This window comes from Lolium rigidum, chromosome 4, assembly GCF_022539505.1.
Source record: "Lolium rigidum isolate FL_2022 chromosome 4, APGP_CSIRO_Lrig_0.1, whole genome shotgun sequence".
Lineage (NCBI taxonomy): Eukaryota > Viridiplantae > Streptophyta > Magnoliopsida > Poales > Poaceae > Lolium > Lolium rigidum.
The window spans coordinates 222,001,763-222,073,851 of NC_061511.1; the positions used below are offsets into that span (position 1 = coordinate 222,001,763).

General features: G+C 45.0%; 2 protein-coding genes across 2 annotated transcripts; both read right to left on the minus strand.

Annotated features, from left to right (window-relative positions):
• Window positions 1-14,544: 14,544 nt before the first annotated feature.
• On the minus strand, window positions 14,545-18,452 carry LOC124648302 (CTD small phosphatase-like protein 2). Its single transcript, XM_047188089.1, has 5 exons — window positions 18,314-18,452; window positions 18,068-18,156; window positions 15,271-15,355; window positions 14,854-15,185; window positions 14,545-14,703 (listed from the first exon to the last, which is right to left on the minus strand). The coding sequence occupies exons 1-5, from the start codon at window positions 18,450-18,452 to the stop codon at window positions 14,545-14,547; spliced, it is 804 nt and encodes a 267-aa protein (XP_047044045.1).
• A 16,433-nt stretch (window positions 18,453-34,885) lies between these two features.
• Window positions 34,886-39,197, minus strand: LOC124649560 (death-inducer obliterator 1-like). Its single transcript, XM_047189168.1, has 4 exons — window positions 38,879-39,197; window positions 37,597-38,471; window positions 37,297-37,362; window positions 34,886-36,809 (listed from the first exon to the last, which is right to left on the minus strand). The coding sequence occupies exons 1-3, from the start codon at window positions 39,137-39,139 to the stop codon at window positions 37,356-37,358; spliced, it is 1,143 nt and encodes a 380-aa protein (XP_047045124.1). The 5' UTR covers window positions 39,140-39,197; the 3' UTR covers window positions 34,886-36,809; window positions 37,297-37,355.
• Window positions 39,198-72,089: the final 32,892 nt, after the last annotated feature.

Below are 72,089 nucleotides of genomic sequence, written 5' to 3' on the forward strand. Positions count from 1 at the left end.
AATTAAGGAAGTAATACTCCGGGAAGCTCATCAAACACCATATTCCATACATCCGGGAAGTACAAAGATGTACATGGACTTAAAGGAACTATTCTGGTGGAATAATATGAAGAGAGAGATAGCACAATATGTGGCAGAATGCCATACCTCGCGTAAAGTGAAGGCTGAACACCAGAGTCCGGCAGGGAAGTTACAACCTTTACCTATTCCGGAGTGGAAATGGGAAGAAATAGGGATGGATTTCATCACCGGACTACCCATGACTAATAAAAAGAAGGACATGATATGGGTAATCGTGGACCGGTTGACGAAAAGTGCACACTTTTTAGCGGTAAATCAGCAAGATAAAGGAGAGAAACTTATCGATCTTTACATCAAAGAGATCGTGAGTAAGCATGGAGTGCCTAAGAAGATCGTGTCGGATCGAGGATCCGTGTTCACATCAGCATTCTGGAAGCAACTTCACGAAGCTTTAGGATCCAAATTGGACTATAGTACCGCTTATCATCCCCAGACCGGTGGACAAACCGAGAGAACAAATCAAATCTTAGAGGATATGCTTAGGGCTTGTGCCCTAGACTTCGGAGGATCATGGGAAGAACACTTACCACTAGCAGAGTTTTCATACAATAATAGCTATCAAAGCAGCATCAAGATGGCACCATTTGAAGCTCTGTATGGAAGGAAATGTAGATCACCGATATGTTGGTATGAAGCCGGAGCAAGCAAAGAGTTCAACCCTGATTATGTCAAGGAAAAGCAACAAATCATTGACATTATCAGAGACAGGCTCAAGATAGCCCAAAGTCGGCAAAAGAGTTATGCTGATCAGAAGAGGAGAACATGGGAGCCACGAGTTGGAGACATGGTTTATCTTAAGGTGAGCCCGATGAAAGGACTCCAGAGGTTTGGAGTAAAAGGAAAACTCAGTCCTAGATACATCGGACCTTTCAAGATACTGAGCCAGAATCGAGGTTTAGCCTTTGAATTGGATCTACCGGGAAGGTTAGCACAAGTTCATAATGTATTCCATGTGTCACAACTCAGGAAATGTTTAAAGACCCCAGATGAGCCAATATCACATGCTGAGCTCGAGTTACAACCAGATTTGACTTACATCGAGAAACCAGCCAAGATTCTCGAGGAAAGCTGGAAACAACTCCGAAATAAAGCTATCAAGTATTGCAAGATACAATGGAAGCATCACCCTGAGAGGGAAGCCACCTGGGAAAAAGAGGAAGACCTGAGGAAAACATACCCCGAACTCTTCAGGTATTACAACCACAACTTCGGGACGAAGTTTTCTTTAAGGGGGAAAGGCTGTAATGTCCCAGGTTTAGAGTCGATCGAGGGGTAGATTTTAGAAAGGGATGTGCATTGCATAGTACATTCTGGGGAAATTTCGCGCTTTTAAACAAAAACTGCATCGAAGGGGGACAAGTTTCTCTCTCGACACCTTACAGGGTTAGGGTTTTGAGAGTGCGACAAACTTGCATCTCACTTCACTAGTTTAGGGTTTTGAGAAGAGAGGGGAGAGTTTGCATGATTGAATTCTAAATAAAGTGACATGGTTAAATTTAAACCAATGATGAATTTGCATTTCAAATTCAAACATTAAATAATTACCATAAATAATTCAATTGTGAGGAAATTCATTAAGTAAATAATCAATAATTAACAAGATAAACAATTATAATAAAGTAAAGCTCGTTAGGGAAAACTTTGAGCTTTATTAATCATCACACAATTTACATTGTCATTACAATATTCATAAGAGAAAATAAATGAATTACAACACATTACAAGAATTGGTGAAAATGAAATAAATAAAAGAGAATACAAAGAAAAGTACAAGTAATAAACCTAGTCTAAATACTACAATATCATCTTCACTTGATCTTGGATTGGATGAGCTCCATGTCCATTTTTTATCAATTGTTGATTCCCTGCACAAATCAAAGCAAAAAAAAAAAACAGAATTAAGCCAAGTGGCAAAGCCACTTGGCAGGTTAACAAATAAAGGAAATGAAGGGGATATGATCAATCAGCCGAGCTGATCCACCAAATTGACCAAGTTCCAACCAGGAACCACACAGGCAGCTCACAAGGCAGTGTGCATGCCCACCAGCACACATACAGCCAGGGAGAGTCACCAAAATGACCAGGCCAAGCTGTCGACCAGGGAGAGCAAGGGAGCATCACATATAAGCTTTTTAGAAGCAAACCCTAGCTCATTTATCGGCAGGCAACTGGGTAAGTCATCAGCGAACAAGAACACTTAGAACAGGAAGAACACATAGCCAGAACCCCTCATCCAGGAACAGCCTAAGCAAGGAATTGTTTCCTGTTGAGAAGCAAACCATGGAGTAGTTCAAGCCACAAGATCACCAGGAGGAGCAGGGCAAGTAAACCAACCACAAGATCATCACTGAAGCCAAATCCTCTACACCAACACCCATTTCTAGGAGCTGGAGTGAGGTATAAACAGATCAACCTGAGAAAAACCCTGGTTTGCTCATAAATAAGCATACCATGCATCATAGGAGCACAGAAGGGTAGAATACCCTGTTTGTATCATCATTTGGCTATCAGCCATATGATGCAAGCAAAACCAGGGTAAAACTATTAGGAATGGATCCAAGGGAACACTGGTCAAGCCAACAGTATTAAAAAAGGACTTAACCAGGGAAATCCAGCATGGAACTAATCCCTATTTAGATACCCAGATTTACCTAGCAACACACAGCTAGCAAAGCCATCAGATTATTGGACAAATATATGTCCAGACTGATTTCAACATCAAATGATCTGGCAGCCTATGAAGGGCTACCAAGATTAGTGCACAGAAGCATCCATGAGGTAGGAGCAACCATTTCTAGCAGACAGAGCCTGCTAGGGTCACAACAGCTACCTATCCACATAGAAAATTCCCCAAAGTTCACATCATTATCCAGAAGGATTCAGTATGAGCTAGGGTACCCAACAAGTGGTTGGCATCCCTTTAGCTGCATCAAATTCATTCATATGATCATTACTGATAACAGTTCACATCATTTATCTACCAAATTAAGCCAGGTAACAGAGATAAATGAAGTACTCAAGTAACCACTGCACCTGAACCTTGCACAGGATCCAGAGGATCACTGCAAGCATCAGATGATGCTTGAGTAAGCATTAACACACACCAGCACAAGTACAAGTGTCACACAGACACCAGGTGAAGCACCAGAAAGGCTCATGCAACAAGCAAATGATGATTATTTGATCATCAGGGCCTGCTAAAGCATGCCATGGCAGGCTAGAATCAAACACTGGGATCCCACATGAAATCTATGAATTAAACAGCCACAGATAAGCAATGCTTGTATCACAGACTAACCATAAACCATTTTTATAATTGTATCCAGAAGCACTCCATCAAGGGATGGAGCTGCCAAGTCAGCAACAATACTCAATTGAGCATGATCATGAAATTATAAGCACACAGAAGAGCACTCTGGGGTACTGGCACTTGTAAATTCACAAGAATTGCACACGACAAACAAGCCGTAACACCATAAATGAATACACTTGAGTAATTGGTGAAGATAGCCTCGAGAACGAGACACCGACACTTGCATACTACAAGGATCATGCATAATGATCAAGCCGGGGACAAGATTATGCACATACGAGGATATCCTAGTAGCAATAATAATCACAGGAGCCAGCCAGCAGGCCATGAGCATCACTGGATGTTCATGGGCAATCACAGAAATGCCACAGTAGGAAATTAGCATGCAACAGAAGTGCATAGAGCAAAATAGAAGAGCAGCAGCAACCAAAATCCATAGCTAATGCACGGCAGCAGCATACGCATGGCAGCAGCCAGCACAGCACCAGGGCTGGCTTGGCGCAAGGCACACAGAGGCGTAGAAGCATAGCAGCAGCAGCACGTCGTCTAGGCAATCATCTCCAAAGGGAGAGGTCAGCCAGTGGCCGAGCTAGACGAAGAAGAGGAGAAGAGAAGGAGATAGAACAGGTAACAGAGGAGGAAAGAGGAGGAGAAACTTACAGGCGGAGCAGATGAGCACGACCGTGGCGGCACGGCGGCACACGCCGGGCGACGGCGGCGCCAGGCCAAGCCAAGCCTGGTCGCCACATCACCGCAACGCCGGCACCTCCACGACATCACCACGGTGCCAGGGACGCCGACGAACGGCGGATCTTCACGGATCCGTGCGGCCGAGGCGCAGACGCGTTGGGGAGGAGTCAAAGTGGACGCGAGCGTCAAATCGACGCGGACCACCATGTCCGCCGTCGAGAGACGGTCCAGATCCGCACCAGATCGTCGCCGATGATGGCCGGAGGCGGCCGGAGCAGGGCGGCGACGGCGGAGGCGATTTCGGTGTCGCGGGAGCCCGAAAGGGGAATTAGGGTTGCGGGGTGGAGGACGACGAAGCGACTGGGTCGGTTGGACCGAGCCCACTGGGCTGGTCCAACCTAACCAGCTCGGCCGCCTGACAGGTGGGCCCGAAGGGTATTTTGGACATTTCCAAAATACCCATTTAAATGAGAATTTTCAAGAATTTTAGAAAATAAAATAAAGCTCTAAAAAAATAAGTAAAAATATGAAAATTAATCAGCATAAAATTCTCTATCTAAATAAAATATCAAAGAGAATTTTTAAAGACAAAGAAGAATAAGTCTTAATTTGATGATTTAAATAATGATTTAAATCACACATATTATTTTCAATAATGAAAATAAGTCCATTAATGCATTTGGACTTTAAAAACACCTTGACAACATTTCAAGGTTGTATTTTACTTTAAATCAAGAATCTCCAAATTATTCTTAGTATTAACCTCTTACATGAAATAATAACGACATCGGAAGGGGGGAACAAACCCTAAAAATGGAATCATGCATAATTGCTTCCTTAACCATTGCCCTTATCGGACAATGATGCTATTTTTCAGAACAAGAGGACAAGGGTCAGTCCACACCTTCCAACTGCAAAACTTTGCAGTGTTCGAGCAAGTTCATCACTTGCTCATGTCATTTGAGTATTTCTATCAAATTACTTGCAAAGTACTATGATTATCACTATTGCATAAAAACCAAAACCACTACTTTCATAACTATGAATATGACTATGTGGTGGGCAATGGAACCATGGATTGTGTTGATATGGTGGAGGTTCCATTGCAAGGGTTTATATCCATCTAGGATTAAACAACAAATGTCGCCGAGTGATTCTTGTGCCGTAATACCCGTGTTAACCATAAGATCCGGAGTGGGACGGAGTAGTCAAAAGTGTTTCCACCTCTCGTTCATCAACGGATGCGCTTTACCGTAGTACACTTGTAATCCAAGGGGGCAAGCTGGTGAGGCTGGGGAGTCCTAAGTCCCCACGGCATAGTCCGTAGTACACTTGTCGCCCGAAGGAGCAAGATGGTGAGGCTGGGGAGTCCTAAGTCCCCACGGTATTGCGGTCTATGATGGGTTGCAGCTACCGGCGTAGGAGTGTATGGTAGAGCCCAGCACTGTCGTCGTGGTCGGGGTCCACCTTGAAATCTACAGGAATAATGGGACCGACGTGGACCCAGGGTCGGGGCATGCAACAAAGGGTGGGTGTTCGAGGTAGCGGAGGAACATGATTGGCTAGACCTTATACCGGGCCTCACACCGAAGGAAGTGTGGACGGGAAAGCTGCCCGGTTGGCACCAAGGTTAAGATCTCTTATGGGTAAAGCAACACACCTCCGTAGAGTGTAAAGAAGCGTGACCTGTCACTCCCCGTTCCGGGATTGAGGAACTGCGAACGCGGCCGGAAAGGAGCTCCATGAAGTTCTAGTAAACCGGTGAAGGCTGACGGACATAGCTCTTTAAAATAAAAGCAATCTCTTGAAGAAATGTTTATCAAAAACTTGCATTGGTATTAGACTTTCTGGTCTAATATCGTAGCTAGTGCATTAAACACCTCTTATCTATAATGAACTTGTTGAGTACGCTCGTACTCATACCACCCTTAAATCCCATGCTTAGATTGTCTGAATCGTCTGGAGGAGGACTACGACAACAAGGAAGAAGCCGAGATCATCGGCTATGATGAACCTGACCTCTCAGGAGGAGTTGAAGGCGTAGACTATCTCATAGTCTACGGATCCGGGGAGGCTTCCGGAGGAGAACAAGCCTAGGAATATCCGCTAGTAGTAGTAACCGAGCAGCCTGAACTCTTAATATTTAGCTGCTCGATGAAATAAATGTTTAGTTTAATGAAACTCTGGTATTGTAAGTTAAGTTGGGTTCACCTCGAACCCAGGAGTATTCCTCTTAGGACCCAAGAGGAGCTCCAAGACGACATGTGTATGTTAATTGTAATAATATGTGAATGAGTTATGGACCCTGCTATGTTCTGTTGTACTACTCTGAGGGATGTAATATTTGCGGAATGGTACTTCGTGAATGTTATATCAACGACTGGCATACTACAACATGCAGTGGTATGCAGGGTCACCACACCCAGAGCCCTCCTTATTTGCGACATGTGCATGTGATAATATCATACACCACAAATATCTTACGACAATGGGAGGAAGAGATTACAGAACAATTATAGAGTCCATGAGATACTTCTACAAATAGTGCATGTGTGCATATTGATTTCTACACGGGCATGGAAGCACTTAATTATCCCTGAAGAATTTGTACCTATGTACACACAAACAAGGGTGATATGAAATTAGAGAAAAATTGCTTCAAAGATCATCCACCGAAAAGAGCATGTTTTTCAACAAAAACATCATGAGGGAACTAACAAACTTGAAGGTTGCATACAAGTATCTAAATTTCTCATTTCCTGGTTGTTATTTGGTTTCATCCTTTCTTTTATGATGTTGTAGATGAATGAAGTCACTCTCTCTTCAAGAGAGGGAGGATGATATGAACATAATCATGGTTGATTACATTGCAAATTATATGAACATGGTAATGGATGATTACAAGTTTTCACTCCATGAAAATATTATTTTGAAAGGTTTTTTAGTCGAACAAAGAAATTCAACGGTACCAATTGTGAGAATTAGACCTATATGTTTAATAAAATATTTACATTCCTATTTTGGTACTGCCCCATGTTAGCTAGATTCGAGGATGAACCCTTTTCAAGAGGGGTTGGATGATGAGGAAATCCCAGCCATCGACACTGCACCATACACTAATGGAGCTATTTCAAGAAATGGTACCAAACTAATAAGTGATCAGGTGAATGCTGACTTAAGTTTATCACATAACCTTAATGATACAAATTTTGTTTTATTCCCATTTTTATTGGTTGAATTTAGGAACAACATTGATATCCATCAACTTATAAGTCCATGCATAAATGGAGTCGAAGAAGAGATGTTGGCTAAACAAGTTCAAAGTGTTTCCAATGCACTCAATATTGCCTTTAATGTTTCAGTATGCCAACACTCACTTGGACAAGAGGTAAGCATTTTGAGTATACCAATTGAAGCTACATCAAATAATCTTTCTAACAAAGAAAACCTTGCATTATTTTGAGTTGTGTATCCAAATTAATGGCCATTTTGGTGGGAGGTGTTGAGGTTGTCAAGGTTTCACGAATTTCCAAGAAACTCCTCAATAACTCTCAAGTTGGCTATTTTTATGGAAAGCTGGTTACTTACCTTTATCATGTTTCACACCTAAAAAGGGTTATCCCTTAGTATAAAAGGATAGTACTTAACTTTTGGCATTTCATATTCATGGACAAAGTATACTCTTCCTTGCATAGGAGTGACATTGCAACCCTTTTTTCGTGATTTCTCATGGATTAGCACCTAATTAGTGCCCCACAACTTGAGCGTGGTTGTGTGATTTAGAGTTCATATTTTCCCTTGCGGATTACAACTAGTCCGTGCTCCACGACTCGAGTGTGGCTATGTCGCTACTTTGCGGATTGTGAATAGTCGATTGTCTTGGATTCCTGGTTATGGTTAGCATTCTCTTTGGCTGGTCATAATTTCTTATTTTTGTTTTTAGCTGGTTGCAAATAGTTATCCTTGATCCTACGACGTGAAGACCACGTCAAACTTCAAGCATCTTCTTTCCTGAAGCCGGTGCATATCACGATCCATCCATCTTCTATCCAGGTTTGTGTTGTTCTTGTCTTTGAGCTTGGTAGATGAGATTGAAATTGGCGGTTAGAGCCCTCGTCCTTGGACGTGCAACTCCAAAGGCGTGAAACTCGGCTAGGAATGTCGTTCGTCGAACATTGACGAAGGGCCCATGCCCATAAAAAGTGGTCAGCCACCAAGCCATCGGATCCTCAGTGGGATGCTTGCAAGGAAGCAAAAATGTAAGAGACAGTGCGCAAGACACGAGGATACCACACTAGTATAAAATAGGTAAATAGTCCCGGTTGCGCAATCGGGACTAAAGCCCCTCCCCCCCTTTAGTCCCGGTTGTGAGACGAACCGAACCGTGACTAAAGGGCCTCCACGTCGCCAGGGTGCTTCGTGTAGAGGGGCTTTAGTCCCGGTTCGTAATACAAACCAGGACTAAAGTCCTCCACTCATCAGGCGCTCGGGACATGCCGTTTCTCTGCCGCGGCAGATGTTTAGCGTTGTATGTTTTCCATTCAACTCGACGCTACTGCATGCATCATTCAAGGAAACATTACACAACATCATCATAAATACAGCGTAATGCATATCACAACATAAAGTCCTCTTACGATCCCTATTGTGTAAATATAGGGTGTCAATAATGTACTTTCGCTTCATGCACAACCAAGGAAGAAGATAATAGATACATAGAGTCACAAGCCAGGTGCTATGACTGCAGCTCTGCTCTCCAAAAGGACTCATGCCATCTATACTTAGACTAAACCTTAAGTTCCTTGCGTCATCTGCAAAGTCCAGGGACTCTCTCTCGATTTTTCTCCACTATGACCCATCAGCGAGGTGTCTCAATATCCCGTCTTTCTTATGGTCTTCTTTGAGCCATCGCAACAACCTAGAATGTTACTTGTTTCTGAACAAATGTTTCAACCGTGATATTATAGGAGCATAGCACATAATCTTGGCAGGAACCCTCTTCCTGGGGCGCTCGACCTCGCCCTCAACATCACCAGGGTCATCTGAGCTTATACCACAATGCAGTGCATACCGGGCATGCATCCAAATTCTCATACTCCTCGCTGTGGTAGAGGATGCAGTCATTAATGCATGCATGTATCTTCTGCACGTCTCATCCTAGAGAGCGGACAATCTTCTTAGCTTCGTACATACTGGTGGGCAATTCATTACCCTTTGGAAGCTACTTCTTCACTAATTTCATCAACTTTTCAAATCTTTTTTCATTCACACTGTTCTCTGCCTTGCATTGCAACAATCCAGTGTGCTACCCAGCTTTTTCAGGCCATCTTCACAATGGATACAACAATTTTTTGTGATCCTCTAAAATCTGCTCGAACTTCAACCTCTCATTTTCAGTTTCACAGTCTCTCTTTGCATCAGCAATGACCCGACCAAGATCATCAGTGGGCTCATCTGATGTCTCTTGATCTTCAGCTTCCCCCGTTGTAATATCATCGCATTCAAGGAAGATGGGATAGTTGTCATCATCCTCTTCTTCTTCATTGTCTTTCATCATAACTCCACTTTTCTCCATGCTTGGTCCAACAATTGTAGTTGGACATGAAACCAAACCGAATCAGGTGAGTGTGAAGGTACGTCGAGCAAGAGCAATCCTTTTTATTCTAACAATTAACACATGGACAATACATAAAACCTTCATGTTTGTTTTCCCCAACCACACAGATAAAATTTCCAGGCCCACAGTGAACTCGTTATGGCGTTAGAGCATCTCCACTCGTCTCCCCGACGAGGCCCCCGAACGACGTTTTTTCCATCCGGACGGCGTAATTCGGTCCAGTCGCGCCCCCAGTTCCTCGTTTTCGTCCGGATTTGGGCCTAAATTCATTCGGCGATCCCACGCCATCCCCGGCCCCCCGGGAAGCTCTCGGGGACTCCGGACGAAACAAAAGCGCGTGAAACGGCGAGGAAACTTCTCGCGCGTCTGGTGGCCCCAACTTGTCGGCGAGAGACACCGATCGTCGTTCTCATCGCATCGTCTTCCGCACGCTGTAAAAGCCTGCCGCCGGTCAGCATTCGCCGGCAGCGTAGCTTCCACGCGGCGAGTTAATGCCGTCTCCTCGGTATCACGCGCGCCTACATCTATTTATCGCTGAACTACCGCGTCTGCTCCGCATTCACCTCACTCGCCTTCCACCAAATCTCCCCCGAACTCGAACGTGCAATGGCGAACGACGGTGCGGCCAACAACGGCTTCGGCCGCCGCTCTCTCCACCAATGGGAGGGACGGCTCCTCTACGCGGCGGGCTACCCGGCGCCGCCGGACTTCCGCGCACCGGGGGGATGGAGGCTGAGCGCAGGCGGCGTGCCGATCCCGCCGCCGCCAACGGGCGGTGCCGCACTCGAACGGGCGATCAGCGAGGTGCTCGTCACTCTCAGTGACGAGCAGCGCGCGGATCCGCGTTTCTTCCCTGACAACCACGAGTCGTGGATCGCGTTCTTCCGGCGAAGGTACGAACGCGAACTGACCTCCTACGACGGTCCTCCTCCTCCTCCGGCAAGGAACAACGCCGCCGGCCGCAAACGATGGTGGAGCGCGCCTAACCGCACCCTCGAGAATGTGCTCGCGCACATCGAGGATGGAAACTCCCCCGTCCTGGGGATGCCACCGCCGGTGGCGACTACCGTGTCGCGCCGGCACGGTAGTTCCTGGATGCCGAGGAGGATGGCGCCGTCCTCCTCCTCCTCTGGCTCGCGGTCGGCATCCAGATCCGGCGGGTCGACGCCGGCCACCGTCAAGCAGGAGTGGGCGGCTCCTTCGACCATCAAGAAGGAACCGTCGTCGCCACCGCCGAGCAGACGGCGCAGTAGCGGCGCCCTCGTCATCCGCGACCAGCCGTCCTCTCCGCAAAGCGGGCAGAAGAGGAAGGCGTCGAAGAAGGAGGACGCCGCAAACCAGCTGGCCAAGGAGGAGGCGCGCGGAGGACGCCGCGGTGGCGGAGGCGATCGCCAGGTCGCTGAAGGACCTGGTGCCCGCTGACAACGCCCTCCCCGAAGATGCCGCACTGGAGTGGTCCAGGCGGGACTGGGAGCGCGAGGAGGCGGAGCAGCAACAGCGGCTGCTGGATCTGGCTGCCGCGCGTCAATGCGCCGCCCGCGCCGCCACACCATCCGCCGCTAGGAACGTTGCGCCCAGGGAGGTGGTCAAGGTCGAGGACAGCAGCGACGACGACATGTACCATCCGTCGCCGCCACGCGCCGGCGACGCTGGCCAGGGCACGAGCCGCTGGTACGAGGCTCCGCCGCCCCAGGACAACGCCGGCTCCAGCGACGACGACGATGGCGGCGACTACACGTCGTTCTACCGCCATTTCGGCATGTAGTAGGCCGTTCTGTAGTTTAAATTTTAGTTTGCCATCGCCGAATTCAAAAATATATGTTCGAATTCGGCCTACTTATATACGAACTCGCCTCTATATGTTAAATATCATTAAATTTCGCTTATGTTTGAACGAACTCGGCAATTTTGTCTGAATTCGTTACATCCATCCTGGACTCGCGGCTGGGAAAATGGGCCTCCCCAGGCCAAAGTTTCCTCCACTCCGGACGAAAATATCGCCGGATTTGGACGTGGGGAGCCCAAACGGCTGGAGATGCTCTTAGTCATTGTTCATTGTCGGTTCATCTGCATTATATAATTAAGTTTATCAAAAACCCACTGCGGAACATCATGAATAGTGAAGCGATGTACATTGACACATGTATTTTATCAATGACGGATGAAAGGATAAAGTTGTTAACCTCGACCGAGAAGGAAAAAAAAGAGGAGAAAGCTTAAGTGTGGTTCGAACAGTTCATATTGTATTTGTTTTGTGTGAAATCAAGTGAGAACATGCTCTTACGCATTTCATCAAGCACCTCTTGTGCATAAGAAGGAAAAGCAAAGCAACATACACCTCTTATGCTTACAAGTGAAAAAATTTAAGTGTGACTCACAGGTTTGGACAGGATAAGGGTATATATGGAGAAGTACCTTTAGGCACCAACCGGGACTGAAGGGGCTCGGGGCTTGCCGCCCCGCGCCGCCGCGCTACAACCTCTTTAGTCTCAGTTGGTACCCCAAACCAGGACTAAAGATTTCAAATGAACCAGATTAGAAGACTGGCCGTGACCCATGCGCGTAAAACCAAGACTAATAATACCATTAGTCCCGGTTTGCATTGCGGTCAGAACTAAAACTCCCAGGGCTTTCATTGTCCCATTTGCCAGAAGGTAAGCATAAGGCAAATAAGGTCCAAGGAAATGCATTACTAGACGATCATCAATTACAGCATCATTTGAGGTACAAGTACGACGGGATGCAAGGGACGTCTTAGAAAGCCACGGTCAAGGCCGACGGATCAGATTCTCCTGGAAGAAGAGACTGAATCGGTACGTGTATCGTAGAGTATATAGTATATACCAGTTTGGATCAGATTCGCTTGGTGTCGCTTGAACAGCGCCACGAAAGCAATCTGCCTCCCGTCACGAACAAGATCATGCATAGCGGCATGCGGTCAGGGATCCTCAGCAGGGACAAACGAGAGCAGGGTGGACTGCAAGGAACGTGTGTCTTCTTGTACTGAATTTTAATGGTGAATTATCTTAAGGGCTCTCGTTATTTTCACTTGAAGCTACACTACTGCCAGTCACCACAAGCTATAGAAAAATGTCGGAATTGTACAGACTCCAGTTCATCCTCCTTTCCAAAAAGAAAGGACGAGACTCCAATACCCAACATAGGATGATGACTTTTTAAAACTTAAAACCTTAGTCCTGCTTTAAATTAATAAAGCGCCAACACATACATAGTCAAGGTACATCAGGAGCAACCGCTCACACACAGCGAGTCCAACACATCGAGCAACCGCTCAGCTACCACCACGAAACGCAGGTCCACAGGTCCCCAGACCCAAACCGAGCTAACACATAAAAGTTCAGCAGCAAATAACATATAGGTTCATCCCTACAGCTCAAGATACATGGCGAAGTCAGGGCACCGTCGACGCCGCAAGCTCCGCATGAAGATGCCGAAGTGTGTCCATCGCCGCGTCCACGAGTCCTCTATCCTTCCACTTCACCAGCATCCTCCATTGCTGCATGTATATGATCATTTTAAACAAGGTGTTAGCCGGTTTGCCAATAAGAACACCTTCCATAGTAAGCTTATTACGAATATTCCATAACGTCCAAGCTAACGCCGCGAAGGAGAACCAAACTACTCTCCTATAAGCCCCAGTTAGCCCATGCGAGATAGCGAGGAAATCACCTGCCCCAGCAGGGTTCCAAGAGCAATGCAAGAGCTCCCTAACCCCCGCCCACATAAAGCGAGCCAAGGAGCATTGGAAGAAAATATGGTCGCAATCCTCAGGCTCGCCACATAAGGAGCAAAGCCCATTTGATGGCCCTCTCCGTTTGACCACTTGCATTGAGCACGGAAGTTTTTCCCAAAGGAGTTGACACAGGAACACCCTTATCCTAGGTGACACCCTTGTCCGCCAAACCGAAGTGTGTCCATCGCCGCGTCCACGAGCCAAGGATGATGACTTCAACATCTGTATATATTACTTTCTTTTCTACCCACCAGCCGATGGTGCTCGTGGCACAAGCCGCCACCAGCGTAGATATCGATGCCCACACGACGTGAAGCGAGTAGCAACACATAACTTCTAGAACGGAGAATAAAATGGGTACGTTTTTTCAAAAAGAGGACAACGCCGGACTAAATTCTGTGCATACTAGTGTGGGTTCTTTATTTAAGGATTTGCTAATTAGCTATCAAAAATTATCTCAACATATCATACATGCGCAACACACTATAACATGAGAACCTACAAAACTTAATGCAAAAAATATATCAAATATACCCTGCACTAAAAAGACAGAATGGTTAACTTGTAAATTGAATAAAAGCTACTATTTCACCTTTATGTACTACGTGGTATATTTGATCTTATTTCCATGACTTTATTTTACGTGCTTATAATATGAGGCACATCTAGAATTTTAAGATTTCATAGAGATGTGTACTAGGGTAAACCCTAAACTCAATAACCCATCCTTGCATGTATATTTCCTTTTCCCTAAACGAATTTTCATTTCTTATTTCAACTTTCATGCATGAGATAAAATTATCAACAAATAAAAAACTATGATAATGTATGAGTTTACTCATGAGGCAAAGAGACCTATAGATATTACTGTCACCTGTATCCTCCTCTGTATAACTGTAACAGATTATACATGATATTTTCACATACAAAATTTGGCAAGATATACGAAATTGCAGTTTACAAAATTTGATGCTCCCGCCCAAAAATGCTCGAAAAAGGAGGCCAATAATCGTACCACTATGGAAGGATTCTTTCTTGAGTATAAATTGAATAACTAGTTGTTCCTAACTAGTTTAATGTTGCTGCAACCTAAGTATAACTGGCAAACTTATTTGCAATGAGTGGCCGGACATCTTTCGCGACAGAAAGGGTTTCCAAGAAGGGGATCAGCTCAAGCAAGGAAGTGTCGTAAGGGTCACTTGACCAAGTATTTATGGGTATCCCATTATTCACCTGTAGCCGGAAAACCTGCAACACATGTAAAAAACAGCATTCAGTCATGGACTGGTCATGGAAATTTCTCAAACTCGCAAGTCAAAAGTTTCCACGTATGTCTAACACTACAGTACGTCCTAGTAATTTATATGACCTCTGGAATTAAGTAGCAGAGTAACATACCTCCGGGGTATTGTCAATTATTGCAACCTTCATGAGATTAGCTTCAATAATGGTCAGATCCTTGAGATACTTACCACCTAGGGAGAGACATGAATCCCGGTAATAGCGTCGCGAGATCAATCTCCCTGGATCCAGTATATCAAGCAACTGGTCTGCATAAGAGCTTATGCTAGCTGTGAAGACAACAATATCAAACATCTCAGCCACCTTCTTCAGGAAGGCGTCCACATATGGCCTCTTCTTCACGTACACAGTGCTCTCTTCCGTTCCACGTAACAAAATAAACGAAAAGTCCGCGCCTTCATCTCTCATTGATGAGTGGATCAGGGTTCCTGGGCAAACAGAAAATGAGCATGTCATCAATCTCAAGTGCAAGGAAAGAAAACCATAGGAGGAAAAAAATCTGTAGCAACTTACCATCGATATCAAGTACAAGAGTGATATTCTTTTTAGGTGGTAGTATTGGTACGTCAGTTAACTGAGGCAAATGGCCACTTAAGTGCTGATCATGCAAATGAGATAACCGGTAGTTATAAAAGCACATGTTTGCAGTTTCACCATCAAAGCCAATACTGGGTCTTGCATTTTTCCGAATGAATGGGAATACTCCATATTTCCTGGTCAAGGTTGTCAAGTCATCCATAGCATAATTATTATTTAGTACTCCATCTGAAGTACCAAGCATATAAAGAGGAGAACCCCCAATGGGAAAACTGTTCAACGGCTCATGATTCCGACTCGAGTCTTGAATGTTTTCATAACTGCTGATGATAGTAGGATGCGGTGCTGCAGAAATTCCATTTCTATCTGCAAAATAAGGAAGCCCCAACAACAATGATAAGTTTATAAATATATATAAGAATATCAGAATTATGTGTTGCTTAACTGGTTATGCAAGTCCTTTCAACAATGTTAGATATATTTCTGTAGACAGATCTAACAAATGAAACAGCAAGCATGTCACAGCTAGGGTTAAACGGTTATATGACCAATAGAATTCTTTATCAAAAAAAATATGACCAAACTAATTGGCCATGTCTAACTTTCTAACAAATAGTAAAGAAGACGCCCCATAGACATCTCCCCCTAACGAGGCTGAGGAAGGCAGAGCAATGTGTGAGAACCAAATCCAAGCTCATCAAATTCACAGTTAAGATATTAATATATTGATATATACAGAAAATTGAGTTTTTTTTTGAGGAATGCCCCCAAATTTTGCACATATAAGAAACTCCCCATGGATGAAGAAAACATCATTTTTAAAATTGTGAATACCACGATTAATTTAGGTACATTTATTATTGCAAAATGGTAACAAATAAACCAAAAGGATCACTGCCATGATGAAGTTTGCGAGATTTCTTCCGAGATTTATATTCATGATCACTTTATCGAAAAAATTCGACCACCAAGCAGATACAAAAATAAAGAATAATACTGATTGATGCAGGAAGTGTTAGCTCATCACTTCTTACCTTCATTGATATAATCTGCTACATTAAACTCAGCATGATCCTGGAAATATGTTGAGGAAATTGTCGTTTCAGTTATTAAATTCTGTAAATGTATGTCTCAAAGTTAGCATAGGAGCTCCTCCAACATACAAATAATACAAGAATAAAATAATACAGATTGATGGTGCCATAAGACAATAACTTCAGAAGGCAATGTAACGGATATAACATGTGTATAGTTGGTGTCAGCCTAAGCCCTTGTGGAAAGGGTTGAGTCCCCATGCCACAGCGCGCTGGCCTCTTCAAATGCTCTGTAAGCAACGGAATGAGTGCACGTTCAAACACGCCAGACTCAGTTCTCCTTCTTTGCTGGCCAAGTAAAGGATGGAGGATTTGGGCATATGCTGGCGCTCATGGGCTTAGGGTGATCATGCCAGGTCTGGGATGTCCATTAGTTCATGTTTTGGTTTTCCTTTTGTTCTGGATATGTTCTATGCTTTGCCTCCCTTGAGGCTTGTACTTCAACTATTTCTACCTTTCCAATAAAGTGAAATGGAAGGTTTTGTGTCTTCTCAAACAAATTGTGGCAGGACAAAGGAGTTTTGCTAAACTAACATTGTTTTAGTTCTAATTATTGACCAAGGAGAATCTTTGCAAGCACACTTTTTATCAAGAAGTTTTTATAGCTCCAGTTACACAGGGCACAATTATGATGCCCATGCGATACAATATTTGGGGAAAAACATAGAAACACGGTTTTGAAAATTGCTAACGACTACTAAATGCCAAAACACAATTTGTACTGAATAACTATCTTGAAATATGTAGTAATGGTCATGCGCAAAAAAGGTGTATGATTATTCTTTTTATCCCATGCGAATAGGCATGCTAGTCTATATACTTGAAATGCCGTGATAATGAATCACACAAAATTCGACGACTGAAATGCTTGTGAAACATTAATCAAGTACACCATATATCTACCAAGCAATAAATTACAATATTGCAAGCATTTAGTGCATGTAGATTCTTTTTTCTTGAGTGCGTGCGCGCGAAAACCTGTGAAGTTTTGTATTAGAAGAAGAGCTCTAATATGGTGAAGATGTTACAAGGGTAAACCTAGAAATTAAAAGAATCAAAACCTGACAGTGACCAAAAGCCTAAAAACTAGGAAACAAAAGGGAGAAGGCTAAAACTCTACAACTACCTACGTAATAGCACATGGAATTTCTTGTTTCATGCTAAGTCTATCCACCTCTATGGAGAAGATGATTTTCTGTGATCAAAAGATCGAGCTTCATATTCCATGCTAAGTCCTCCTATGTGAAAATCATATAGTTTTATAGAGAAACCAAAATTAAAAAGTTTATGACCCAGAACTCATACAACTAAACCCAAGGAAGTTTTCATTTAAAACCGATGTTTTCTTGATTAATGAGGGATCACAACATGAGAATGGATGGTAAAAAAATAGATAAAATATCAATAGCCAAAATAAACGGGTTCTGTTGAAGAAACTTCACAATTATTCTGGCACACCATACAACAAGCCCCTTTGCAATTACACATCTTTCAGTGGAAATTTTACAACCAAGATCGTGAATTAAATACATGAACTTGATCAGTAGACATTCCAAGAAATGCAACTAATCGTTAGAATATTCAAGACTGTAAATTGTGAGAGAGTAAAATATATATTATAAGAATAGTAGATTTATCAGTACCAAAAACACACGTATTAGTGTTGTATATAGTAATACCTTGACCAAAGCCCAAGATTCTTCATCTCCTAAATCTTCATATACCATCTCAGTATCCTCACAAGCTATCTGAGCCGTCATGGACGTTGCTGATATTTTTTGAAGGAACAACAAATTAAACTTACACTAGGGGCAGTGTAATTTGTACAATAAAAAGTAATCACATGAATTAACTAGTCAATTCACGTGAAGATCAGCAAATTGCCATCCATAATTCTTAGGAAAACTGTTTGCGAAGTCACTCACCAGTATGAGGATCAGCATTGACTTGAGATCGCGGCAACTCGCGTACTGGTGAGTTCAACTGATGTGCCATTGAGTTACCTCCATTGGAGTACTCACCGAGCTCCCTCCGAACTGCATCGTCACTGAAATTGCTCGTCATTCTCTATGCTGGCACACTGGGGTGAGGTGTACGGTATGTCCTAGTAATCTCTAAGCAACGACTGCTGCATGAGTTTGACAAAGGACACACTTCCACCCAAGCTAAGGTCCACTGAAGTACATCTGCAGTAATATCTGGGAACAAATTAAACAAAAACAAATCAGTACATGATATGATGTTAAAGCATTTAAAGGACGCATGAAATATTTGCCATGCCTAATATTAACTTGCAGTGCATTACTAATTCAGTTAAACACACATTTCATGTAATACTATCTTTCCTTCAAATAAATTGCAATATTAATTTGGCGTGGCGAATAGAAGGCCAAACCCAGGCACAGGCTGATCTGCTACCGTAAAACAGACTACTTATTATTACTATTTTGACTAGATCGGTAAGTATAAGAGGGACTGAAAATCAACGATTTTTCAATCCAAGATGCCCCTGAAGAGTGATGTGCGGCCTAAACAGTCCTTCTCTTACAGTGTTACTACTTACTAGTTACTACACAGATTCTGATACTACGTGCAGTATATATTCCAGTAAACAGCAAGAGGCAGGAACCGCTACTGTAAGTATATATATGACTAACCGATATATACTATAGAGAAGCAGTAGGATTCAGAAGTGAAACCCATGAGATAAGCGTCTACCGAAAATCCCCATGCATGCTACACGCGGCGGAAGAAAAATTAATCCCCAAAATCAGTCCAGATCGAAAACCGTACGGAATTTCTTCGCTCGCGTTTCAAAAATGGTTTGCCGCGTTCTTCGATCGCGATTAGACGGGAGCGCGCGTTCATTCAACTTGCCCCCAAATTCAAACGCCACTAGAACAGCCGACGCGAACCCTCCCAAAGAATGATAGATCAAGCAACTCCAACCCCTACAGAACCTTCGAAATGAAGCAACGCCGGACGACTTGGGAGTACGCGCGCGGCCCCAGGTTTGAATCTAAAAACCCATGGTGATACTTGAAGAAGAGGGGTAGTAGAACTCAGAACTGAAACCCATCAGATTTCATTCGAAAATCGGACGCACGCGTTGTCCTGATCGAGTTAATTATTTCTCGCGCAGAAGGAACACGCCCAAAGAAAGAAAGAAAAACGAAACGAAGGAAACCCCCCGTTCATTCAAACTCAACTCCCCCCCAAAAACGAGCACGAGCCCAAAGTAGACGCGCGCGACTGGAAAACCTCGGTACAGAGAAGAAGAAGATGATCAGAACAAGCACCGCCGGAGTTGGGATCGACGAGACCCAATCTAAAACCCAGGCAAAACCCAGCGTGATCTCGCGCGCGCGCAAGACGATGAAGCAGCGCCGGAGTTGGGAGGGCGCGCAGGATCGAGGACTACACGGAGCAATGGATCGGAGCTTTGTTCCTTACCAGAGAGAGAGAGAGAGCTGGGTAGAGAGAAGGGCGAAAATTGGCTCGTGTCTCCACGACGATGGGAGGGGAGGGAGGAGAGGAGAGAGGGGTCGACTGGTGTATGAGCGGAGACAGGCACCAGAGACGAGGGAGACACTCGGCTTGTGGGTAATATCATCGTTTCCTAAAACGGGACCGAATCCGTCGACGACGACTCTGACATGTGGGCCGCGTTGTTCGGCATGTCTTAATGGCCCCACCGGTCACGGTAATTAACAGTAGACGTCTCTGTTCGTGAAGGCCAATGTAATGGCCACCGCGCAGTCTTCACTGGCAGGCGGGACCCGCAAATACGCGAGGTGTTTACATACACCGCCCGCCATCCAGCCTATACGTACAGCGCATTAACTCTGATCGTTATCTGCTCGAATATTTACCTGTTTCCAGTTTGTCGCGCGCCTGTAAATACCAATGAATGACTACCATTATGGAGTATATCATTTCTTCAATTGATCGAACCGCGGTAAAATCGAGCGCCGCGTATACACTTCGATTTCGTGTCTGGACGCCATCCACCGGAAATCGGACGGCCTCGCGCGCGCAAATTAACTTGCTAGTCTGAGGTTTGACGTATAACACGATCGTGCAAATTATGCCCATGCCTTCGCCGAATCAACATTGATCTGTTCGAAATTCGGTTTGTACTGTTTTCTTTGGCGGCCGGGTACATATACCCCGCATGTCGCCAGCTTTTGCATGATTTTGGCCCTTTTCAGCCATCCTTGTGTGAACCGTATTCGTTTTCATCTGAATAAATGCAGTACAGCTGTCGTTTCCCCGGAAATGGCAACTTAGCAAACCATATTGGTGCCACCAAATTATATATCAACGTGAAGAATTGTTAAAAGAATGAAGCTGATTAATTCTTTGGAACAGCTAAGATCTGCCACCGCAAAGGTTATTGTGCTGCATTTATACGCTGCCAAATTGTCATGGGGGTGTATGCTTGAAGCCATCTTTCGCTTCATGTGGGATTTTTTTTTTCTCAAAAAAAGTCTAGAGGGAGACCCAGATACTCCCTCTGTCCACAAAAGGGTGGCTTATCTTTTATCAAGATATGCATGTATTTTTAACAATCAATACCATATTTGAGTACATGGTAGAGATTTACACGCTGTATGCAGCTATTATAAAATAATAAAGTCTAGAACGAACCAATAAATCTTTGAGTACCAACACCAATATGCCACGAAAAAATAAGCAAACAACCGTATCGACGTCGTTGGAGAGAGGCTAGAGTACGAATCACCGTTTTCGAGGACATAGCAGCCAGGACTAATTTGGCGAGAACAATCCTCCTCACGAAAACCATGAGAAAAAAAATCTGAAATTGATCTATCAAAGTAAGATCCGAAGGTCCATACCTAGAGAATTATAATCTTTCAACACCATCATCGATATTGAGAAGGGGATCTCATCGCTGAGTGAAAGGCAGAAGATCACTTATTGTGGACAACGTCGTGTCCACTGAGACGGATGCCAAAAACAAGACGACAACTAAAACACTGGCACAATCTAAAACTGTGATTTTATTTAAAACTCCATGCATAGATCGGGTTCTCCACCCCTCCCAATGATGGCGAGACCGGCCGAAGGAGGGGGAACCAATCTATTATGAGGCGGAGATGGAGGCGACGGCTGTGTTTCTAAGGATGCGGAGCTAGGTTTCCACGACGGGAGACGTATAACATGGCGTCGTTATAAACATAAAGGCCTAGGGTATGAAATTCTGGAAAGAGACTAGCTCAACTTAAATGAGATATGATAGCTTCTTTATGGTCTAACATCTTTGCCAATGCATTATCATCATTTTGTTCCGGATTGTGGTTTATAAATAGCTTTGGCACAAACGACAAAACGGTCTCTTCATCACATAAATGGTTGTGAGTTTACGTTTCATCATCTTTGACAAAATCAAGTCCACTACGTAGACACTCATAACACGCTCTGCTATAATTTTTGAGGATAATCCCAATTTTAGTTTAATAGTACATTCCAATAAAGAAAGACCATACAAACCGTCACCGCTGGGTCCTCCTCCCTAGCGCCCGAGCGCCACCTATGCTTTGTAGCACTGAAGCTATTTTAAGAAGCCTGGATTGGCCGCCATCCATTTATGGCTTTGTTCGAGTAGGCTTCGCGTGAGTTGGTTTTGTGTGCGCTTCCATCATTGTCCATGTTGCTTCGTAGTCTGTTTGTTAGAGCGCATTATATAAATCGGTAGGAGTTGATGCCTCGTACTTTGACTCCTTGACAAGAATTTTTCATTTCCAACCATCTGGATAGTCCCTGGATTACTTATCCTTTTGCTGCTTGCACCACTGCAGGTCAACGTCCGTGTGTGGCCTCTTGTAGGTTCCATAAATTTTTACGGTGAAGGCGTTCTACGTGTCAAGCCAGTTGTGGGTGGATTTCTCTAGCTAGCAAGTCTTGAAGCCATTTTCGGACAGGCCCTATGAGGTACAGCGGGAGGTACATGACTGCCCAGTTCAGCTTCCTCCGGCAAAGTCGATATGGTTGATGAAATCATGCATCCAGGTAAAGGGGCTATCGATTTTGTTATATTGCTTGAGGCTTCCGAGTAACTTTAGACCCTTGGGTACTTTCTTGGCGCGGATGAGTGGGCCAAAACAGGTTGGGCCAACGTAGAACGGCTGGTGAGCAACCATAACTGTGTCGATGTGGTGGCGGGTGTCGTACGGTTCATCTCCGCCAAGTCGCAGTGGTGGAGGGGGGCTATGATGGGATCGATGAGATCTAGGCAGACCATGGCCTCCACATTCTCCTTTGTTAGATGATACGTCCCAAACGTATCTATAATTTCTTATGTTCCATGCTACTTTTATGATGATACTCACATGTTTTATACACATTATATGTCATTATTATGCATTTTCCGGTACTAACCTATTGACGAGATGCCGAAGAGCCGCTTGTCTGTTTTCTGCTGTTTTTGGTTTCAGAAATCCTAGTAAGGAAATATTCTCGGAATTGGACGAAATCAACGCCCAGGGGCCTATTTTTCCACGAAGCTTCCAGAAGACCGAGGGAGAGACGAAGTGGGGCCACGAGGTGGCCAGACACTAGGGCGGCGCGGCCTAGGCCTTGGCCGCGCCGGCCTGTTGTGTGGGGCCCTCGTGTGGCCCCCTGACCTGCCCTTCCGCCTACATATAGTCTTCGTCGCGAAACCCCCAGTATCGAGAGCCACGATACGGAAAACCTTCCAGAGACGCCGCCGCCGCCAATCCCATCTCGGGGGATTCAGGAGATCGCCTCCGGCACCCTGCCGGAGAGGGGAATCATCTCCCGGAGGTCTCTTCATCGCCATGATCACCTCCGGATCGATGTGTGAGTAGTCCACCCCTGGACTATGGGTCCATAGCAGTAGCTAGATGGTTGTCTTCTCCTCATTGTGCTATCATGTTAGATCTTGTGAGCTGCCTATCATGATCAAGATCATCTATTTGTAATCCTACATGTTGTGTTTGTTGGGATCCGATGAATATTGAATACTATGTCAAGTTGATTATCAATCTATCATATATGTTATTTATGTTCTTGCATGCTCTCCGTTGCTAGTAGAGGCTCTGGCCAAGTTGATACTTGTGACTCCAAGAGGGAGTATTTATGCTCGATAGTGGGTTCATTCCTCCATTAAATCTGGGACAGTGACAGAAAGTTCCAAGGTTGTGGATGTGCTGTTGCTACTAGGGATAAAACATCGATGCTTTGTCTAAAGATATTTGTGTTGATTACATTACGCACCATACTTAATGCAATTGTCTGTTGTTTACAACTTAATACTAGAGGGGGTTCGGATGATAACCTGAAGGTGGACTTTTTAGGCATAGATGCATGTCTGGATAGCGGTCTATGTACTTTGTCGTAATATCCCGATTAAATCTCATAGTACTCATCATGATATATGTATGTGCATTGTTATGCCTTCTTTATTTGTCAATTGCCCAACTGTAATTTGTTCACCCAACATCTGCTATCTTATGGGAGAGACACCACTAGTGATCTGTGGACCCCGGTCCTATTCTTTACATCTGAAATACAAACTGCTGCAAGTGTTCTTTACTGTTCTTCGCAAACAATCATCATCTTCCACACTATACGTTTAATCCTTTGTTTACATCAAGCCGGTGAGATTGACAACCTCGCTGTTACGTTGGGGCAAAGTTCTGTGATTGTGTTGTGCAGGTTCCACGTTGGCGCCGGAATCCCTGGTGTTGCGCCGCACTACACTCCTCCGCCATCAACCTTCAACGTGCTTCTTGGCTCCTCCTGGTTCGATAAACCTTGATTTCTTTCTGAGGGAAAACTTGCTATTGTGTGCATCACACCTTCCTCTTGGGGTTCCCAACGGACGTGTCAACTACACGCATCATTAGACTGTAGTGATGGCGGCCCAGGCGGAGGTGGGTGATTCTTAATGTCTCCTTCCTGAGAGCAACGCACCAAGAAGGGGTGCGCTACTGGTAAGTGTGGGGGAGGGGATATATATAGGTTTAGCGTTACCAGTAGCAGTAGCGCACCTAGCAGCCCCCCAAGTCAATCGAGGGAACCATGTGCACTATCGGCTTCGTAGCTTAGATACTTTTGATGTACCAGCGTGAGCCTTTCTTAGATTGTATTGTTTTTCATCAATTGCAGCACTCGCATGTTCCATGAGGCTTTTGCGGAAATCGTTTGTGTTTTGTCATTTTTACAAAGGTCCTTTGATAGTCATCGAGTACAGCACTCGAATATTTTACGAGGCTTAGATGAAACCATTATATACAACCCTCGAGTTTTTATCGGGTTCGCTTGTTGTATTATGATTTTTCCGTGGTCACAGTGCGCGACATCTTGAGAATTTGCCGGGTGTCCCGAATCGATTGAATACTTCATATGGAATAGTACTTGCATAGATGAGAATTGAACTTTATTAATAAGTTTGCAACGAAGAATGGGGAGTGGTGTTTTGGAACATGGGAGCGTATGCTCCCTATATTTTGGAATGCATCTTACACATATTTTAAATTTCAAAAAAATGAAAAAAAAAATTTGCGGGTACATCTTTACGTGCTACGCGTTTACAAAATTGTTTCATAAAAAATGGACTTATCATGTGACGTGTGTAAAAAGACAAAATTCAGTGCTAAAAATAAGGCTTTTCACAGGATAAGTTTTCTCTTTTTTACATAGGCCACACAAAAAATTATTTTTTCGTCAAACTTGACAAACACACATATATTATATATATGTACATGTAGAATTGTTTGTCAAAATATTTCCACATTTCGAAATATGTTTTGTTGGTAGAGGGAGCATACGCACCCGGGAGCCGAATTGAATTTCCGACGAAGAATAAGCTAAATTGCTATGGCTATAAAAAGAAATCCTTATTGAAAGTAAAAAATGCTACAAAAGGTAAAGATATATCACACCACTCATCTTCTTAAGTAAGAGGAGAGTCTCCTTGAATTTGGCCGACATTTGTTGAAGTGATGATAGCTTATGTCGAGGCATTGGTAACTGCTGCCGAAGTATTAGTGGCTTCTATCGATGCACTAACAACTTCCGTGAATGCTTTGATAACTGGTCCTGATGTAGCAGGATTATCACGTTGTTTCTTTGACTTCTTGCCGTTGTCTTCCTCCTTCAGTTTAGATTCCTTGTCTTCAATAACTAACTTTTTGGGCACAATATCCAGGGTCTTGATTTCTTGCTCTATCCCAAATTTGGCGGCAATCTTCTAAAATTCTCGGTCACAATAGTTTGATCGAGAAAAGCTTCCGTGAACCGTAATATTGGTTCCATTGTTGCGTGGAATATTGAGCTTTAGATATGCATAATGAGGTACATCCATAAATTTTCCATAAGCTGGTCTTCCGAGGATAGCATGGTACTTTGATTCCCAGTTAACTACCACGAACTCGAGCCTTTCCCTCCTACAATTATCCGGTTTGCCAAAAACAGTATCTAAGGAGATTTTGCCGAGAGGGTATGCTAGCAAGGTTGGAACAATGCCATGAAAGCCCGTATCAGATTCCTGCAACATATCGGTTGTAATGTCCATCGCCTTGACCATACTTGCGAATATGAGATTCAATCCACTTCCTCCATCCATGAATACTTTGCTCATAGTGAATCCGCCAATTTGCGCTTCGAGTACTAGAGCAGCGTGTCCTGGTCTCGGGATAGACATCGGGTGGTCGGCTCTACTGAACAAGATGCTTTGTGTAGACCAGTCGATGAATTCGGGAATGTTTTCCATGGTGACTTCCACAAGATTGATTTCTTGCGTAAGCTTCTTCATGTCCCTCTTGGAGACACTTATTTTGTGGATCATGCTCATCTGTCATCGAGGTGGAGGAAAAGATTCATTGGGTGCGCGAGGCTGAACCTGCTGAACTTGATGTTGTGGTGCTGGCGGCGGGTTAGGGGCATGCGTTCCAGCTACCGTCGGGTACGTTTGCCCTTTGGCTGATTCTTAAAACTTCTGGAGCATGATAAACTGTTGGCACCCCCTGAGCAGGTGACTCGACTTCTTGATATTGTCTTTCGGGTCGATATATGCATGTATATAGCAGGGAGCTTTCAGCTGCTCAGCAAACGGTAATTCCAGCACCCGTGGTGGTTGGTCCCTATAGTTGCCTCGATTTCGTCCAGACTCATTGCGGTTGCTGTCTCGATGATCATCGCATCGATCACTGCGTCGGTCGTCCTACTGGTCATCGCGTCAATCAATGTATCTTGTTGCAACTATATTGGTGTCAATGAAGGTTTCATACCCACGATCTCTCTTCTTTTTGCGACGGTCACGTCGATGAACCGAGTCATTTCTGTGCTTATGCTCGTCCTCTTCATCGTCACTGCATGGGCGGGGTTTCCGTACATGTTCTTCGCCATCAACCCAACTGTTGGCAATTTCCATGAGTTTGGTTATAGTCTTTGGATTGTTTCGACCTAGTTCTTCGATGTATGCTTCACGTCGGATGCCATCACTGAAGGCGTCGATTTCCCTGTCGACAGAGACTTATTCGGCAGCGTTCAGAAGCTTAGTGAAGCGCCCGATGTATGCCCGCATCGACTCCTTTGGCTTTTGGTGGCATTGGCGTAGCTCTTCGATTCCCACGGGTATATTGTATGTAGCTTGAAGTTTTTTACGAAAGCATCGACTAATTCCTCCCAGGATTTGATGGATCCTTTCAGCAGGCCTCTCAACCATGCCCATGCCGAATCTTTGAGGTATAGTTGCAAACACGACATCGCGGCCACCTAGTTTCCTTTATGTAAGATCACAGTTTGCAGATAATCTTCTATCCATGACCTTGGCTCCTGTTGACCGTCGTATTTGGCAGCATCGGTAGGTGTTGGTTTGAACCTTTTCGGTGGCATTGTCTCCCGAATCTTGTGGCTCAAAAATTTCACACGCTTCAAAATTCCATTCTACCCCTGTGGAGATGACAGCAAATTCGGTTGGTGGGGGGGTCTACCCGTCATTTTTTCGATCACCACCTCCCTAGCCCCGGAAACCCTCCCAAAAAAATACATTTCCTTCAGTCTCTCCTATGAGAACACCCACCGGAACTCCTCAAGTCCCTCTCTCTCCCACCTCCACGACCACCGCACCGGAACATCCCCGCCGGACTTCCCTGGCCTACCTGAGGCCTCGCGATCCTTGTTATCCGGCTGCCTGCCGGAGCCGCTTCATCGACGTCGTCATCAGCCGGACCGGATCATCCCCGCCGAACCTCGAAACCATATGCTCATCCAGCAGTCTACCGCAGTCGCTTCAGCTGCGGTATCGTCCGCCCCACCGGAGCCGCTTCGCCGGATCCGTCGTCCACCGCATCAGATCTTGCTCACCGACACCGCTGTGCATGAACCGGATCTGCTTCATCGGCGCCGTGCATGATCCACACCTATCTAAACTCTTCTACTGTCGCTTTTCTATTGCTGCCTGCAAGTTCTTGTTTAATCATGGGGGAACCTGTTTGTGCTAACGACGCGCCGTTACGTTTTTGCAGATGAGATGAGTAACCAAGAAGTGTAATGGCCGTCTATCCAACCCCAAGTAGCACATGTAGTGTACTTCATCACCGGATCTATCAACCTCAGGTAGATTGACTCCCAAGAAGTGCTTCTCCTAATGTAAGTCCCTTGTTTTAGCGCCATGTTCTGGGTTCAGATGCTTGTTTCTCTGAAGCTCTTTCAGTTCATTCCTAGCTATGACAGTAACACCTTGCTATTTTCTAGTTCATTGCTAACTTTAAGCAATTGAACATTTTGGTTTGCATTCTCTACTCTGTAGATGTAGCCATCGTAACTTCTATCTTGCTCAGTCGTTGTTACAAAAATTATAGGCTGCTACTATTTTGTTCATGACAATCTTGTTCTCCCTGAACACGTTGGTTTGCAATCCCTGTACCAGGTGATGCCATTGTTATTTCTATCTACTTCGTCGTATATGCTAAAAGAGTAACTGTCTGCTATTAGTTCCTGCATGCTATCACTCTGCCATCCTGCAGTACAAATTTATTTGAAGTCGTCACGGCAGCTACTTCCATCATAATTTTGTCTGCCATCAGATTCTTCAAAAGATGCAATATTAACTTGTTTCTTTTAATTGGCATGACGCTCACATATAGAATGGTGAACATATTGGTGTGCATTCCCTCTTCTACAAGTTCACAGGTGATCCCACTATATTCCGTTTCTGGTCCATCCTAAGTCGTAGCATTAACTATCCTCTATGTGTTGCTCATTACAACTTTATATCCCGAAACAAATTGATTTGTTTCCCTTATCTACAAGTTTATGAGTGATGCCATTATAAATCCTATCTGTTTTATTCCTAGCTATTATAGTAACATCCTGCAATTATTTAGTTCATGGCCAATTTTAAGTAATTGCACATGTTGGTTCGCATTCCCTGCTCTATAGCTTTTGGCATCGTAACTTCTATATTTGGTTTACATTCCCTGCTCTGTAGATCTAGCCATCATAAATTTATCTTGCTCAGTCGTTGTTACAAAAATTATGGCATGCTACTATGTTGTTTGTGACAATTTTTTACTCCATGAACATGTTGGCTTGCATTCCCTGTACTACAGGTGATGCCATTGTTTTGTATCTAGTTCATTGTAAGCTAACAAAGTAAGGACTTAGTTTGACATGCTATCACTCTACTATCTAGCCTGTAGTACAAATAAACTTGTCATACTACTAGATAATAATTTTGTGTGCCATCTTGTTCTTCAAAAGCTGCATTCTTGACTTGTTTCTCTGACTTGGCATGACGCTCACATATGGAATGCTGAACATATTGGTTTGCATTCCCTCTTATACAAGTTCACATGTGATCCCACTATATTATGTATCTGGTCCATCCTAAGCTCCAGCATTAACTATCCTCTATGTGTTGCTCATTACAAGTTTATAAACAACTTGATTTGCATCCCCTTCACTATAAATTCAGGAGTATTATTTAGTTCACGGTCAATTTGAAGTGATTGCACTTGGCACATGTTGGTTCACATTCCCTCCTCTTTAGTTTTTGCCATCGTAACTTCTATTTTTGGTTTACATTCCCTGCTCTGTAGATGTAGCCATCATAACTTCATCTTGCTCAGTCGTTGTTACAAAATTTATAGCCTGCTACTATGTTGTTCATGCCAATTTTGTACTCCCAGAACATGTTGGTTTGCATGGGACTCGACAGTAGTAAGTTTGCTGTTTCATTCTAACGTGCTCTGTTATATTGGCTGTTGATATGCGGCATGCACTCTTTGTTTGCTTATTGTGTGCATTACAATGATCTTGTTATAACGACGAAATGATGAGTTCCAAATTCTTTGGCAAACAATATGGTAGTGTCTTTGCCTTTCCATTGTTGTTGTCTTAACTTGTAATGTCTTTGTTTCAGATATAGGTGGTGCATGGACAACTTAAAATATTGCTGAATCGCTTCATTGTATTGCTATGTTTAATTACCATTTAATTTCTCTCAAACTGTAATATTTTTTCAAAGCCTTGCAGCTGATGTAATATTTAGTTAGTTTTTATAGTTCTTTCGCGCATTTTTTCTATGTTGCTTGTGGTAAGTGAGGCTATCCGACAGAAATCATGTGCTGCGTAAATATTCTCAGTATTTTTCTATGTTCTGCGCAATCTAAATCACAAATTCCCATCCCTTAAACGGCCCAATTAAGCGTAATCACATATGTGCCGGCCCGCAAAATCCTAAAGCGCCTATCATGCCTGCATATAAACACCAACTAAACGGGCTGGCCCACTTACTTATTGGGCCAGCCCACTTGCTTTAAGGTGGACCCCACCCACTAACTGGGCCGGCACTGTAACAGAAAAATGGGCCCACGTGCTTATTGGGCCGGCCGTTAGCAGGAAAGTGGGCCTCACAAGCTTATTGGGCCGTCCCGCTAACTCGTTGGGCCAGCCCACCTGATTTACGGTGGACCCCACATACTAACTGGGCCAGGTCGTTAGCACGATAGTGGCCCCCACAAGCTTATTGGGCCGGCCCACTAACTTGTTGGGCCAGCCCAATTGCTTTTGTGGTGGACCCCACTTACTAACTGGGCCGGCCCGTCAGCTGGAAATTGGGCCCCACATGTTTATTGGGTCGGCCCGCCAACCTGTTGGGCCAGCCCACTTGCTTTATGGTGGACCCCACATACTAACTGGGCCAGCCCGGGTTACATGAAAGTGGGCCCCACCTGCTTATTGGACCGGCCCACTATCTGGTTGGCCCAGCCCACTTGCTATATGGTGGACCCCACTTGTTTAATGGGCCGGCCCAATAACAGGAAAGTGAGACCCACATGTGGTTTTTTGGGCCGGCCCAATAGCTTGTTGGGCCAGCCCACCTGATCTATGGTGGACCCCACTTACTAAATGGGCAAGCCCAATAGCAGGAAAGTGGGACCCACATACTAATTGGACCGACCCACTAACTTCTTGGGACGGCCCACTTGCTTTTTGGTGGACCCCACTTGTTAAATGGGCTGGCCCGATAACAGGAAAGTGGGCCCCACATGTCTAGTGGGCCGGCCCTTTTGCCTGTTGACCGGTCAAACGAGTGCATTCGGCACATGCTTAGTGGGCCAACCCATTTAAATTTTGACCAGTCAACCTTAGAGGTTAGGCCATGGCCACGTAACTAATGGACCAGCCCAGCTATATAGTTGACCGGTCAAACTAAGTCAGCTGGCCCGGCCCGCAAACTAAATGGGCCTGCCCGCTTAAGGCGCGGCAGGCCTCGTGTGGGCCTACCATCTACCACGGGGTTTCAGCCAGTTAACGCCGTTAACTCCCAGTTAACGTCGTCTGCCACGTGTCAGTTTGCATGACGTCAGCAGTCAAGGGGCTCCCGAAAACACATCTGCAACGGTCCGATTTTCCGTGGCGGAAGGACGCCCGAACGCGACGGACCGAAATAAACGTGGTAGGACTTTGTCTGACGCAGTTTCGACCACAGAACCCATATCGTCGGGTTAGGCCCATAGGCGACGAAAAATGACCCTTAGTGGATGATTTTGGGACGTTGTCTATTTGAACTTTTCTTGTAGTGTGTTTAGATCTTGTGAGCTGCCTATCATGATCACGATCGTCCTTATGTAATGCTACATGTTGTGTTTGCTGGGATCCGATGAATATTGAATACTATGGTTAAGATCGATTATATACATGTCATAAGTTATTTGTGATGTTGCATGCTCTCCGTTGCTAGTAGAAGCTCTGGCCAAGTATGTGCTTGTGACTCCAAGAGGGAGTATTTATGCTCAATAGTGGGTTCATGCCTCTAGTAATCTGGAAGAGTGACACTAACTTATAAGGTTGTAGATGAGTTGTTGCTACTAGGGAGAAAACAACAATGCTTTGTCTAAGGATAATTCTATTATTTACTTTATACACTTTGCTTAATGCGATAATATGTTGCTTGCAACTTAATACTGAAAGGGGTGCGTACGCTAACCGGAAGCTGGATTATTAGTCATAGACGCGGTTAGATTACGGTCTATGTATTATGTTGTAATGCCCAAATGAATCTCATAGTAATCATCTTGTCATGTATGGTATTTATTCTGTCAATTGTCCAGCTGTAATTTGTTTACCCAACATGTTATCTATCTTTATGGAGAGACACCTCTAGTGAAATATGGACCTCGGTCCTTTCTTTTACACTGATAAAATCATTTAGTGCAATCACTTGTTCTATTTACTTACTGCAAGCACTGTTCACTTTAATTCCACTGCAAACAAACGTCTCTTTCCACACTATACGGTTAATCTTTGTTTTCAGCAAAACCGGTGAGATTGACAACCTCACTGTAAGTTGGGGCAAAATATTATGGTTGTTTTGTGTGCAGGTTCCACGTTGTTACTGACGCCGATAGTGCGCCCTACCAAGAGTCAGCTAGCAACACCTTCAAAAGTCATTCCTTTCTCTTACTGGTCGATTAAACCTTGGTTTCTTACTGGGGGAAAACTTGATGTTGTTCTCATCATACCTTCCTCTTGGGGTTTCCCAACTGCTTGCTCTGAGCAACATCAATCGTTCAACTTGGTGGAGGCAGCTTTGGCGATCTTGTTGAAGCGATCTTCAAACTCTCAATTCTAGTTTTCCACATCCCACATGAGGGCTTGGAACCTATCCAGCTGTGTGAGGATGTGAAAGATTTTCTCCTCCGTGTCCCCTATCCTCGCCTCATAGGCTTCGACCTTCTTCTCCATCTCGATATTCATCAGGAGATGCGCATCAAGACTAGTACCATACCTGCAGACGGTGTTCTCAAGAATCTCTAGCCTTTCCTCCATGGTGTCATCGGTCTTCGGAGCCTTCACCTCCTCCATGAGCAGCACCCCCTCCTTGAAGGTCAAGGTCTTTAGAGGAGTCACCACGGAGTTGAGGTAGTGGTTCACCACGCTCATCTCCTTGGAGTCTTCACCTCCGAGATTGGATCCGGAGCTTGACATGGTCAAAAAGTTGAAAGTTCTGGACAAGAAAAACAGGTTTCGCTCGAAAAGACTCGATGCGAGATTAGATCGGCAGAGGGTGTATATATTGATGGTTTTTAGGTAAAACAGAGAGTTTGAGTCGAAAACGAGACAAAAATGGAGTCTGAGGTGCGAATGACTTCGGGTGGCGCGCCCAACAAGGTAGGGAGCGCCTCCTGGGGCCTTTCCCCCCTCGTGACTCCGTTTCGCCCAAATCTTTCGCGAAACATCCTTATTTTGCAAAAAGTAACTATCCTAAAATATGAAAACATTTCGAGATCGCTACGTACATGATCTCGACTTTTATTGGTTTCCGGTGTCTAGCATAGGGTAATTCTCGGCGATGATAGCTTCCGCAGTCCGGAGATGTAACTCTTCCACATTCTCTATGAACTTTTCCCCTGCAATATAATGTTTAAGATGTTGTCCATTAACAATATGAGGTTTACCTTTGTAATCTTCATGGAGACGGATGGCTCCTGAGCGGTACACCTAGTGATCTTATGGAAAATATGGGATTCGCGGAATGCAAAGTTCTTCAGAAGCAGGAACCACTCGACAAATGATATGTTCTCCAATGTAATTTCTGATTTAGATTTGTGGACAAACTGGTGTAGAGACCCGGTCCTAAAGGAACACATTGGTCTGTGGCGTGATTTCCTGTCCTCTCATGGAACCCAAACCCATAAATCACACAAAAATTACACACGTGCACTTGCACTTGACATCAACAACTTGATCATCGACCGTTGTGACCATCACAAGGGATGCAAACACGGGCAATGCATAGCTGATTGACACTTGGATCGTCATATACATGCATGTGGTTCCTATCAAGAGGCAGATGACCTCCAATGTAGGCTTGGAAAATTAAAGCAAGGATTCAGATGCACTAGCCTAGAACTCTGGTCTCTGTGGCATATATGGGCATCTATTTAGCCTATTCCACGCAATTTTCCGGCCTTTTCATCTTACTAAATTCGTGTTTTCCATTATTTTTAAGTTCTCATATTTTTACTTGAAACTACCACTCACCAGGCTATACAAAATTGTCGGTATGCGGAAAATCAGGACCAGACTAAAGCACACAACAAATCAATCTGCGCATGTTGGTAATACATCCAAGGCATGGTATGTAAAGATTGGTCTTTCGTTTTATGTACTGCATGCTATAGTTTAATTTCAACTCACATGTTACTTTTAGGTTATAAAGTTTATATTGACAATGTTTATATATTATGAAATTTAAATATTTATGGCAACAGTTTTCTCTTTTTTTTTGCAAAGAGCAACAGTTTTCTCATATACGTATTTTGTAAGTTAACTAGTACTACCTTTGTCTATAAATAGACGTTTGAGATTTGTCTAAATCTAGCCGTACCTAGATGCTATTTAGTGTTTGGATAAATTCAGATTTAGATAAATCTACTTATGTTACGGCAACCAACATACATGTTTCTATCTGGTCTGGCACTCTGGCGCCGATGTTACCGAGGTGCCACGTTGCCATGGCAAGGGGGTCCACTGATCTGGCAACGGAGTCCACTCGTCGGGATTCAGAAACAACATTAACCAGCTCTGTACACTGGAGTGGACTATGCGCATATGAAGCTTCCCTCCCATTAAGGGCATACTATGAAGCTTCTCAACGAGTTTTCATGTCCATCCCTTCTACAGACATGTTGATGAGGAAGTACAAACTCGTAGTTCACTGGTATGTGATTGATCATGAGGCGTTGATGATTCAGCGATAATCCCAACAAAGATTTCAGTTCTTATCAAGGTGCTGAAATGAAACTATTCTCGCCTTCACTTAACATAATTAAGCAATTATAACTATTCTTGCTCCAACCAATAAGCAAGTTCCTTGACGCAACCAAAATCACAGGAGCAAGCCACAGAGTACCCAAAAAAAAAGCCATAGAATAACATCACACCAAGATGCTGCTAAATGGGAATTCTTCACCAAGATGCTGCTAGTTTTTTTTCAGTAGAAACAAAACAAGGGAGTCCAGTAATTGTAACAAAAAAAATGATACACTATGGAAATAATATTTTTAAATCAAATTAATAACTATAAGTTTCTAATATTGTTGCTACTACTTTTAATTGGCAAATACAGCTAGGGTCAGAAGGGGGGTCAGCTAAAGCAACAGAAAAACTCTTGGACAGTACAAGACATGGACATCAGCAAAATTACACACAATCAACTCAATGATGACTCATCGGCCCCCATAGCATCACAGTTTCCATGGGTCATGCAGCGCCCAAATATGAGATAACCTGGAGACTACTGGCACATGCAGACACAAACAGCATGAAGATCAACCTGTAGTCCTAACAGATGACCAACCACTGACATAAGCACCACAGCGGAGCGATGTCTGAAAATGGCACCTAGCCAGCATCAGCATCAGTTTGTGTATAAGGGCCATGCACCTATGTTCAGCTTGAAAGAGCCTTCATGTCGAGGACCACCAAATAGGCTTCTCTTCATTGACAGGTTTATTTTGCGCAAACCACCAGGAGGAGGATTTTCAGATGTACCGTTTTATCAAGGTACCAGATATGTTCTAGCATGAAAAAAGCTGCAGCCTGACATTCCTGTAGGAGCATCTCCCACCAATAATAAACCAATTTGCAACTTAAATGAAGAGCCCCATCTTTGTTCAATCTATGGCAGTGGACACACTGGATCAGTTTCATGCCTTAAACTTGTTTAGACATTCAAGTCCCAGATTTTTGCTGCCACTGGAAACAACCCACTGAGGGTATTGAGTTCTCCTGAAGCCAATCAACACGGCAACATCAGCACAGCACTAACTTATAAGCAGGTATTACACTGAAATGGCCATTCACATCAAAGTCCCATGCCAGAAAATCAGGAATATCATCAGGAGGAATATTATGAATTAAGTTCACCTCATCCAGTCTGTAGGTGTACGCAGAAAATCCATGTGACATCTAGAAGAATAAGGATCAATCAACTCATTAATTTGCGTTAGCAGGCTAGATCCTCTAGGTGACAGAACCAAGCGGGCATTCATCAAGCAGCAATGAAGGATCAGACCAGATGTAAATGTGGGATCCATCCACAACTCTCGAAATGATGCCCTTTTGTAGCGATTTAATCTCCTTCATAGCACTCCGAGCATAGTGGTCAGATGCTCCGGAGTTAAGTGCCAGAGTAAGTCACCACTGGGGAATTGTCAGTTATTGCAACCTCTGCAAGATCAGTTTCAAATAGTGGTCAGATACTTGACATAGTTGGCACCTACTGAGACAAGGTGAGTCTCAGAAAAAGCATTGTGCGATCAATCTGCTCTCAGGAATCAGGATCCAATATATCAAACAGCTGGTTTGCATAAGAGCTTAGGCTAGCTGTGAAGTTATAACAATCTCAAACATCTCAGCCACCTTCACGTACACAGTGTATGCCATCTCATCCTTTCTTTCCCTAGCTTCCTTATATGCTAAAAGAAGCTTCTTTGGAGAGCATCTCATCCTTTCTTTCCCTAGCTTCCTTATATGCTAAAAGAAGCTTCTTTGAAGAGCCTAGAAGTGGCTGACATTGACAGGACGACTGGGTGCTCTTTTGGTCCATAGAACATTATCAAAGCAGATGCCTGCAGTTCCACCAAGCGACGCTGCACCAGCAAACACAATACTAGCTCCTACAGTTTTCTAAATGGAACAGAGCACTTCACGGTTAACCCTCACGGCTGTCAAGTAATCCACCAACAAAATGCATCGCCTGATTATTATATTTGGGCCACTTCTTAAGGATCTGGTGTATAAATAGGACTATCCTCAGTTGTAAATCTATCCAGCAGTTTGTGACTCTGACTTGAGTTTTGGGACATCACAGAACCATTTACGATGGTAAGATCTGGTGCTATGAGGTTCCATCTTCATCTGCAGAAAATCAACACTTATCAGCTTAATAAGTTCATGACTACAATATAGTAGTATCAAACTGAGGAAGAAAAAAAGCAAAGTTTGCTAACCAAATCGAAACTCACTAAATTCACCATTAATAAGATGTAAACATACAAAAAATTGAGTTTCTGTGGAATTATTACTCATACAAATACCACAGAAGATTACTTGTGTGACAAGGGAAAATTTTAGTGATTTACAAAAAATGCTTAGTGCGTCCCAATTTTTCTGCCAATATATGGTCCTTGATATATCAAGGAGAAACATCATTAGAAAAGGTGAGAAACCATCAATTAATATAGTTGCATAAACTGTACCACAACACTAGATAAATCACAAGGACCACTTTCATGACGTAAATCAGAAACTTTCTTCCAATTAATTATTTTCACAATTGCATTTTACAGATGCAAGAAGTCCAAAAACAATATCATGGTGTGGTCATAACGCTATTACCCCTTACCTTGATATAATCTACTACATTCAACTGGGAATGGTCCTGGAAATATGGCGAGGAAGTAATTAAATCCTGTAAATACGTCTCAAAGTTAGCATAAGAAAACATCAGCAGATCCTTCAACATATAGAAAAATAATACTCCCTCCGTCAACAAAAGGATGTCTCAACTTTGTCCAAATTTGCATGTATCTACGCACTAAAACATGTCTAGATGCATGCATAACAAACTTGAGACATCCTTTTGTGGACGGAGGGAGTAATACTGATTGATTTGCAAGTGACATAAAGGCGTGAGTGTTATTACATCAACGACTTTAGTGACCGGGCTTTCACAGGCTTCCTCCACCGCTTCTTGAACGGGCTCTTCCTCTTGATGCCTTCATTGACGCCAACAACTCGGGGTTTACCATTCCAGGCGAACGCGTCGTCGCTGCTCTCCTCATCACAGCCCGCGATTCCAACCGTATCATCGCATATCGGCTCATCAACATGTGCTGGTGCCACCTGAGGGTCTGAATCATCTGCTCGGGGTTCATCTGAAGTAAGATCAGCAGGCTCTTCAGGTGGTGCCTCCTCTTTTTCTTCAGCAAGTGCCTGCTCTTTTTCTTCAGCGGGTGGAGATTCCATCATGCTGCTGCTTGGTCTGCATTGCCTCTTACTGCAGGACGGACCGAATCCAGCGTAGTAGTAGAACCCCTCGCCTACGTCGAGGGCCCTCTTCCTCCGCCGCTTGGAGGGTTTGGAGGTTGCCAATGAAGCCTGCTGCAGTGGACGCTTGGGATCAGAGTGATACAAGCAGTAGGAGTCGGGCTGGCTCACAGTCCGCCGGCAAAACCAGGTCTTGCCATCGTTCTTCTTGCACATCCAAAGTTCTCCTCCGTCAGCCATTTGGTCCTCCTCGTCCTCATCTGTCTTAACCTTCGCCTTCTTCCTGGGCCTGCTCACATTCTTCCCCTCCTCTTTGTGTTTCATGACTCTTTTTTTCGCAGCCTTCTTCTTGGCAACCTTCTTCCATGGTTCGTAATTGTCCTCCTCAGCCATATCTACTTCCATGTCCTCCTCCTCCTCTTGATCCTCCGCCTCCTTGATGTAGGTGGCGGCAGGAATGCTGGCCGGAAAGAGCCAGCTAGTGCGGTATGTGACGCTCACGAAGTATGTATCCTTGAAGAGTTCCAACTCCTACACCACGGAAAATCGAAGATACAGGTTAATCCAAAGGCCAGAATGTAAACACGTCACCTTCCCCAGCTACCAACTGTGCTGGAATTGGGGCGCGGATCTAGGGTTCAATCCGCGGGCACCATTCCCGCGATTCCGACCCGTAGCGGCGCCGCCGGCCGGCCACAAATTACAACGAGCCAAGGGTAGCTAACGCGCCCCGGACACCGACCAGGCACCGGGCGCGCCCGCCCGGAGCTGCCGAGGAACCCTAGCGGCATGCACGAACGGGAACTCGCGGGCGTCGAGTATCGCAGGGAGACGCCGCGGGAGGAGCGAGCTAGGGGCGCGGACGCCGTGGAGAGCATAGCGGAGTGCAGTGGAGCGAACGAGGAGAGCATGGAGGCAGTGGGAGTGGTGGTGCTGACCTGGGGATCCGAGGGATCGAGCTGGGCCATGAGGTCCCATGGCGACCGGTTGTGCCCGCACGGCGGCTCTGCGGAGGAGGCGGAGAGGCGCCCGCCGTCCCCAGCGTGGGCGGAGGAGGTGGAGCAGGGCTGCAGCACTGGCGGCGGCGGCGGCGGGAGCGGGAGCTCGAATGGGGGCGGCGGCGGGAGCTGGAATGGGGGCGGCGCGGGGGAGGAGTACTCGGAGCCGAGCAGGCGGGAGGCAGACCTGCGGATCCGCATGGCGAGGCGGCTGGGAGGGATCTGGGGGTCTAGGGTTTGCGATTTGGGCAGCGCGCGCGAGGGTTGGAGGCAGGTCAAGACGAAGCTCAGGAGTGTGGGTGGGCGGGTATGTTGTTGTTCTCTTATATTTGTTCGAGCTCACATCCCTTCCATACCTACCCTGCCCGCCTCCGCCGCCGCCGCATGGCCTCGTCTACCTCGCCGGCCGCCGTCGCCTGCGGCGCCGGCCGCACCTGCCCGCAGCCCGCGCGACCCCGGCCGCCGCCCTCGCAGCTCCTCGATCCCGCTGGATGTATATATCCTCGCTTACAGTAGCTAGCTGATCTCTCCCGTCTACATCGTTCTCTCGAACTCCCTGCCGACGCCGACGTATTCCGCCGCGCGAGCTCAGCCGCCCGCACGCGTGGACGAGCAAACCGCCGTCACCGCCGTGCTGCATGCGCTGCCGCGCTCTCCCGCCGCCTTAACTATACGAGCGGGGTCTCGACCCTCGATAGGTAGCTCCTCGCCGGGCTAGCACCCGCCGGCGCCACAGGCTGGTAACAGCCGGCTAGCTGCCTCCCCCGAGCTCGATCCTCACCTAGCTGGCTAGCTACGAAGTCGAACGTGCTTCACATAGCCATAGCCACAGGCCATATATGTACGAGGCGCCTCGTGGTCGCGCCGCTCCGCTCCGGCGACATACGGCCACGATTCAAGCCCGCCCGGCCGAGGGATTGCTTCATCGTCAGCACGGCAGCTGCCGCGCGTTCGCCGGCGATGGTATGTATCGAGTTCTGAATGTCACCTCCTTGTTGCTCTAGTTCTGAATTCTAGCTATATCGATGGTAATTTACTCTAGCTTCGCCCGTCTGACGATGGATATATAGAAGCAAGTAATATGCGTAGCCCTAATTACTCTCGAAACAGCAAATAAAGGAAATCGCCTGTATTCCAGGAGTCGACAAGCTGCAGCCTATTTTTGAGAAATGCCGAAATATAACGTAGGTGCATACGTGCCAAAGATGCACGCCGTTAACTGTGGCACACGTAATTCAACTTTCAGAGACTGAAAAAAGAGGGAAGCACATTTTTCGTCCCTCACCTTACCAGATTGATCACTCTGATAAATAGATTATACACACTCATAGGAAGAGGGTGATCCGAAGATAAGTGGTATTCCCATAATAACTTGCTCTATAGACGCATTTTAGCTATAGAGATATATCTATGTCTAGAAAAGGTTCAGCAAGTTATTCGGGACGAAGGTAGTAGGTGGGATCGGTGCTAGACGGATCAGAGGCTTAGTCTGTTGCTAGAGGAAGGGAAGGGGGGCGATGATGTCAAGACTCCCCATGCCAACCGTACAACCTCGACGCACTAGTGGAGATAGGCCCTTCTGTCCCGGCCTGTAACAGGCTTTAGTTTTGGTTGGCCATCCGGGACTATCTAGACGGGACTAAAGGCGAACCCTTTAATCCCGGTCCGGTTACCAGCTGGAAAAAATAGCCCTCCAGTAGAGCTGGAATTCGAGCCGAGCCAAGCCAACTCGGCTCGACTCGCTAAAGCTCGGTTAACAATCGAGTTAGCTCGACTCGACTCGTTTAACAATCGAGTCCGAATTTGAAACTCGGCTCGACTCGCAAAGCTCGCGAGTAACTCACCAGTAGCTCATTTAAAACTGTCAAATCAAACATATAAAATGTACAATGCATTTTCTCGAATATTTGAGCATGAATGGTGAACACCAAGCATTAGCATTATGGCACCTGAACAATATAAACCACTACGATCAATATTTCATGAGAATAATATTTTCAAGTTGAGAAACCACAAATATACTGTCCATTTTGGTGGGCTTGGGCCGACTTTATTTTTACCGAGCTAAACGAGCTACTCACGAGTTCGATGAGCTCGGCTCGTTAGCTTGAACTCGTTTAACAACAAAATATGAAAATCGGCTTGGCTCGTTATACACCGAGTTCGAGTCGAGTCGCGAGTTACTCGTTTAGCTCGCGAGTTTTGAGTTTTAATTCCAGGCCTCCACGTGGCTACGATACAGCGTTTGGGCTGGAGGACATTTAGTCCCAGCTCGTAAGCCCAACCTGGACTAATTATTATTTTCCGAAATTGTTTTCATTTTTCTAATTTCTTTTTTCTATTTTTTCATTTTTTATTTTTCTAATTCTTTGACTCGTTATACTCTCACTTGGACCATTTTTAACACTAATTACACTTAATCTATAGTTAAATTCTAGACTTGTTCACATCTCGGTCGCTCACCCATCTTCACACTACTCCACCCTCAGCACGCTTAACTCACCGGTTCTTTCCTGCTGTGCTCCCGTGAATGTGATTGTACCTTGTTGTAAATACTACCATATCAATCCTATTAACTCTTATACCATTGTGTCACATTTATGTATTTTTTGAAACCAAAAACAATTATGTAAGTAAATAATAACGAATAAGATAATAATATTGAATTCATATGAAAATAAAATCAGTAATAAAAATATTTTATTATTATTATCAAATAATATCTTTAAATCTGTAATCCGCAATTCGACAAATAATATATGTATTATTATTAGAAAAATGTGAGGAATTTGAATATGAAATAATTTTATTTTTGTTCATTTATTATTGTTCTTATCAAATAATATATGCATTATTCATATAGTATGGCCAAATAATGTGGGGAATTTGAATACAACATAATTAATATGTGAGGAATCTGTAAACCGCAATTAGAAAATATGAGGAATTTGAATAACAATAGAAATATTGAGACGATTCATAGGTTCATACAAGTATAGAAGACACACACCACACACCACACCATCTTCTACTCATCATTTTTAAATATTGAGACGATCAACATATGGCTATTGTAGCTAACTAGTCTGCAATACCTCCTAGCCATCTCGAAGCCCAGGCGAGCGTCTAGAACGGCATAGTGCACTTGCTCGTAGCTCAATGGAACATTCCCCCATCCATAAATCAGTTCATCTTCTTCTTCTTCCGCGTCGTCTTTCTTCTTGTTCTTCTTCTTGTCCCTCTTCCTATTATTCTTCTCAAGTTTTGTCCCAATAGTAGAATTTGCCAGATCATGCAGACTCGTAATGGGATTTTTTGTGGGGTTCGGGGTTATCTTTTGGAGGTCGAACGCAGACGTAATATCAATTTTGTAGGAACTCAGCATTTCCACATCTTTACCGATAGCCGCGCCGCAGAATCTGATGGTCTTGTCCTGCAAGAAATCCTTGAGAACTTGTGGCACTTCATCAGCCCAACAAATTTGGAAGACCAAATTCTCGGTCGCCACCGAGAGTTGAAGGACGGCGGCCCGTTGATTACCCTCACGAGGGTTGGTGAACTCGCAGTCCAAGCCAACACACTTGATTGGTGCGGCATCGAGAAAATCCCTCTTGACGGCGCGGATCCACCTCTCCACCCTTGATGCACGGGGAGTGACCGTGATCTTGAAGTGCATCCCTTCGGTCGTGAGGTAGTACACCCGAGATTGAGGAGCTGGAGCGCGCGTTAGGTGCTCCATTGGGGCTCGAACGTCGACGGGAGAGAGCTTTTTGGGAGAGATGGTGGATGTGAACAAATGTGGCAAATGGTGGAGGAGATGTGAAGCATATAAAAGGTGAGGGAGGCGAAGATGAATATGCCGGCCACCGGGTGATCAATTCTCGTGGCCAGCCGCCGGCACCGGCGATCCAAATTCCGGTGGCCGGCCGCGCATGATGATCGATTTCCGTGCCAATAATAGCAACGACGATCGACTTCCGCGCGGGAACTTTGACTTCAGTCCCGGCTCATGGGACCAGCCGGGACTAAAGGGTGTGCCGGCAGGCGCAGCGGGCCGCAGAACCCTTTAGTTCAGGTTTATATCCCAAACCGGGACAAATGGTTCCTAACGAACCAGGACCAATGGGTGTTGTACGCTTGGGAGGATTCGGGGCGACGTGGCCAGGCCTTTAGTTCCGGCCCAGAATATGGCCGGGACTAAAGAGGCCTGACGAAAGGCACGTTTTATACTAGTGACGTCGATTAGATTTTAGGGTGGTGCACGGTCCGTCGCCTGTTCCACGCACCTACATGGTGTAACTGTGACTAGCGCGAGGGACCCGGTGTGGGATGAGGACGGAATCGTGAAGGAGTATTGTGGCCAGCTCTGGGTCATTCCTTCACGGTCTCCATAACCGTCTAGGATTCTAGCCTAGAGCCACCAACCCCATCTTGTATAGATTCGGCAGGAGCTTGCCGCCCGTCGATTCCAAGCTTTGGATTGTCATCTAGTTTGATTTAGTGAGAAAAGATCCGAACTAAACCAAAGTTGTTTAGCTTTTCGAGAAACTTCTGGACCAGAGTTCATGGGAAGCAGACGTTCTTCGAGGTTGTGAAGATGCTAGGAGGTTAAAAAAGTTAGGGGGCTCGGGGTGGTGGCGGTGATCCTCCGCCGCGGCAACCCGGGCAATACTAGCAACAACGCCAAAATCTGTGACAGTATAATCAACCACAACAAGCGTGCCCTCAGGACAATCTGTCGGGATAGCAGCAAGCTAGGAAATTTTGTGGGGAACTGTGTGAAGGATCGCATATATTTCATATGCAATGTTTTTGAATACCACAAGAAAATATCCTGATCATAGAGTGCTTGTGATGAGGAAAAGGTTTTATCTCCTACAGTTTGAACCGGTTGAAACTAATGCTTGTATTGATGCTCGCTAAAGCTTCTGAAACGTCAGGTCGATTTGTCTTCAATAGGAGATCTTCATATTTTGCTTCAATTAGCTCATAAATGTCATATCTTCCAAAATGATGGTTTCTGAAATTCACAACTAAAAACAAGGTTTCGCTTGGATTGTGATATTAACATTAGTTAAGCACGGAATCCAATAAAAAACCAATGAAACCAAGTGATAACCAGTGAAGAATCCTTAGCAAAAAGTGCTAATATTTGGAGTTATTGATTACTCTAACGTCCATTGATCCTCACATGAATAACTCTGGTATATGCTCGCAACACTTTAGAGCATAGGAACATCTTGTTGTGTACATCTCGATATAAATCTATGTCTTTTAGGGAAAAAGCAACTATACTACATCCGGTATTCCGGATCGAAGGTATCAGTGACGTTGCCGTTAGTCTCCAGAAGATAGGCACCGACCTATGAATGTTGTCACTTGAGCATGGCATCTAATCATGCAACTATTTCTATTCAAACCTCAATACCTTTACCGATCTTTCAAGTTTGGGTACCAGTCAACCCTTAAGATCGAGACAAGGAGACCAGAGAGTAAAAATGGATCTCTACTACCATACTATACAATGTCTCATAAGTAAACAAATGCACTTGATGTTGCGAGGCTAGGCCTCATCCCATAGCCCGTGAGGGCTAGTCACACATGATTAGATCAACAATCATAGACATTGTATTATAAATCTCAAAGATGATACATAGTCTTACAATGTTAACAATTGTGAATGAATCAAGGATTACAAGTAGGCGGAGAGAATGGATATGATGAGGAGGAGGTGAAGTCGATGGCGGCGATAGGGTTTTGGTGCAGATTGGAAGTGGCTATGGCGGCGAAATGTGAGTTTTCTCTCTGTGTGTCTCTTGAATGCCCTAGGTGCCTTCACACTTTATACTACATTTGACAAGAAGAAGCCAACGCCACATGGTACAGTCATGCCATAAAGGCGGGAATGATCATACCATTGGTCATTAAACCTCCTAAGAAGCAGTTTCGAGCCCTGGTTGATTTGGGGACATCTCCAGCTTATTCTTTATCAATTTATTTTGATTTCCTCCTTAATACTTCCATTTCTACACAAACCAAATAAAGAAGAAGATTCACTCATCTAGACATTGATTAGCACTTTATGGAGGGTGCATGAAGATATTTGTTCCATATTAAGACAAACTACCCTGGTTTAGATGGAGATAAAGTGGTGTTTTATGAGCCATCAGTCACTTAGGCCATTGTATGCTTATATTGTGTTGCTTTGTATGGCTCTTCATACCAACTAATCTAGTACGACCAACAAAGAATACCATTGTGTGACCAACAAAGAATACATTCACACCTAAGCTAGAGTTTCTAGTCTTTTCTTTCTTTTTGCCAAATACTTTTGCAATTCGTCTTTCGGTTTTTCCTCTCATAGCATAAAAACACTCAACACCAATAGTGGCACTAGTTTCACCGACACATAATTCTAGTCGTGATAGTCAAATACCAACACCCTTGAATTTCACAGTTTGAAGTTGATCATAACATGACAATCGTTCTTCTGGATTTTACTATTAGTAGTATTTTAATGTGATTAATAAATTATTCACACTATTTATCCATCTCATCATAACATCTTCATGATAAAGCTACTATGGCTCATTTGGATTAGATATGAGAATAATGTTAGTGCCAAACTATTTGGTGGATCGAGACACCTAGCATCTTCAACCTTTGTATAAAGTCATACAATATGGGCCCATGTAATCTCACTAAATTATATTCAATCATCTTGTAACAAGGACGAGGTATTAGACATCACTTAGATCTTATTCCTTATTCATTTCTGAAACACACCTTTTACCTCCTTTGATCACCTCGATTCTCAAACAAATTTGAAAATTAGGTTTCATGGAGACTATCATGATTTTAGACACAAATCACAATTGAGGGACACCAAAGGTTTGCAATAGAAATTAATATTTTCTTTGACTTTTTATACAGTTCCATTCCGTAAAATAATTTTCAGTTTTAACAATTTTCTTTGTCTCAATTAGCAAGCCTCGTGAAAAGGTGGATAACGGATGCCAATTCTACAATGATTACTGCAAAGAATATTTAGACTATGTTCATGATAATTGGTTAAGTTAATCAAATTACTAATGAACTTCCACCGAGTTCAACATCCCTCGGTTTCTTGTGTTCCAAGGTCATGTATGTACATTCTAAGCTCGCCAAATTTAACCCAAGTATTTCTGCATGAGCAAAACCAGCTTACACCTGTTGTATCTGAACATAGAGTTTATAACATCCGACATCACGAGATGCTTCAAAATGATGAACTTTCGCAATGGTGCATCCTAAGGAAGAATACATTATTATCTTCATATTAGTGTGAGGGGTCATATCATAATGCTAACGTCCCGATCACTCAAAATAAGATGAGTAAAAAGGATAAATATCACATGCAATTCATAGCTTGTTCTTCTAGTGGGACCACATAGGCTTCGTTTATGCTTGGCTCCACTAAGCAGAAGTCTTTGTGGTGGAGGAAGAACATATCTACATTTGTTTCTCTCCTAGTTGTAGTCCCTGCTAGTCGCCACAACCTATTGTGTCAGCTTCCTCTGAGAGTGAGGGGCATAGGCGTGACCTTGGCTTCTGTGATGAAAATCACGCCAGTGCCACATGAGTTATTTGGGGATTCATATGTGGTGTTGGGCTCGTTTGAGGCCTTGGCAGTGGTCACGGCGCCCTCGCCGCAGTAGTCGAATCCTTGCTAGTCTCTCGTCTCTTTGGACTGTGAAGGATTGTTGGCTCCTAGCTTTTGAAGGAGGCTCTTTTTTTTGCAAAAGATAGATTTGCGTTTTGCTCGCTAGTTTAGAGGTGGCTAGCCCTGGATATGGCAAGGATATTGCCCACGTCTTGGCAGTGAAGGCCTCACAAAGGCCTCACAGGACATGATCAGGAAGGTGAAGACATCTCTCTTAGGAAGGTATCCATCAGGAGCAAAAGAAGGAAGAAAGCATAGCAAGAAAAACTTCATCGGTTGATTGATTGTTGGAATCTTTGTTGGGTTTTCATGTACTTTTATTCCATGCGGCGTTGTAATTCATGAATCATCGGTTTTAGTTGGCTTAGAGGTTCCATGTTTTTGGTGTTACTGTTTTTTTACCCTATTTTTTGTCAATTAATTGGACACTTTTTTTCTTAATTAATAGATTGAGGCAAAACCTTTTTGCTCACTTTTGTTTTTGATTTGCACGTAATGCGATACTACCCGAAGAGTTTCTGGGCAAGGCCCGCAAAACAATGGGTATGCAGAAGGCCAAATAACTGCCGCATTAAGCAGAGAATAGGAATCCCCGTGCTAACAGGCGCTCATGGCATGATGAAATAGGAACCCCCATTGTACTAGGGCGATTCCTAGTTGACGCTCAACGTATCGGTTGATGCGTACCTCTACATCCTTTCATCGTTCTAAGCGGGCCGGTCCACTAGGATCCCAACGAGTTCTGGCATTCCGGTTTTGTGAAGCTTCTAGAACATTTTGGTTTGGTTTCTCAGGGTTTCTTTGTTTACATTCGGGTTTCCTTGGCTTTCCCCTTTTCATTTTTTTTTCATGTTTAGTTTTTTAATATGAACATTTTTAGATTTGAATATATTTTTTTCAAATTTAAACATTTTCAAATTGTGGACATTTTTCTAAAATATGAACATTTTATAATTTGTAAATTTAAAATATGACCATTTTTTATTTGAACATATATTAAATGAGCAGATTTTGAAAATATAAACATTTTTGAAAACATGAACATTTGAAAAACCTAGAACTTTTTTCGAAACGTGAACATTTTAAAAAATTTGAAGACTTCAAAATCTAAACATTTTGTCAATCCTAAACTTTTAAAAATGTGGACATTTTAAAAAATGTGAATTTTTTTTAATCTAAACTATATTAAAATGCGAACATTTTTTCAATTCTAAACATTATTTAAAATTTGATTTTTTTCAAAAATAAGAACATATTTTGGAAACTTGAACAATTTTTATACTCTTTTTATAAATCTAAACATTTTACCAAATGCTTAAAACTTAAGTGAAGAAGCTTTCCATCTTTTTGCAGCGTCGATGAGACTAGGACCACGCGGGGACCTCCTTCATGCGTCGACGTGCTAACACGCGCATCATGCGTGAAAAACCTATGTATCGCCTATTAGTGTACGCCCATACTCTAATGGGGCGACGTGGGCCACGGTCCAATAGTGCAGGTTGTATATGGTTCACTCGGTTTTGGGAAGTTTCGGTGTGTTTTTTTTTTCTATTTCATCGGTTCTTTCCTGGTTCAATCGATTTTCTCTCTTTTTTTTTGTTTTCTATTTTCAAAATTTTCGAATTTTAGCAAATTTCAAATTTGAGCGAATCTTGCTTAGATTTGAAGTTTGTTCGAAATTACTTTTTGTTTAGATTCGAAATTATTTCTTGCTCAGATTCGATATTTGTTCGAATTTTTTTCGCAGATTCAAATTTTGTTCAGTATTATTTTTGCTCAGATTCAAAATGTGTTCAAAATCATTTTTTGCTTAGATTCGAAATTTATTAAAAATAGTTTATAGCTCAAATTCAAAATTTCCAATTTTCGCTCATATTCAGAAATTCGAAAAATGGTTGTGCATACTAAAAGTGCATGGAGCCCCATCTGTGGGTTTGGTAATTAATAACAATCCCTATTAACTAATGTTTGCATTGAGTTATATTTGTAGGAGTTATCCATAGGCAATGTTTGAACCATATGTTGGCTTCAAGATTGCAATAAGAAACAAATGAAGAAGATCAAGGGTCAAGTATCTCTTGAAGATGAAGATGAAGGGAGCCCTCAAGTTTAACTTCAAGAAATCAACGATGAAGAATGAAGAAATAAAGTACAAGTTCAAGATGAGCCATCTCGAAGAGATCATTTGCAAGAATCTTGCCATCCATATGGTGATCATGGATATGTGAAGATGCATGGAAGAAAGATCTCTCCCATAGTGGAGTATGGGGGGAGATAGTGAAGTATGGGGGAGCAATCCACAAGACTTCGTCAAGCAAGGACAATCAAGAAAGGCGTTCTATCTTGTTGTGGTCAAGACCATCATCATCGAGCTCAAGTGGAATGCGCAAGATTAAGTTTTGATCTTGACAGGGTTTCTTTCTCACCGGTCTCATGGTGTAGTTGGAGACCGGTTTATAGTTTAGTTGCCGTACTATCAAGATGTTTCTCAAGTGAGTAACTCGATCGTATCCTTCGGAGAGATCAAACCTTTGCATCCTTGCATCATCTTTCTTAGTTTTTATTTGGATCTTATCCATGTGATGTTTTAGAGCTTGTGCTTATTCTCATGACAAGCTCTAGTTCATCGAAAACGGATTTCGCATTGATCACTTGTGGCGTTTTTGAGTTTGGTGATTTTCTTGGTTTCTCATGTAGAGGGTTTCCATATTTCCAAAAAAATTGGTTTTAGTCAATTCGGAGCTACCAATCTTAAGATTTTTATTTTACAAGATTGCCAGGCCGGATAATTCGGGGCCGAATATTTGCACAATATCCGGCCCCTAAAAATTGCTAAGGACTTTACGGCCGAGCTTACTGGATCCCCCCCCCGATATTTGGCCGGATGTTTTGCCTGGACCCGGATATTCCGGGGGGGGAGGGCGGATTATCCGACCCTTACTTAGGCTGGAATATCCGGCCTCAGATTCCCCAACGGCTTGATTTTCTGGGGGGGGGGGGGGTATAAAAACCCCCTTCTTCCTCCTTGGGCTGGTGCTTCTTTCACACAAACTCTCTCTCTCTCCTCCATTGTTGAACTTGAGAAGCTTGCTCTATCTCTCAATACCTTCATGATTCTTTCCCCCATTTAAGGGAAAAGAGAGAGGAGGTCTTGATCTACATTTCTACCAATCAAATCCCTCTCTTGTGAGTGGAATCCCTAGATCTTGTAGTTCTTTGTGAATTTTCTTTGTTCTTCCTCTCTTATCCCCCCAATATCTTTTGTAGCTTTGGTGGAATTTGAGGGTGAGGGACTAGCCATTGCATTTGGTGCATCGGTTTGAGCTTTCCACGAAGATTCGTGGAAGTGAAAGCAATGAGCTTTTACTCTTGGGTTTTTGGAACCCTAAATGGATTCTAGGCCTTTGTGGTGATTTGTTGGGAGCCTCCAATTAAGTTGTGGATGTGTGCCCCAACCTTTGTGTAAGGCCTGGTTTCCGCCTCAAATGAAATCCCTTAGTGAAACTGCGACCTAGGCCTTTGTGGTGAGGGTCACCGGAGAATAAGGTGAGGTGCCTTCGTGGCGCTCGGTGTATGGTGTGACTACCACATCTTGGGGTGAGGCATTTGTGGCGTTGGTGTGCATCAAGCAACCGCACCTCAAGGTGAAGCTATTTGTGGCGTTCAGGAGCACTAAGCCACTGCACCTCTCCACCGGAGATTAGCACTCGCAAGAGTGTGAACTTCGGGATAAATCATCGTCTCCCGCGTGTCTCGGTTATCTCTATACCCGAGCTCTTTACTTATGCACTTTACTTTGTGATAGCCATCGTGTTTGAAGTTATATATCTTGCTATCACATAGTTGCTTGTATTGCTTACTATAAGTTGGTGCATATATGTAAACCATAGTATATAGGTTTTGGGCTTTACAAAGTAAACGCTAGTTTTATTCCGCATTTGTTAAGCCCATCTCGTAAAAGTTTTAAACCGCTAGTTTTCTTTTTATGTGTTTCTTTTTATCGTTTTATTTTTATGTTCCAAAGTAGTTTTCGAAAATTTTCAGATTTGAAAAATGTTCAAGTTTGAAAAATGTTCATATTCGAAAGTTGAATGAATTTCAAAATTTGAACAATTTTTAAATTTAAACGAATTTTAAATTCGAACAATTTCAAAATTTGAATTATTTTCAAATTTCGAACGATTTCCAAATTTTCGAATAGATTTTGTTTTTTTGAATGATTTCCGAATTTTAAGCAAAAATTGAATTTTAAACGATTTTCCGAATTTTGAAAAAAACTAAAATCGTACATTTATAAAATCTATATACAGAAAAGGTTGAAAAAAAATTAGAAACAGAAAAATGTTAGTTCCTTAAAACAAAATTATTAACAGAAACAATAAAAAAAATGAAAGCGTTTACCTGATGGGCCGTGACCCAATTAACAGTCGTCGGGTTGGAGGGGTGTGCGGCACCCCTTCCGCGCTGACCCGGTCGGGATATAACACCTCCCATCATTGTATAGGTCCTCCCGTCGGGCGTGAACTAGGTAACCCATTGTACTGCTGGGGGCGGGGGAGCTAGCGAGGGTTTATACGCATCCATAAGGGGGGAACGGTTAATGGGCCTGGCCATGTGGTTCGGTTGTTTCGGAAATGCTAACGATTGTACGCACGCATGTAGGTCATGTTTCGAACGTACATAGTTGAACGAACATTCAGATTCAAAATTTGCTCAGATTTCAAAATTTCCCAAATTCGAAATTTTTTTATTTGAAATTTTCTCACAATTGAAATTTGCTTATATTCGAAATTTGGCGTCGGAACGCTAATCGGAGCACATAGAGTGGGCGGTGGCAAAGTTCTCCCAATTCACTACTAAGCAAATTCTAACAAATTGACTATTTGTGTGATGAATTCTTTGAGTTAACTTGCTATTTTCATGAGAAATAAAATTGAATCACATCCGATCTTGTTTCTTGATTGAGTAAAAAAGGATATATGAAGTACTTTTTTAGTTTAGATTCTTATGCTGGACCTGCAGAGGTGCATATGGTACCCAACTAAGAATAGGATAGATATGTCAAAAGCAGGTCTAATCACCTATTTTTAATCCTAATCTGATTACACATATTCCTAATCCTAAATAGAATGTAGATTCAAAATTTGCCCAGATTCAAAATTTTCCCATATTTGAAATTTGCTCAGATTAAAAATTTGCTTACTTTGAAATTTGCTCGAATTTGAAATTTGCTTAACTTTAGAATTTGCTCAAATTTTAAAAAAATTGTATTTTGAAAATTGTGTTAAAAAACGTTCAGAATTTTTAAAAAATGATAAATTAAAAAAAAACAGAAAAACGAAAAACCACAGAACAGAAGAAATCATCAAAGAACAATTAAAAAAACCCGAACCAGAAATTTCTAGAAATTTACTAAAACCGGAAAAGACCAAGACAAAGCAAATGAGCGCTGTGTCGAATAACTGGGCTAGGCCCATAAGTAACCACCGTGCGTGCGGAGGTTTGTACGCATCGCTAATAAGCGATGAATAGGATTAGCCGTACTGGTGTTGGCCAGACAGAAGATCCCCGTGTAGATGGGCTAGTATTGTTTTTAGCTTGTTTTTCCTAGGCACTATGCTGTCGACGCTGCCAGGCTTTCCGCCACAGCGCGTTGCTGTCTCGGTTAAGCTGTAATGTTTCACTCTATTGGGCCCATTTGCACGTTGAGGAGCCCGTGAACAATGTATGTCCCCTTGTCTTTTCTGCGTTCCGAAAAGAAACTCTGTTCTGTTGCTCAGTCACATAGTAGTATGCACTTGTTAAAAAAAAATAGTTGTATGCAGATGTGGGAACTAATAAGCGGGGACAGAGCGATTGGATATCCTTGTACTGTACTTGTGCAAGCACGGACGGAGGTAGCAACATCCGACGAACAACATGCGTGCTAGCTTCCCCGTACGATTGATCCGGTGTCGGCGTACTCTCTGGATCGCATTCAGCATATTAACCGGACTGCTAGCTACAGTAGCTAATTTAAGCTGCCGTTGCGACGCAGCCGTCGCCAATAACTGCCGAGGGCGCGCGCGCTTTGAGTCTTCCCCAAGCCTGCACCGCCGTCGCTGTCGATATATCTCTCCTGCCGGCATTCATGTTCTGGCTCGACATGTCCAGGATCCTGTCCCGGTTGGATCGGTCTCGGTCCCGTGCCGCGCACCCATCGGTCTGGCTCCGAAATTACTGTCGGCGTCACAGGTACTCCACCCCGGCCGGGCACGGCGAGCTTGATCGTTTCTCCCGTCAGCCATGCAAGCATTTGACCTAGCTAGCGATCGATCATGCATAGCGCTGTCGCTCAGTTATCTGCATGCCCAATCAACACCTGCACACGGCGCACCGTCTTTGGCAGCAGCTTAGCGAGCCGAATTATGTGGCCGATAGCTGAGTACGCTGTCATGCATGGCTGGCTGGGACTGGGACTGGGACTGGGAGAGGAGCTGACTTTCCTTGAGCTCAAAGGTATCCCCGGTCCCGGGGATCAACCTGTTGACGGCACTTAATGCCATGGCATGCAACCATCTCTATATTTCTCACGACGTTGATGGCTTTGCAGAGTGCAATTACACGGCTGGGCACCCGCCTATTTGGGTTCGAGTTCCAGACATTCAGAACTTGGGCTAATTAAGCTCAGTTTTATGACCGTGAACCCTGCTTTTGCATTACAGAAGAGGAAAATCCATTACAGAATTGTGACACAAATGTGTTGAGATATTACATCTCCACCAAACGGGGCCAGTATACTGACTAGCCGTGCTATTTGCCAAAACCAAACAGCCCTAAGGCTGGTCATAGTGCTAAGTATCATGTAGTAGTATCATGCATTTGATACTTGTGTATGATACTATCTCTATAGTGGTTAGTATTATGAAGTAGTATCATAGTCATGCTATATTTATTACTTTTTAGAATCTCAATGCAAATTTGTGCACAAGATTTGTTTGGCATTAACTTTTCTCGTGACATGCACTATGATACAGTATCTACCTATGTTACTCTAATCTCCTCTCTCCTCCTTAATGAGCTGCCACATCAGCATTTTTGTGGGACAAATATGCATGATACTAGCACTATGACTAGCCTAAGGGCATGTACAATGATAGAGAAGTCTTGTCTTGGCCTTCCCTAGAAAAATAGGCTAATTAAATACAAGTGGTACAATGATTTATTTTTTATTGTCATCTCTAGCAATTAATGAGAATCAATCAATTTTAGTATGCAATTTAGGTTTATAAGGGAAGACATATGGTAGAATGGAGAAATTAAATATAGTAGAATTAATGAGAATCAATTTCTTATTTTCTAAGGGATCATCCCTTAGCTAAGGGAAGACGACCTTCTCTTTCTTCATTCTCTCTCCTCTAGCTAAGCAAAAAAAATCTGATGTGGCAACCGTAAAAGAAGGCTGACATTACCCCATTATGCTTTCCCTAAGTCAGCGCGGATCACGGCTACAACCCCAATGGTCGTGGCCTCCTTGTTGTGGAAGATCATCCTTCCTCTTCTTTTCAAATCTGCCGGATAGTATAAAATGCCAACGAGATCTCTTTCCTTTTCACGCATTTGTTGCCATTTTTCCTCGTATGTTCCCACCAAGAGCAAGCATCAATTGCTCTTTGAATTACATCTAGAAACCTGTTATGAAATTGTACCTAGAGTAGATTAAAATAGCCGGCTATCTCATTTAGCCGCGATTTTTTTTGGAGTCTATAAAAGGCTATAGTCGGGTTATAGCGGGCTATTCCATTTAGCCTTTTTTTTCAAAAAATTGGAATATTTCAGTCACATCTTACGAAAATAAGAGGAAAACTATGAATCAAACATGATTCATGATACAACTTATTCAATTTTTCAAGGCAAACACGTATTCAATTATCAAACTCACAAGTTTTATCTAATTATATTCAACGCAAATTCAGGAAAAAAAGAAAATAGAAGAGAAATTCAAAATACAGGAGGTTTAGCGGCTAAATTAGAGGCTAAATAGGGCTATAGCCAGCTATTAGCAGTTTTTCTCATTTAGCCTATAAATGGCATAACCGCAGTGGAAGGTCTCCCGAAAGCTATAGCCAAGCTATAGCCGGCTATTTAAAACTTAAACTTCTCGAGGAAAAGGGTTGTGCAAAGCAACAATTTCTATATGTTGATTGCACATACCACAGTTATCATCGTGTCAGCAGTTCATAGGAATAACCAGAAGAAAAACTTCACTTTGCCTTCAGCTCGAATGGACCAAACCCGTTTGAGGTCTAGCATATTCACTCTGGCACAAAACCTGATGGCATATGTAGACCTGGCCGAATAGGATCCATCTGTGGTGAGAATCCAGGCGATGGAGTCTCAAGTTTCAGACAGGGTAAAAAGTTGAATTTTAGACAATAGCTCCACAAACTTATCCATCTGTTCTTCAATGTTAATCCTCTGCAAACCCTACATCTAGCGGCCATTAGGTAAAGCATCTTTGATAGATAGATTCTTCATTGCAGCAACCCTGAAGAGAAAGGTGAGCGAGACAACTAGAGCTTGACCATCGAGCCAACTATTAGCCCAAAACTTTGCAATTTTGCCATTTCCAACTGAGATTGAAGTGCATGCTGCGAATAAAGCTTTGTCATTTTGGTCACAAGAGGTTGAGATAAACTCAGTTTCTGGTTGCTACACATATTTTTATGTACCTTGTCAAGGTAAAATCATATCTTGGACAACTAATTTTTTTGTTGTAAAGGCTGCTTGGATGAAACAAAGAGGAAATGTGATAGTGGATCACCTTGCCTCACGCCTCTTATGCAGATTATTTTCCTACCATGAAGAGTATAGAATACACTTTATCCAAGCAATCCACTTATCTCCAAAGCCCATGTATTTAAGCATAATCAACATAGTTACATAGCACTATATTCAACTCTAACAAATCATTTTTCAAAATCAAGTTTAACAATGCCAATTTCTCTCTTGGACTTATGGCATAGATGGATATAATCAATGCCCAAGCTAGACATTTATGAATGGTCCAGTTGATAAATCCATATTGGTTCTTATGGATAGCTGGTATGATGATTTTCTAAAGCTTATTAGTCTGGATCTTGGTAATAAATTTAAGAGCCAAACTAACAAATGAGATATGCCAGTAATCATCTACACACTCAAGATTGTCCTTATTAGGAATAAGAGTGATGAAAGTTGTATTAATGCTCAGAAGATCCAACTTTCCCCCAAAGAATTCCTTGCAAGGGCTATACAATTGTTTATTATATAAGGAATGCACCATTAAATCCATTTATCCCAAGAGATTTATACTTAGGCATGTTCTTGACAATGTCATCAATTTCATCATTAGTAAATGGGGCCTCAACAGTGTCAAAGTGAATATCAGGATCAAGATGCACTAGATTACCAAGATCAAACTCCATCGAGGGGGTTGTTAGAGCAACCAACTCTATCTTTGAAAGCATGCCAAATTACAGAGGCATTAGCATCATGATCACAAAAATTTCTATCGTATGAGTAGATATATAGTTGGCTGTAGAACTTTTTTAATTACATTTCTGTCAAAGAATTTCCTATTTTTGCCTCACCAAATTTGCCCCGTCTAATGTTTGCCATGCTCCTCCAATATTTCCCCTTGACTTCAATAAAATTCAATTGGTGGGTTTTGAGTACAACTCTGATTTTTTTCCGTAATGATAGTGGTCTTTGGTCCTCAAGACCATCAAGGAGTGCAAGAACATAACTGCATGATGCAGTCACTTTACTAAGTTGGGATAACTTCTCCATGCGTAAGAGACTTTATGTTGGCAGTCATATCTTGACCAACATTTGTATAGATACCAGTATATTGCCAATGAGTTTTTGACCACTTCATCAAATCCGTTAAAGTTCATCCAAGAATCTCAAATATGAAAATATGGGACTTGGTAACATAAGTTCCAATTTGGGCCTTAATAGGAACATGGTCAGAAGATAATTTAGCAAGGGAGTACCAGAGTAGTAGGAAAAGATGGTCCAATTGGTATTGGTAAATATCCCGTCAAGTTTTCCCAAAACAGGATCATATTTCATATTACTCCAAGTGTATGCTCTCCTTTTCAAGGGAATTTCGACCAAATCTAAGGGACACATAATTCTGTTAAATAGAAGCATATTATTAACAACACCCCTTCTTTGTCCTATTATCTGGGCATCTAAGCAAATTAAAATCACCAATAACAATCCAATTATCCATGGAGAGGGATGGATGGATTGGAGCCATTAGTTAAAATTAATCTATCTTCATGAACATTAGGGCTATAAACATTGGTGAGATATCAATGCCCTGATATACCAAGCTGTGATATCTCTTCTTGATCAGGTGAAATATTGTTAGTACTGTTTTTCGAGTTGCTCGTTGACTCGCATTTTTCCAAATTTGTAGACATTTTTTTCTATGATTTCGGTCTATTTCCATTTTTTCTCTATATTTTATTGATTATTTCCTTTTGTTGCCAGAGGTAGTACCGACCTTCATATATCTATGATTTTGTTCTTTATTTATTTTTGTTTGTCTAAATAGTATACAAATTGTAGGATCATATAGCATACGTCTGATAAAATCGACACTTCGTCCGATTATATATAAGTTGTTTTTTCGGCCATCGTCATGATCTTCAAAACAACACTCCCTCTGTTCCTTATAATAATGCAAGGGTATTAGTTTTCAGAAATTTCAAACTACATACACTTTGACCAAGTATTTTTTTTAAGAAACTATCAAAGTATAGTATACTAGTAAATAATTAAATAAAATGTGAAAATGTAATTCTTGATGAATCTAATGATACCGATTTTGTGTTACGCAGGTTGGTACTACCTCTGACCACAAAAGGATGTCTTAGATTTATTCAAATTTAAATATGTGTAGACACTATTTGTATAAATACATCTAAATTTGGACAAATCTAAGGATGGAGGTGTAGTTTTTTTTTTCTGAAAATTCGGTCAAAATCTGTATATTAGCTGATACTACTACTTAGTACTAGTAATTACATACTTTGACTCGACCCCATTCTAGAGCACGACAGCTTCTACGGACTGTCCGGTGGGAATGTACGTATACGTACGCAGATGCGTATCTGAAGAACTGGAGTCTGTTTTCAACGTACGTATACGTGGTCAGAGTCTACGCGCACCGTCGTAGTCAGTGTCTTTTGCGAGCTGCTGCACCGCGCGTGCCTTTAATGCTTTTGACCCTTGCCTCCAATAGTCTTCCCTCTCCCGGGCAGCAATCACACGCTACCACTAGCTAGCTCTAGCTGCCTGGTCATGTTACGTCTCTGGACTCGATCGCCTCTCTCATCCGGCCGTACTATCTCTTCCTCACGTCTTATTCTCAACACATCATGCATGTATGCTGACACATACTCCACATATGTAGCAGTTTTCACGGCTAGCTAGTGAAGGTAAGTAGGTAGAGAGTCAAGTTACATGATTACATTTCATGTTGGATAGAGCATCTATGTATGTATATATATGCAGATCAAACTCTAAATGGGCATATGTATGAAGGCTAAGGGTGTAAACAAATACTCCCTCCGATTCATATTAATTGACTTCAATGGATAATGATATCTGAATCCGCAAATGATGTCTAGATATGTTGTAGGATATGGTATAACAAATATCATACGGACATGGATTATCTGAAACTTAATTAGGATTATCCAAATGTTTTAAACCGAACTATCGATTTTCTACTCAAAAGTACACTACGGGAAAACAAGACGTTGCCGTGCGGCACTTTGCACGGCAAAGGCCGCTATATGCACGGCAAAGGCTTTGCCGTGCGTGCACGCACGGCAAAGGCTGCCCGGCAAAGAGAGCGCCGGCAAAGCCAACGTTACCGTGCGCGTCGCCGATCTGCACGGCAAAGACCTTTGCCGTGCGTCCGAATCTCTGCCGTGCGTGCGATTCTTTGCCGTGCGGCAGAGCTTTGCCGTGCGTCCTCACCTTTGCCGTGCGCGGTAACGTTGCCGTGCGGCGCCTCCTTTGCCGTGCGTGGCAACATTGCCGTGCGCGAACTCTGTGCCGTGAAGCTGGCTTTGCCGTGCGGCAGCAGGCCAGCCCGCACGGCAAAGGCCTTGCCAGCAGACCCTCCAGGAGCTCCCAGGAGCACAGGCTTGCGCCACGTGGCCCCTTTGCCGTGCTTGTGCACACGGCAAAGTGACCAAAAGTCCTTTGCCGTGTGCACACACACGGCAAAGGGGCCTGATTTTTTCATTTTTTTTTGCTGTTTTTCATTTATCCCTGCAGTTCAAATATTGCATTTCACAAATATAGCATATATATCAACATATGATCACCAAACACATCAACAACACCACAAATACGTCGAGCACACATAGTTCATGCATACAATCCGTTACATAGAGTCCATAGTCCATCCACACAAGTTACATAGAGTCCATAGTGCAATGTCCAATATTAAAATCCATTACAAGCATACAATCCGACAAAGTGCACGAAGACCATGCCATCAACCTTGTCCTCCTCCGCTTCCGCCGGCCTCATCGTCATTTTCTTGTGACATATAATCTAGAAGGTTGATGGAATGAACATTTGCATTTGCATATTGAACACTTGAACAAGTACAAGTAGCGGGTTGGGCACAAGAGGACTCACCGCGGTTCATGCTCCGGATGATGTTCATGTTGTTCACGGTGAAAGGTGTCCCCGGGCTCTGAGTGGGCGGTGGCGGCATCCACGGCATGGAGTAAGGTGGAGGAGCAGGAATACTCCCCGGTGGAGAAGACAGAGCCGTCTGGCTCATCAGCTAGCTCATCTGTGCCTGATGCTGCTGCATCATCTGGCTCGTCGTCGTTGCATCCGCAGCATCATCCGTGTCCGCTGCTGCCGATACTCCGAACCTCGTCGCTCCAAGTTCCGTGCGTGCTCCCGGGCCGCTCGCTCCTTTTCTGCCATCTCCGCCTACGATGTGTCCGCGATGTCATTAACATTTCAATGGAAAACATGTGCATGTAAAGGAAAGGTAGAGGCCGAAGGAAGAACATACCCGTAACCGCTCGACAGCTAGATCCGAAGCCCGTGGCCGGGGCTCTACCTCAGGCTGGCCGCTCTTACGACCACGACGGATCTGGCGGAGAGAGGGAACCGTCGCTGGGTCGACAACCCCGTCACCAAACCATAGGCGGCCATGCTTCAAGCCTTCTCCCGCAAGCACCGCAACCTCAGGGTCAAAGTCCTCGGCCTCTGGGTTGGCGTCCTTGCCGTACTTCTGCTTGAACTTGGAGACATAGGACGTGCACTGGGTCTCGGATTGCGGGTTAACCCACACGGACCCGTCTCAGGATGCGGCGTCTTCCTTTGCTTCATCTTCTTCAGCACGGCAAAGACGTTAGGCTTCGCTCCTGTCCTCACTTCCTGCAAAAGAGAACATGTAATAAAGTGAAGTGGCACACCCTTGCAGAGTTACCAAATATATAACATGAATTCAAATAATGAAGGAACCATTAATTTGCTCACCTCCTTCTGCAGGTGAAGAGAGATGGGGAGGCTGCCTTGGATATGCGATCCACCTCGCATCTCTGCCCGCTTCTTCTTGCCCTCCTCGTGCTTCTTGAGGTACTGGGGGCATGTCCACCACATGACCATCGCAAGGAAGCACCTGTCGTCTGCGCCGACATACTGAGGAGGGTTTTACATGCACAAGATAAACCCATTATGGTAAAATAAACTACATGATGATAAAGAAATCAATAACACACAAATGCAAGTACCTGCATGTACTGCCACTGCTGCATGAGCGTGTCGCGAGCGTCCTCCTTAGTCATGTGGACGAAGCGGTCGGCGTGCCAGTCGCGGACGCACTGAACACGTGCCTCGTAGTGCATGCCAGTCACCCTCTTCCTTGCAAGCTGGTGAAGGACATCATCGCACGCATTTTCCTTGCCCTCGGCCTTCTTGAAGTATTTCTGCAACCATGGACATAGGTAAAACAAGGGGCATTAGTGCAATTATTGTCAACCAAGGAGAGTGTATGAATGGTAAGAAGTCAAAAGTCACGTACCCAAAATTTTCCAACAACGCAGTCCGCCAAGGTGCCGCGGCCAAGAGCATCTTCCGCGAGGCTGTAGTGCCACCACCTCCAAGCTACGTCGCAGCCACCACTAGGGAGATTGACTATCCCAGGGAAATACCTTCTAAGTAGGCCCCCAAGGATGTTCGAGTACCCACGTGGCGGCTTCTGCGACGGGTCTTCATACGTGAACGAGCTGCACCATGAAACGACAACATCAATATGTATGTGATAATAATTTTGATAATGACAAAATTGCGATAACGAAATGCCAAAAATTAACATGTACCTCCTTCCATAGGGCACTAGAACAACATGGCTGTAGCGCCAGTGCTTCAGCGCGGGGAGCTGTGTTATCCCACGCCGATATGGCCTCCTATCACGTGGCCTCAGCCTCTCCAAAGCTGGAACGTACTCGTAATCCGGCGGCGCATTCCAAACTAGGTTTGGATCGGGATCGAACGGTAAGTTCCCCAACCCCTCATCCTCCGAGAGGTCCTCCTCGTCCCCCTCCTCCTCCAGGTCCTCCCCACCCCCTCCTCCTCCTGGTCCTCCCCAACGCCCTCCTCCTCCTGGTCCTCCCCAACGCCCTCCTCCTCCTCCTGGTCCTCCCCACCCCCGTGGTGCTCCTGGTCCTCCACCTCATCATCATCATCGGCTGCGGGAGGGGGGCCAGGACTAGGAGTGAGTACCCGCGTCGCATTCTTCCTACGCGGTCGCACGTGCACTGCGGGAGCGACGGGAGGGGGGCTAGGAGGGGGGGTAGTAGCTCGGCCCCGCCTCGAAGTCCCTACCAAGTCCTTGAGCTTCTTTGTAAGACCGCCACCCACTTTTTTTTGGCGGCATGCTTCAATCACCTGCAAACACAAATGAAGAGAGTGGTTTATTAGTACGCAATATTACAAAACCAGCTACTGAAACCGAAACCGCCGCCCTTATCGAAAATTTGTTACGATTCTTCCGGGGTAGGCTCCCTGTGGGTATTCTTCCAATGTATAGCCTTGAATTGCCTATAACGATGAAAAGAGGAAGAGTTAGCCACGAACATACGAGTGGATCAAGGCCGTGAATGTTTGCAAATAATTAAATGGTTCGCACTTACTCGATGTACGCTTCACTTCGACCATGGTGTTTAAGACATACGAGTGGATCAAGGTCCGCTCATGTAGGTCCGTTCTGTACGGCTTCGAGCCACTTGACTTGCCACCAAGCCCCACGAAGATGCTAAGCTTGGGCACCCTCGCGCGGAGAAATCTAGGGGGGTAGACCCGCCGGGGCACACGTTCCGCTGTTTTGGGGGGAGGAGGGGGAGAACGACCGCCGGAGCACCGGAACCCCACCAAATCTTGCATGTGGACCTATGATATGTGTCAAAGTGTGGTGCAAGGTCTAATGGTGCAAAAGTAGCTCCCCTAAACCCTAAACCCTAAACTGGGGAGGCTTCGAGCCCTAAACCCCTCTAAACCCCTAAACCACGGCACCAGAGCTGCAGAACCATGCATCATAAACCCTAGCCCTAGCCCTAAACCCTAAACCTATACCTAACCATAAATACTTACCTTTAACCTAAACCCTAGCCCTAGCCCCTAAACCCTAGCCCTAACCCTACACCTAACCCTAACCAGTAGATCAGGCACACCCTCGCTCGTGTGATAATGGCTCGAGCTGCGGGTGTATGTGCCAAAGGGTCCCAATCTTGGTTCTCCATGTGTATATGTCCTAAACAAACCTAAAAGAATGAAAATGTACATTGGTGCACCCTCGCGGAGAAATCTAGGGGGTAGACCCGCCGGGGCACACGTTCCACTGTTTTGGGGGGGAGGGGGAGAACGACCGCCGGAGCACCGGAACCCCACAAAATCTTGCATGTGGACCTATGACATGTGTCAAAGTGTGGTGCAAGGTCTAATGGTGCAGAAGTAGCTCCTCTAAACCCTAGACCCTAAACTGGGGAGGCTTCGAGCCCTAAACCCCTTTAAACCCCTAAACCACGACACCGGAGCTGCAGAACCATGCATCATAAACCCTAGCCCTAACCCTAAACCCTAAACCTATACCTAACCATAAATACTTACCTTTAACCTAAACCCTAGCCCTACACCCTAGACCCTAGCCCTAACCCTAACCCTACACCTAACCCTAACCAGTAGATCAGGCACACCCTCGATCGTGTGATAATGGCTCGAGTTGCGGGTGTATGTGCCAAAGGGTCCCAATCTTGGTTCTCCATGTGTATATGTCCTAAACAAACCTAAAAGAATGAAAAAGTAATTTGGTGCACCCTCGCGCGGAGAAATCTAGGGGGGTAGACCCGCCGGGGCACACGTTCCGCTGTTTTGGGGGGAGGAGGGGAGAACGACCGCCGGAGCACCGGAACCCCACCAAATCTTGCATGTGGACCTATGATATGTGTCAAAGTGTGGTGCAAGGTCTAATGGTGCAAAAGTAGCTCCCCTAAACCCTAAACCCTAAACTGGGGAGGCTTCGAGCCCTAAACCCCTCTAAACCCCTAAACCACGGCACCGGAGCTGCAGAACCATGCATCATAAACCCTAGCCCTAACCCTAAACCCTAAACCTATACCTAACCATAAATACTTACCTTTAACCTAAACCCTAGCCCTAGCCCCAAAACCCTAGCCCTAACCCTACACCTAACCCTAACCAGTAGATCAGGCACACCCTCGCTCGTGTGATAATGGCTCGAGCTGCAGGTGTATGTGCCAAAGGGTCCCAATCTTGGTTCTCCATGTGTATATGTCCTAAACAAACCTAAAAGAATGAAAATTTACATTGGTGCACCCTCGCGCGGAGAAATCTAGGGGGGTAGACCCGCCGGGGCACACGTTCCGCTGTTTTTGGGGGGAGGATGGGGAGAACGACCGCTGGAGCACCGGAACCCCACCAAATCTTGCATATGGACCTATGACATGTGTCAAAGTGTGGTGCAAGGCCTAATGGTGCAGAAGTAGCTCCTCTAAACCCTAGACCATAAACTGGGGAGGCTTCGAGCCCTAAACCCCTCTAAACCCCTAAACCACGACACCGGAGCTGCAGAACCATGCATCATAAAGCCTACCCCTAACCCTAAACCCTAAACCTATACCTAACCATAAATACTTACCTTTAACCTAAACCCTAGCCCTACACCCTAGACCCTAGCCCTAACCCTACACCTAACCCTAACCAGTAGATCAGGCTCACCCTCGATCGTGTGATAATGGCTCGAGCTGCGGGTGTATGTGCCAAAGGGTCCCAATCTTGGTTCTCCATGTGTATATGTCCTAAACAAACCTAAAAGAATGAAAAAGTACATTGGTGCACCCTCGCGCGGAGAAATCTAGGGGGGTACACCCGCCGGGGCACACGTTCCGCTGTTTTGGGGGAGGAGGGGAGAACGACCGCCAGAGCACCGGAACCCCACCAAATCTTGCATGTGGGCCTATGCTATGTGTCAAAGTGTGGTGCAAGGTCTAATGGTGCAAAAGTAGCTCCCCTAAACCCTAAACCCTAAACTGGGGAAGCTTCGAGCCCTAAACCCCTCTAAACCCCTAAACCACGGCACCGGAGCTGCAGAACCATGCATCATAAACCCTAGCCCTAACCCTAAACCCTAAACCTATACCTAACCATAAATACTTACCTTTAACCTAAACCCTAGCCCTAGCCCCTAAACCCTAGCCCTAACCCTACACCTAACCCTAACCAGTAGATCAGTGTTATCACCAGAATTTGACCAAGTCAGAGGTGGGCCGCGATCGAAGATGGGCGTGAAGAAATATATATAGGAGAAGTATGTGGATCGGCCTTTTTACCAAGTTGGGCTTAATTGCCCGTGTATCTGTAACATATTAGATCGTATCTTAGTTTAGAGATAGAATCTTATTCGTGCACGGTTTGGTGCACGCCCGCATTGGAAAGTCCCCTGGACTATAAATATGTACCTAGGGTTTATGGAATAAACAACAACTCACGTTCAACCCCAAAACAAACCAATCTCGGCGCATCGCCAACTCCTTCGTCTCGAGGGTTTCTATCAGGTAAGCGACATGCTGCCTAGATCGCATCTTGCGATCTAGGCAGCACAAGCCCCACGTTGTTCATGCGTTGCTCGTATCGAAGCGCTTTTGATGGCGAGCAACGTAGTTATCATTAGATGTGTTAGGGTTAGCATTGTTCTTCGTTTAAGCATGCTTACGTAGTGCAACCCTTGCATATCTAGCCGTCCTCACGCCTATCTCAGGTGTGGGGCGGCACCCCGCTTGATCATTATTTAGTAGATCCGGTCCGTTACGATTGCTCCTTGTTCTACAAGGATTAGTTTAATATCCGCAATAGTTTGGCCTTACAAAGGGGGAGGATCCTGTGGCACGTAGGGTGGCGTTCGCAAGTCCTAAACGGGATGTTCCTAGGATCAACTTCATGTTGGTTTTTTGGCCTTGTTTAGGATCGGCTTACGAGCACCGTGCGTGGCCATCCGGCCCAACCTCGGAGTAGGATGATCCGATTATGTGGTGAAAACCCTAAATCGTCGTAGATCTCATTAGCTTCATCTTGATCAAGCAGGACCACCAAGTATTCGTACACCCCGTACGGATCATGGGTGGATCGGCTCTTTGAGCCGATTCACGAGATGACCCGAGAGCCGATCGAGGCTCGTATTTAACGTTTACATGTATGCCCCGCAGAAACTAAGCGAGGCAATCTCATCACCTTCCCGACCAGGTATAGGTCAGGTGGCACGCCCTTGCACTTCGCAACGCCGCGTGTGACCGGAAGAGCATTGCGGGCCGTCGCTCGGAGGGGTCTCAGCCAGCCGCAGCTCTAGGCTCCCCCGGCTCTACAGGTGTTGACAAGGCCGCTGCCCGCCGGTGGGTTTTGGCAATCAACACATTCTCGGCACGCCCGGTGGGACAATCGTCTACATCAACCACATCGCCATCTACATCCGAGATGGCGGACGGCACGCCGCTCACCTACGAGGAACCGCCTGACAACCTCAAGAAACAATACAACGAGATCAAGGCTACCCTCGAAGCCGACCTCATCGGCTTGTATCACAGGACCCATCCGCATGGCGTCACGCGGAAGGATTTCTCACCGGAAGGCGCACTCGACGAAGTGGACCTATCTGTCCCGTCGAAGAACGTACCAGGGCCGTACGCCACGAGATTGGTGGCATGGTGGCTCACTCGTTGCGCCTCCATTCCGAGAGCCTCGGTGAATACTCCGGAGCATGTCGCCGTTCGGATGATTAGGCAGGTCATGAAGAATCCGTACTCTTTGTTGGAGTCAGCTCTCAGGACCTACCAAGGGAAAGTGTCACCCCAGTCCCGCTTGCCGTTGACGCGCACATCAGCAAGACTAGGAACGCGTAATTCACCTGCGCGTGCCGTTGACAGGGTTAACGGTACTCACCCCTGGAGGTGCCAACCAGGACATCCATTCAACATCAACATGATAGAACTGGGGCACCCTCTTGATGAAGATAAGGAAGAAGCCGCTCCATGTGATCGGCCCCGACACCGCCAAAACATCCTGGTGATGATCAAGGTAGAAGCCGACGCTAGTAATCGGCCCGCTGTATCCGTATCGCCCGCTCTCCCAGTATGCGGAGTCGACCTTACGGGTGACGGGAAGCTGGGGTACGGGTTCACATCAGCTGATGAGCTCGAGGAAGTTGACATCGGTCCTGGGGATAAGCCTCGACCTACCTTTATCAGCAAGAAGTTAGATCCGCAGCTCAGGGGACAGATGATAGCCCTGTTGAAGGAATACCCGGATTGCTTTGCATGGGATTATACAGAGATGCCTGGTTTGGACAGGAGCATCATTGAGCATCGACTTCCCCGAAGAAAGGATTTCGGCCTTTCCGAAGAACGAGCACGTCGGATGAGGGCCGAGATTCCGGAGGAAGTCAAGAAGGAGATTGAGAAAATGTTGGCCGCCGGATTCATCGAGCCATGCAGGTATGCTCGAGTGGATCTCCAGTATAGTTCCGGTGGAGAAGAAAGACGGCCGATGGCGCGTGGCCATCGATTTCCGAGATCTTAACAGGGCTACCCCAAAGGACGAATATCCGATGCCCGTGGCGGAAACATTGATAAACGCCGCTGCTGGCCACAAGGTGTTGAGCTTCATGGATGGTAACGCCGGTTATAATCAGATTTTCATGGCTCCGGAAGACATACACAAGACCGCATTCGGAGTACCAGGGGCAGTAGGCTTGTTCGAATATGTGGTCATGACCTTCGGGTTGAAAAATGCTGGTGCAACGTACCAGCGAGCCATGAACTATATATTTCATGATCTGATCGGCAAGTTGGTGGAGATCTATATCGACGACGTGGTGGTCAAATCGGTATCCATGAAGGGGCACTTGGACGATCTACGGCGCGTCCTAGAACGGACTCGGAAATTCGGGCCGAGGATGAACCCGAAGAAGTGTGCCTTTGGCGTGACGGCCGGTCAATTCCCGGGTTTTCTCGGTTCATGAACGAGGAATTGAGATCGGCCTGAAAAGTCGGGAGGCGGTGCGTACCATGCGGCCGCCGACCACGAAAAAGGAGCTTCAACGCCTCATCGGCAAGATCAATTTCGTCCGGCGGTTCATCTCTAATCTGTCGGGACGAATCGAGCCGTTCATGGCGCTGGTGAAGACCAAGTCTGACGACGAGTTTCACTGGGGGGCAGAACAGCAACAGGCGTTTGACGAAATTAAGCGATATCCGACAACGCCGCTCGTGCTAGTTCCGCCCCGAAGAAGACAGAGCCATTCTACATCTACCCGTCGCAGGCTGATACGTCCATCGCTTCAGTAGTGGTACAACTCTACGACGGCGTTGAGAGAGTCGTTTTCTACCTCAGCAGGAGGATGCTGGACGCGGAGACAAGATACCCTGAGGTCGAGAAACTCTGCCTCTGTTTATTCTTCACCCGCACCAAGCTCCATCACATCCTTCGACGGCGGAGATCATCGTCATTTGTAAATCAGACGTCGTCAAACACATGTTGTCGGCCCCTCGTTTTGAAAGGCCGACTCGGTAAATGGATGCTTGCGCTCGTCGGAATTTGATCTCCGGTACCGACCTGCGAAGGCGCTTAAGGGCCAAGCGTTAGCCGATCTCATCGCTGAACGGATCAGCACCAATATAGCAGCACTATCCATTCGTGCATGGGCTATGTTCTTCGATGGATCGGTTTGTGACGATGGATGCGGCATCGGCATTCTACTCGTATCACCTCGGGGGACAGAATACTCCTTCTCCATCAGATTATCTACCCCTTGCACCAATAACGTAGCAGAATATGAGGCAATACGTAAAGGAATGGAATTATTGTTGGAAGCTGGAGCTGAAGCTGTAGAGCTCTTCGGGGACTCAAAGTTGGTAATTAACCAGCTCACGGAGGAGTATAGTTGCGAAAGTGAATCGCTGTTCCCATATTGGGTGGAATGCCGTGAGTTGATGACACAGCTCCGGTACATTAACTTCAATTGGATCCCGAGGTCCCGGAATACCGATGCCAACAATCTCGCACAAATGGCGTCAGGCTACATAGATATAGCCGACGGAGCAGAAGTTCAGATACAATTCCCGGAACAGAATGATTGGAGAGCCGAGATCTTCGATTATTTGAAAGATTCGGCTCGGGGGGCACCTAAACGGGTGAGATACGGAGCCATGAAGTACGTCCTTATAGGAGACGAAATGTTCTACAGGACATTAGAAGGATTGTTACTCAAGTGCCTAGGACCGACTGAGTCAAATCGGCTCTTACATGAGGTGCATGAAGGCGCTCGTGGAACACATCGATCGGCTCATAAGATGAAGTGGTTGATCGAGCGATCGTGGTTTTATTGGCCCACTATGCTTGAAGATTGCTTCAATTATTACAGGGGGTGCCAAGCATGTCGGATGTTTGGAAAAATTCAGATGGTGCCAGCATCGGCGATGAACCCCATCATCAAGCCTTGGCCGTTTCGGGGTGGGGCATGGATATGATCGGCAAAATCCATCCAAGCATCGGGTAAAAAACATGAATGGATTTTGGTTATCACAGATTACTTCACCAAGTGGGTGGAGGCCGTCCCTATGAAAAAAGTAACATCGGAGGACGTGATCAAGTTTGTGAAAGAACACGTCATTCATAGGTTTGGAATTCCCGGACTATCACGACCGATGGAGGTTCGGTCTTCATTTCTAAAGAATTCGGAAGTTCCGTGATGACGTAGGGATTAAACCGATCCGATCATCCCCATACTATGCTCAAGCTAACGGACGAGCTGAGGCGTCCAATCAAAGCCTCGATCAAGCCGATCAAGAGGAAAATTGACGAGAACCCTCGGGATTGGCACGAGAAGCTATCAGAAGCGTTATGGGCCTACCGCATGTCGTGCCATGGAGCTATAAAGACCTCGCCGTACCAGCTTGTCTATGGACAGGAGGCCGTATTGCCTTGGGAAATTACGGCTGGATCAAGACGCGTCACGTTTCGGAATGATCCGACGAGCTGAAGAGTATGCAGCTTTGATGAGCGACACTATTGAGGACGCAACGGAACTCGGGCTTTGGTCGTTGGAGAAGATCAAGGAGAACAAAGCCGTGGTGGCTCGTGCTTACAACAAAAAGGTTAGGCCAAAGGAGTTCCAAGTTGGTGATCTTGTGTGGGAAGCTCGTGTTACCATTGGGAACCAGGGATAAGGCATATGGCAAATGGTCTCCTAATTGGCACGGCCCGTACAAAGTGGTCCAGGCCTTGAAGGGTAATGCGTACATGCTGGAGGAATTGAGCGGCGAAAAGTTCCCCGTGGCTGTTAATGGTCAACACCTCAAGAAATATTTCCCAAGCATGTGGGATGATGGACAGTAAGATGTGGGGGCCGATTTCAGAATCGGCGCAAGAAAAAAAAAAAAAAAAAAAACATATATACATCAGAGCCGATGCACAGGCATCGACTTGAGAAAACGTATGGAGATTAACAAGATGCAAGTTCAGCCGATGCACGGGCATCGACTTCGGAGAACGGAGCCGATACGCCGATATCGACTTTAGCGGAATAAGTTTATACAACAGCTTGGCCTCAGACAGCGAGATGAGCCGATATTTCGCCATCGGCTCCCGGTACGACAACTCCATTCGGTAATCGACAAGGGAGCGAAATTAGTTGAGGGATTTTCTTCATTGATAAGGGGGTTCCTTACAAAGAAAGAGCCGATTGCTCGGGGAGGGAGAACAAAAGAAGGGTCTATTGACCAATCTACTATTGCTAGGCCTATACTAGTAGATCTTAATCTACGGGCCGTCGCTTCCTTCGTCGTCGTCCTCAGAACTCTCATCGGCACTACCGCCGATGGGTTCCTCGTCGCCGCTCCCGTAACCCTCTACGGGAGCTTCGTCTTCGTCTTCATCGTCACTACTCGTCGTCGTCCCACCACATGCGGAGGCGCTTCGCCGGCGGGTAACCCTCGAGGGAGTCGTCGTCGTCGTCATCGTCTTCCTCTTCCTCTTCTTCGGAGGTGGGGCAGCCGTCCCGGGGAACCGGTCGTCCTCGCTCTCCGACTCCGGTTCCCCGACGGCGAGGAACCGAAGACTTTCGTCCCCGCCGGTCGTGGACCGGTCGTCTTCGGACCGGACGGAGGAGGCATGGTCTTCCAGGTCCCATGCTTCTGGGGCGCGGATGTCCGGTGGCGTCTCGCGGGAGGAGGAGGACCCGTAGGAAAGCTCGGAGGAGGAGTCGTGGAAGACCGACGAGGAGGAAGAAGAGGAGGAAGACATGGCTGTGGGAGTTTGGGGGTTTTTTGGTGCCGATGGCCGAACAGAGCAGGATGGTGAAATGGCGAACTGCTCAAAGCGGTTAAATAAAAAGGGGGCCACGGTGAAAAAATTCAATGCCACAGCAGTTTTCGAGGAGGCAGTACTCAAAGACAACGGTCAAATTGTGCGGAGCAATGGTTCTGCTCTGCCATGACATGACCCGACGAAAAATGCTGCAATGGTTCTGCTCTGCTCTGCCATGACATGACCCGACGAAAGGAAAACATAATGATTTTGGAAATATCATTTCCAAAACCAGGGGGGCATGTGTTATCACCAGAATTTGACCAAGTCAGAGGTGGGCCGCGATCGAAGATGGGCGTGAAGAAATATATATAGGAGAAGTATGTGGATCGGCCTTTTTACCAAGTTGGGCTTAATTGCCCGTGTATCCGTAACATATTAGATCGTATCTTAGTTTAGAGATAGAATCTTATTCGTGCACGGTTTGGTGCACGCCCGCATTGGAAAGTCCCCTGGACTATAAATATGTACCTAGGGTTTATGGAATAAACAACAACTCACGTTCAACCCCAAAACAAACCAATCTCGGCGCATCGCCAACTCCTTCGTCTCGAGGGTTTCTATCAGGTAAGCGACATGCTGCCTAGATCGCATCTTGCGATCTAGGCAAGCACAAGCCCCACGTTGTTCATGCGTTGCTCGTATCGAAGCGCTTTTGATGGCGAGCAACGTAGTTATCATTAGATGTGTTAGGGTTAGCATTGTTCTTCGTTTAAGCATGCTTACGTAGTGCAACCCTTGCATATCTAGCCGTCCTCACGCCTATCTCAGGTGTGGGGCGGCACCCCGCTTGATCATTATTTAGTAGATCCGGTCCGTTACGATTGCTCCTTGTTCTACAAGGATTAGTTTAATATCCGCAATAGTTTGGCCTTACAAAGGGGGGAGGATCCTCGTGGCACGTAGGGTGGCGTTCGCAAGTCCTAAACGGGATGTTCCTAGGATCAACTTCATGTTGGTTTTTTGGCCTTGTTTAGGATCGGCTTACGAGCACCGTGCGTGGCCATCCGGCCCAACCCGGAGTAGGATGATCCGATTATGTGGTGAAAACCCTAAATCGTCGTAGATCTCATTAGCTTCATCTTGATCAAGCAGGACCACCAAGTATTCGTACACCCCGTACGGATCATGGGTGGATCGGCTCTTTGAGCCGATTCACAGGATGACCTGAGAGCCGATCGAGGCTCGTATTTAACGTTTACATGTATGCCCTGCCAGAAACTAAGCGAGGCAATCTCATCACCTTCCCGACCAGGTATAGGTCAGGTGGCACGCCCTTGCACTTCGCAACGCCGCGTGTGACCAGAAGAGCATTGCGGGCCGTCGCTCGGAGGGGTCTCAGCCAGCCGCAGCTCTAGGCTCCCCCCGGCTCTACAGTGTTGACAAGGCCGCTGCCCGCCGGTGGGTTTTGGCAGTCAACAATCAGGCACACCCTCGCTCGTGTGATAATGGCTCGAGCTGCGGGTGTATGTGCCAAAGGGTTCCAATCTTGGTTCTCCATGTGTA

Excerpts from the sequence above, each read along its gene's own strand:
- LOC124648302 (XM_047188089.1), bottom strand. The coding sequence starts at position 18,452 with ATGACGAGCAATTTCAGTGACGATGCAGTTCGGAGGGAGCTCGGTGAG. Across the intron at positions 18,157-18,313 it reads CAATGCTGATCCTCATACTG|CAACGTCCATGACGGCTCAG; the intron begins GTGAGTGACTTC and ends AAAAAATATCAG. Across the intron at positions 14,704-14,853 it reads TAATTGACAATACCCCGGAG|GTTTTCCGGCTACAGGTGAA; the intron begins GTATGTTACTCT and ends CATGTGTTGCAG.
- LOC124649560 (XM_047189168.1), bottom strand. The coding sequence starts at position 39,139 with ATGCGGATCCGCAGGTCTGCCTCCCGCCTGCTCGGCTCCGAGTACTCC. Across the intron at positions 38,472-38,878 it reads TCGATCCCTCGGATCCCCAG|GAGTTGGAACTCTTCAAGGA; the intron begins GTCAGCACCACC and ends TCCGTGGTGTAG.